This window comes from Hyla sarda, chromosome 2 (assembly GCF_029499605.1).
Source record: "Hyla sarda isolate aHylSar1 chromosome 2, aHylSar1.hap1, whole genome shotgun sequence".
NCBI classification, from domain to species: domain Eukaryota; kingdom Metazoa; phylum Chordata; class Amphibia; order Anura; family Hylidae; genus Hyla; species Hyla sarda.
In genome coordinates this window covers 214,347,076-214,419,164 of record NC_079190.1, presented here as the reverse complement: position 1 = coordinate 214,419,164, position 72,089 = coordinate 214,347,076, and the positions used below count along the sequence as shown (strand labels likewise).

The 72,089-nt window shown below is 44.3% G+C and overlaps 2 protein-coding genes across 10 annotated transcripts; one reads left to right on the top strand and one right to left on the bottom strand.

The window, feature by feature from the left end:
- Positions 1-24,406: 24,406 nt before the first annotated feature.
- Positions 24,407-41,309, bottom strand: MRPS23 (mitochondrial ribosomal protein S23). Of its 5 annotated transcripts, none has more exons than XM_056556329.1 (5): positions 41,249-41,309; positions 35,929-36,105; positions 32,777-32,851; positions 30,715-30,838; positions 24,407-24,592 (listed from the first exon to the last, which is right to left on the bottom strand). In XM_056556329.1, exons 2-5 carry the CDS (start codon positions 36,090-36,092, stop codon positions 24,524-24,526), a joined length of 432 nt encoding a protein of 143 aa, XP_056412304.1. In that variant the 5' UTR covers positions 36,093-36,105; positions 41,249-41,309; the 3' UTR covers positions 24,407-24,523. The 5 variants fall into 5 exon arrangements, with proteins under 5 accessions (XP_056412304.1, XP_056412302.1, XP_056412303.1 ...); XM_056556327.1 differs by lacking the exon at positions 41,249-41,309 and adding an exon at positions 40,796-41,048; XM_056556328.1 differs by lacking the exon at positions 41,249-41,309 and adding an exon at positions 40,660-40,771.
- LOC130355743 (uncharacterized) lies at positions 39,389-50,710 on the top strand. Of its 5 annotated transcripts, none has more exons than XM_056556319.1 (3): positions 39,389-39,525; positions 45,755-45,944; positions 48,238-50,710. In XM_056556319.1, the coding sequence occupies exons 2-3, from the start codon at positions 45,942-45,944 to the stop codon at positions 49,090-49,092; spliced, it is 858 nt and encodes a 285-aa protein (XP_056412294.1). In that variant the 5' UTR covers positions 39,389-39,525; positions 45,755-45,941; the 3' UTR covers positions 49,093-50,710. The 5 variants fall into 5 exon arrangements, with proteins under 5 accessions (XP_056412294.1, XP_056412295.1, XP_056412296.1 ...); XM_056556320.1 differs by lacking the exon at positions 39,389-39,525 and adding an exon at positions 40,250-40,335; XM_056556321.1 differs by lacking the exon at positions 39,389-39,525 and adding an exon at positions 40,451-40,671.
- Positions 50,711-72,089: the final 21,379 nt, after the last annotated feature.

Sequence of the window (72,089 nt, the reverse complement as noted above, 5' to 3'; positions counted from 1 at the left end):
GGCTGCTATCCCTGTTGTCACTGCATCAACTGTCCAAAAATGATAAAAGGTCCCACTTTTTTACACCCCAACTCTGGTAAAAGCTATACGTTGAGACATTACCTCACATGTACCTCCAGTTTTGTCATTTATGTTTTACTCTGTCCCTGCAATCTTTTGTATGTGGGGGAAACAACCGGTGAGTTCCGCACTAGATTTAATCAACACCGGTACACAATCCGCAAGGGGAGATTGGATCTCCCAGTTCCAAAACATTTCATTGAGTCCGGTCACTCTGAACGTGATTTACGTTTTGCACTTCTTGACCACATCCCTCCCCTCAAAAGAGGAGGTAACCGTATGGCCCTATTACATAAACGAGAACTATGGTGGATCTTTGAATTGAAGTGTCTGAAACCCAATGGCTTGAATATCGATTTTCCTATCTGTAATCTTTAAGTTACCCCAGACACTCGGTTGTCTTGTAGATTGCCCCCTCGAGTATGTATGTATACATATTGCCATTTGAGATGATTAATCTCCTCCTTTTATTCTTTTTCTTGCAGAGGCGGCGGAACGGATCCTGCGTGACCCATATACATCTGCTCTTTCTTTAAATTAATCTTGAACAGCAACCAGAAATGTTTATAAAAAATCTTTATTATTACTTTTTTATTTTTTATTGTTTTATTTTTTTATTTTTTTTATTTATTTTTTATTTTTTTAATTATTTTTTTTTTATATTTATATATTTTTTTCATGTCTGCTATTTTTTTCATGTCTGCTGTTTTTTCTTGCTGTATTCTCTTGATCGCATTAGTGGGGCATATTTTCTATATTCTATCAGGTGCACCCTGTTACGCCGAGCGCTCCGGGTCCCTGCTCCTCCCCGGAGCGCTCACGGCGTCTCTCTCCCTGCAGCGCCCCGGTCAGACCCGCTGACCGGGAGCGCTGCACTGACATTGCCGGCGGGGATGTGATTCGCATAGCGGGACGCGCCCGCCCAAGTCACTTACCCGTCCCGGTCCCCGGCTGTCATGTGCTGGCGCGCGCGGCTCCGCTCTCTAGGGCGCGCGCGCACCAGCTCTCTGAGACTTAAAGGGCCAGTGCACCAATGATTGGTGCCTGGCCCAATTAGCCTAATTAGCTTCCACCTGCTCCCTGGCTATAATACCTCACTTCCCCTGCACTCCCTTGCCAGATCTTGTTGCCTTGTGCCAGTGAAAGCGTTTAGTGTTGTCCTAGCCTGTGTTACCAGATCTCCTGCTATCCATATTGACTACGAACCTTGCCGCCTGCCCCGACCTTCTGCTACGTCTGACCTTGCCTCTGCCTAGTCCTTCTGTCCCACGCCTTCTCAGCAGTCAGCGAGGTTGAGCCGTTGCTAGTGGATACGACCTGGTTGCTACCGCCGCAGCAAGACCATCCCGCTTTGCGGCGGGCTCTGGTGAACACCAGTAGGCTCTTAGAACCAGTCCACCGACACGGTCCACGCCAATCCCTCGCTGACACAGTGGATCCACAACCTGTAAGCCGAATCGTGACAGTAGATCCGGTCATGGATCCCGCTGAGGTGCCGCTGCCAAGTCTCGCTGACCTTACCACGGTGGTCGCTCAGCAATCGCAGCAAATTGCCCAACAAGGACAGCAGCTGTCGCAGTTGACCGCCACGTTACAGCAACTTCTGCCACTGCTACAGCAGCAACCATCTCCTCCGCCAGCTCCTGCACCTCCTCCGCAGCGAGTGGTCGCTCCTAGCCTCCGCTTGTCCCTGCCGGACAAATTTGATGGGGACTCTAGACTCTGCCGTGGATTTTTGTCTCAATGTTCCCTGCATATGGAGATGTTGTCAGACCTATTTCTTACAGAACGGTCTAAGGTGGCGTTCGTAGTGAGCCTTCTTTCTGGAAAGGCCTTGTCTTGGGCCACACCGCTCTGGGACCGCAATGATCCTGCCACAGTCCAGTCCTTCTTCGCTGAAGTCCGTAGTGTCTTCGAGGAACCAGCCCGAGCTTCTTCTGCCGAGACTGCCCTGCTGAACCTGGTCCAGGGTAATTCTTCAGTAGGCGAGTACGCCATCCAATTTCGTACTCTCGCTTCCGAATTATCTTGGAATAACGAGGCTCTCTGCGCGACCTTTAAAAAAGGCCTATCCAGTAACATCAAGGATGTGCTGGCCGCACGAGAGATTCCTGCCAACCTGCAAGAACGTATCCATTTGGCCAGCCGCATTGACATGCGTTTTTCTGAGAGACACCAGGAGCTCCGCCAGGAAAAAGACGTAGATCTCTGGGCACCTCTCCCACAGTATCCTTTGCAATCTACGCCTGTGCCTCCCGCCGAGGAGGCCATGCAAGTGGATCGGTCTCGCCTGACCCAGGAAGAGAGGAATCGCCGTAGGGAAGAAAATCTTTGTCTCTACTGTGCCAGTACCAAACATTTCTTGGTGGATTGCCCGATTCGTCCTCCACGTCTAGGAAACGCACGCACGCACCCAGCTCACGTGGGTGTGGCGTCTCTTGGTACGAAGTCTGCTTCTCCACGTCTCACGGTGCCCGTGCGGATTTCTCCTTCTGCCAACTCCTCCCTCTCAGCCGTGGCCTGCTTGGACTCTGGTGCCTCTGGGAATTTTATTCTGGATTCTTTGGTGAATCAGTTCTGCATCCCGGTGACCCGTCTCGTCAAGCCGCTCTACATTTCCGCGGTCAACGGAGTTAGATTGGATTGCACCGTGCGTTACCGCACAAAACCCCTCTTAATGTGCATTGGACCCCATCACGAAAAGATTGAATTTTTCGTCCTTCCCAACTGCACCTCTGAAGTCCTCCTTGGTCTGCCATGGCTCCAGCTTCATTCTCCCACCCTTGACTGGACCACCGGGGAGATCAAGAACTGGGGCTCTGCTTGCCACAAGAAATGCCTCTCCTCCCCTCCCAGTCCCGTCAGGCAAGCCTCAGTGCCTCCTCCTACACCTGGTCCCCCCAAGGCTTATCAGGACTGTGCCTTGCCTCTTCATGGCCCCCGTCCTGGTGACACCCTGCCCCGTGCCAAGCTTCACCCTCTGCCCTCCCTCCCCATTCCTACTCCTGCTGTACTGCCTGCCTTTGAGGAAACCCTACAATCACTCCCGGTGTCCTCGTCCCATGTGAAGCAGTTGCCGGACAAAAAAAGGGGGAGACCTAAGGGGGGGGGGTACTGTTACGCCGAGCGCTCCGGGTCCCTGCTCCTCCCCGGAGCGCTCACGGCGTCTCTCTCCCTGCAGTGCCCCGGTCAGACCCACTGACCGGGAGCGCTGCACTGACATTGCCAGCGGGGATGCGATTCGCATACCGGGACGCGCCCGCTCGCGAATCGCATCCCAAGTCACTTACCCGTCCCGGTCCCACGGTCCACGCCAATCCCTCGCTGACACAGTGGATCCACAACCTGTAAGCCGAATCGTGACACACCCCGTACTCATTCCAGTTACAGGTGGGCCAGAGACGTGTGCGAGTACTTGATGGACACTTCTGGCATGGGCATCAATTAAAGGCCACCCTCAGTGACTAGGTTTTGGTGGGCAGGACTCCCCTATCCACTTAGGAGTTGTCCTTTTCCTCCATTTGTACGTTGGGGATCCTTTCGTTAGGTCTCCCAACCCCCTAGAGAGGGTCCAGAGTGCAGTGTCCAGTATGCATGGTTCTGTTTGTGTGGCCCCGTTAACTAATTGCGCAAGGCGATATATAAAAGTTTTTTCGCCCTTACATAGTATAATTATTTCAATGTGCACCTGCATATGTGACCCCATTGTTCTGCCATTTCTCTAATTTTGCCCTTTGAGTTGCCCTTAATAACAATGGCCAGACATGTTTCCTTTGTCCTTCTCATTTCTCTGATAGACAGCGGGCTCTCTGCGCACGCGCGTGCGATATCTATCTACCGCGCGTGCGCGGCGTCCCCCCATGTCCGAACTGGAGTTTTTTCTATCCTGCGCCCTACGCAGGCGCACTACTGTATGTCCTCCTCCGCTCATGTGACTTGGTGCAATCGCACCACTTCCGGTTGTGTTCCAACCTCACCTTCCGGTTGCGGTCCAAGTACAGCCACGCTGTATTTAACATCATGCGCCACACCGCCATGTGACGGTGTGCCCGATGTATTCCTGTTACATCACGCAGGACCCGCCCAGTGATTCCGCTTCTGTAGGTTGATTTTGTGAGTTTTTTTACTTTTTTTCACTTATATTACCACTGTACACCTGAATATGCACTTGTGGTCTACAACTGTTTGATATATAACGTTTACGTTGTAATATGTCTCATACTGACTGTTTGTTTTGTTATGCTAATGATGTGATGTAACTGTGACGTCATGTCCTTCCACCATATTTATATCGCACCATGTGCACTATGTAACTGCTTGATAAAGGCTGCCTGCGTGCAGCTGAAACGTTGCCTTGATGTTTGAATTGGAATAAAGCCACATTCACTTTTCATCTTACTAGAGTGCTCCAGTCTTCTCCTTTCTACATATTTATATACAACTACACAGCCACTATTCAAATATTTCAATTAATTTCTATATTTTTGATTCCTACATATATTCAATTTTTCACATTTAATAATATTACCAATCCATTCCCCACTTATACATTTCTACATCACCTTTCAGTTACCCATCCACACTAAAATTATAGGTATTTTTTTACCTCCTATCATAATCCATCCCATGTCTTACACATTCCATGGCCATCCATGTCCAGAGAATCCAACCAGGTATTTTCACTTACCCGGTTTTGACCGCCAAAATTTGAGCTATTTATAGCCCCGAATTAAGTGGGGGAACCCATTGATCACTGAAGAAGGTCCCAGGCGGACCAAAACGCGTTTGATCCAGCCACAATAGCAATTGGACATCACCATCAGTCTCACTAAAGGTACCGGACACATTGCGGACAACAACAAGGACATCACCGCCACCACTGCTGCACGCACCACCGGCGCTCATTACTCCACGTCCACAGCTTTGAGCGCGGTCCCGCAAGCCACCTTCCCGATCCCTGACGGAGTGCTAACCTGAACTGGACGATCGGACTGCTGAAAGGCAGACCCAGCCGAGGCTTTTAGGAACTCTCCGCAGAGGAAGGAGAGGACTGCCATATCCTCCAGCACAGGGTAAGAGGTACTTTGTACCAGCGGGACTTTACTCATTTCACGGCCGCCGTGCTGTACCTCCAGACGGCCGCCGAGCCGTCCACCATCTACTGTATTATATCTAAGACATTGTATCAGCTTGTCCGGCACCTTTATATCCGTTTCACCATCAATGAGGAACTTTTACAGTGACTAAATAGGAGTGGGCAAAAAACTGTGGTACTCCAGCGCCTGCAAGTGCACTTCAGGCGCTCCCACCACCCAACTTACATTTTTCATCTGTTCCTCATACCTCCTGAGACTGTTCGAGCTATGTCCATCAATTTTTTATTTTTATTTTTAACTTTTATCACAAATTATTTGAAGAGTTTTTGTCTAACTTTTACTCTAAGCGCTGTAAGGTAGTGCTAGGATCCAGCACTTGTTTTATAGTGTTATGTGTATGAATTGTATCTAATAAATATTGTTATACTTTGGACATGGTCAGCACATGATTTATTGCAACACACTAGTATTAATATATCCCCTGGATTCATTTGTTACAACACACCAACACTAACCAACACCGTTTTCCTTCACATCTACACAATACTTTACTGACACACACCATACAATACACTCATCCCATCCATTACCTATTTATTTATTTTACTTTATCATTTATTTATTTATTTTTACCCAGTCCTTGAGAACCAGACAATACTTTCTGCTATACATATATATATATATATATATATATATATATATATATATATATATATCTGATAGATAGTGGCATTATAACCTTCAGTATTATTATGTATACAGCTATGTAGCTAAATGCTGTTGTTTAAATAATGTATGGGATGTCCAATCATGTAACTTGAGTTGCCTGATAAGTTATTCAGGAATAGTATATTATATAATGATAAATATAGTAGCCATGATACATGATATAGGTATATCTATCACTTATGGTGAATTTAATAGTAAATTAATGTTTAGCTGTGATGTCATAAGACTAGACATGTGACTAGCCCTGATCTCCATACACACACCCACCAGTCATCATTGGATATTATTATATTTGCTGGGTGGATCTTTTAGTCAGAAAACAAGCAAAAGCAAGTGTAAGGAGAACTAGAGGGGGACTGAAACAGGAGAACAGACACACAGAAAACTAACAACAGACAGAGGACTAGAGCCCATCCTTCCATGCTAACCGGTGATGACTACAGGCGTTCCCATGAACCCCAGGAAGCCATCTTTCTTTCATCCAGAAGTACTCTTGGTAAGATACACAGGTTTCTTATTTGATTAAAGTTGTAGTCCGGCACGCACTTTTCTTATTTTATCCGGTCCGGGCTGCAAAAAAAAAGAAAACAAACTTTTTCTTGCCTGCCTACGCGCCCCCAGAGCTCCGGTAAAGGTGTTCGGTCGCCGTGCTGTTTGCTTCTTACTTCCTGTTAGCCCGGCACGTCACACGGAGCTTCAGCCTATCAAGGGCCGAGGCGGGACATCGCTGTAGCCGGTGATAGGCTGAAGCTCCGTGTGACGTGCCGGGCTAACAGGAAGTAAGAAGCAAACAGCCCGGTGACCGAACACCTGTACCAGAGCTCCGGGGGCGCGTAGGCAGGCAAGGGAAAGTTTGTTTTCTTTTTTTTTGCAGCCCAGACCGGATAAAATAAGAAAAGTGTGCGCCGGACTACTCCTTTAAGTTATCTCATTTTAATGTGGACAAAATTATGTTATGTATATGGGCAGACCTGGCTAATATATAACCTCAATTATGAGATGTAATAGTAGTTTATGAGCCACACCCCCTTCTACTGCAGATGAATGGGGTGTGTCTTATGGGGATCATTGCAATGATCATATTGCATATTAGCATAGTCTGATGGGATCCAATCCTCTGCTCGTACACATGACATAATAATAATTCGTAAAGATAAATGGGGGTGACTGGTTCTCAAGGTCTTGAGTGTGATGGAAATGTGTTATATGGTTTTGTCTGTGGATATGTAATGATGATAGTGGTGTTTATGAATAATTCAAGAGGGTGATGATGGGTGTTTGTATAAACTTGAGGGTATGTATATATATAATGAAAGAGGGTGATAGGTGTTCCTGTATAGGTGTTCCAGTTTATACAGGAACACCTATCACCCTCTTTCATTATATATATACATACCCTCAAGTTTATACAAACACCCATCATCACCCTCTTGAATTATTCACAAACACCACTATCATCATTACATATCCACAGACAAAACCATATAACACATTTCCATCACACTCAAGACCTTGAGAACCAGTCAACCCCATTTATCTTTACGAATTTTCTGCTTAATCAGGGTATACAGGAGATTATACCCAGACTGAAGTTCTCGGTCACCACACCAGATTGAGTACATCTCACACTTCCTTAATCTTTTTCAATACATAATAATAATTGCCACGAGGAAACTTAATTTAAGTCTTCCTAATTAGTAGTGTACTATAAATGATATTTAGTACTGTATCTTGCCAGAGATAGTTGTGGTTAGAACTGGGCGGGATTTACTCCCATTTTATACAGGTAAAATGCCCATTAGATATCATGTGATGTAATGATCTCTACACAGTAAGTAATCTATTGATATCTGAACTAACCTACTGTTATTGGTAAATAACTTACTAATACATCTTTGTTTTATATCTGACATTAGGTCATTGATATTCTTTATATAATTTCATTGATATTATGGTCTGTTTTTATTACTCTTTAATGTTATTCAATTGTAACCAATAAATGTACATATTTTTATAATAACTGTGTTATTATTTTATTATATTGCAAAAGTTATGTCTACCACTACTTCAAAGAACTCATATCTGGGAAAATAGCCGGGCCCAGATATGGTGAATTGCATTGTTTGTATATTTTTGGCAATTCATAATGGTCATAATATTTTTCATATTTTTGTTGACCATAATTAATCATTCATAAATTAGTTATTTACCCCGAAAAAAGGTCTCATAGGAGAGCAAACAAAACTGCCAGCACTCACAAGAACCCAACAGGGACCACAGCATCCTTCCATCCTGTTTCTCTCAGACATCAGTCCCAAGCAAGTCCAGCCCAGAGGAACAGGTTCATGAAAAATGAATAGGTACCACTTATAATATAAAGCACAAACATATCATTAGGTGGTCAGCATAAAAGAAAGAACGTCACAACATGCAAAACAAAGCTATCATGCAAATATAGTAGATTGGCCATCCAGATGAATTCATACAGTCATGGCCATAAATGTTGGCACCCCTGAAAGTATTTCTCACAGAAAAGGATTGCAGTAACACGTTTTGCTATACACATGTTTATTCCCTTTGCATGTATTGGAACTAAACCAAAAAAGAGAGGGGAAAAAGCAAGTTGGACATAATGTCACACCAAACTCCAAAAATGGGCTGGATAAAATTATTGGCACTCTTAACTTAATATTTGGTTGCACACCCTTTGGAAAAAATAACTGACATCAGTCGCTTTCAACAACCATCAATAAGCTTCTTACACCTCTCAGCCGGAATGTTGGACCACTCTTCCTTTGCAAACTGATCCAGGTCTCTCTTATAGGAAGGGCGCCTTTTCCCAACAGCAATTTTAAGATCTCTCCACAGGTGTTCAATGGGATTTAGATCTGTACTCATTGCTGGCCACTTCAGAACTGTCCAACGCTTTCTTGCCATCCATTTCTGGATGCTTTTTGACATAGGTTTGGGGTCATTGTCCTGCTGGAAGACCCAAGATCTCGGACACAAACCCAGCTTTCTGACTCTGGGCTGTACAATGTGACTCAAAATCTGTTGGTTATCCTCAGATTTCATGATGCCTTGCACACATTCAAGGCACCCAGTGCAAGAGGCAGCAAAACAAATCCAAAACATCATTGAACCTCCACCATATTTCACTGTAGGTACTGTGTTCTTTCCTTTATAGGCCTCAGTAGAATGATGTGCTTTACCAAAAAGCTCTATCTTGGTCTCATCTGTCCACAAGACATTCTCCCAGAAGGATTTTGACTTATTCAAGTTCATTTTGGCAAAATGCAGTCTTGCTTTTTTATGTCTCTGTGTCAGCAGTGAGGTCCTCCTGGGTCTCCTGCCATAGCGTTTCATTTCATTTAAATGTCCATGGATAGTTTGCGCTGACACTGATGCTCCCTGAGCCTGCAGGACAGCTTGAATATCTTTGGAACTTGTTTGGGGCTGCTTATCCACCATCCGGACTATACTGCGTTGACACCTTTCATCAATTGTTCTCTTTCGTCCACGCCCAGGGAGATTAGCTACAGTGCCATGGGTTGCAAACTTCTTGATAATGTTGTGCACAGTGGACAAAGGCAAATCTAGATCTCTGGAGATGGACTTGTAATCTTGAGATTGTTGATATTTTTCCACAATTTTGGTTCTCAAGTCCTCAGACAGTTCTCTTCTGCTCTTTCTGTTGTCCATGCTTAGTGTGGCACACACAGACACACAATGCAAAGGCTAACTACACTTCTCTCCTTTTTATCTGCTTTCAAGTGTGATTTTTCTATTGCCTACACCTGTTACTTGCCCCAGGTGAGTTTAAAGGAGCATCACATGCTTGAAGCAACCTTATTTTTCCTCAATTTTGAAAGGGTGGCAATAATTTTGTCCAGCCAATTTTGGGAGTTTGGTGTGACATTATACCCAATTTTCTTTTTTTTCTCTCTTTTTTTTGGTTTAGTTCCAATACACACAAAGGGAATAAATATGTGAATAGCAAAATGTGTTACTGCAATCCTTTTCTGTGTGAAATACACAATTTTCTGGAAGAAATTCAGGGGTGCCAACATTTACGGCCATGACTGTACATTAGATATCTTAATTTATATTAGGAAAAATAATTGCAAGTGTGGACAGCCATGGGGGTGCGATGTGAGGTGTAGGGGGCAGATGTTGTAGCCCAGGGGCAGATGGTATTAACCCCTAAATGTTTGTGAAGCCAGGGCGTGGTTTGTCTATGTAACCACCCGAAGGTAACTCCGCTAGTCCTAGTTAGGCAGGGCAAATAAGAGTCCAAGGCCAGGTCAGGGTTAACAGTAGTTTTACTGAGGCAGACAGATGGCACAGTCTTTACAGCTAGGCCAGGGTCCCAGAGAGGTGACCAGTAACACAGGGGACCTTGCAGCTTGCTGGGACTTGCAGTGACTTTGAAAGACTTTAGGGCAGCCACGCTGACTATAACAGACTTGACTTGACTGAAGATAATTACAGCAGACAGGGATGACTTGATTTACTGACATGTGGCTGTAGGTTAGGCTTCAGGCCTCCAGGTGTGCTAGACAACTGGCTCTGAGACATCTGGACTGAACTTGATCTCAGCAGAGACTGAATCACAAGAGCAAAAGAGGCAGATTGCAGATTTATAAAGGAGGGCTGTGCAAGAAGACCATAGGTCAAGCTGCAGGTCATCTGGTTAGCTGGTGCTCTCTGGGTAAATAAACATATGACCTGAACATGTGACAACATTATCATGTGATTAACTCAAAGGTCCTTTATACATAATACATATAACACTATGGGGTAGGAGCTGCAGGAGAGACCCTAGGACACAAAGGGACTCAACCTGACAGGGCCTAAGTACTGTACGGGACTATATTCCGTACTGCGACATCCCACAAGGGACATAAAGTGATAAAGACAACCAAATTTGACCAAGAGTCAGACACCCACCCATTGGGTAGACCTTGCGATACCAAGTACCAAATAAATCCAAATGGAGTACAAATAGCAAAAATTATACTATAAAATTAATGATAGTAATAATTGGATGTATAAAAAGGTATATGGTGAATACAAATATTGCTTAGGGTATGTTGACACGGCCGAATTTCCACAAATCTGTAGAAATTCCATTCAGCAAAGCTTTTTGAATGCAATTTCAGAATTCTGCCAGAATTCCGCTGAAATTGCAGCAAAATTTCTTTGTTCTCAGAACACAGAATTTCAAGCCCCATTGATTTCAATAGGATTCCACTGGGGAATTCCACAAAATATAACACTGGTCTTATTTTTTTGCGGAAAGCAGAATTTCCACGGTGGGCAATTCTGCTGTCTGAAGGGCACCGAGGAATCCAATAGACATTAAATGACAGCAGAAATTTTGTCGGAGTTCCTCTGCGGAATTCCGCACAGAAATTCCGCCGTGTGAACATACCCTTAGGCTAAGTTTCCACTTGTTTTTTTTTCTAGCAGTTTTTGGATATCTGCCACTGCAGTTTTTGAGCCAAAGTCAGAAGTGTATTCAAAAGGAATAGGACATATAAAGGAAGGACTTACACTTCTCCTCCCTTATGGATCCACTTCTGACTTTGGTTCAAAAACTGCAGTGGCGGTATTACAAAAACTGCCAGAAAAAAAAACCAAGTGGAAACTTAGCCTTACAGGTACAAAAGCAAGAGTTCAAACAGTCAAACGAAAGCGACAGATACTGTGAAATGTCTGATTGTCTTGATACTGTGAATTGTCCATATATTATAGAGACAATTCACAGTATATATATATATATATATATATATATATATATATATATATATATATATACAATGGTCCCTCAACATTCAATGGTAATCTGTTCCAAATGAACCATTGTTTGTTGAAACCATCGTATGTTGAGGGATCCGTGCAATGTAAAGTATAGAACAGTGGTCTACAACCTGCGGACCTCCAGATGTTGCAAAACTACAACACCCAGCATGCCCGGCTGTCCGAGCATGCTGGGAGTTGTAGTTTTGCAACATCTGGAGGTCCGCAGGTTGAAGACCAATGGTATTTGAGGTTATACTCGCGTGTCCCCGCCACTCCGTACCGTCACCGCTCGTCACCGCTGCCCTGGATGTCGCCCTCCATCGCTGTCGCTGCGTCCCCGGGGTGTCCCTGACGCTCCGGCAAGGCCTCTGCTTCCCCGGCATCCTCGCTCTCCGTCGCCGCCATCACGTCACTATGCACGCCGCTCCTATTGAATGACGGGACGGCGTGCGCAGCGACGTGATGATGACGATGGAAAGCGCCGACGATGCAGGGGATCCTGAAGAGGACGCGCAGGAGCCCCGAGGACAGGTAAGTGATCGTCAGCGGACCACATGGGGCACCGTAAACGGCTATCCGGCGACAGCTGAAGCAGTCTGCGCTGCCGGATAGCAGTTTATGCGATGGCCCCGACATACAAAAGCATTGTATGTTGATGCTGCCTTCAACATGCAATGGCCTCTGAGAGTGATCGTATGTTCAAATGATCGTATGTCAGGGCCATCGTAGGTCGGGGGGTCACTGTGTGTGTATATATATATATATATATATATATATATACACACACATATCCTCTGTATTGGAAAGTGCTGTGAAATATGTTGGTGCTAAAAATGTTTATTATTGTATTTAATATAAAATATGTAATGAAAAGTCTTACAGAGGCATAGTATTTAATACATAGGGCATGTTTCACTTATTTTTAGACTACATATAAAAAAAACTGACATTTAAATAGACTTGTATTAGTCTCTGAAAAGTTAATAGACAGCTCAGGAAATTTCCTTTGAATTCTGTTTAGTTCCCCCCATTTGGATGCTAGGAAAATGGTAGAGTACAACCAAATGAAAGGAATGTCACCAAGCATTACAGCAATTTTGGGGTTTGAGGCAAATAGTCAATGCTTAAGAAGTGACAAAATGAACCTTCTGATAAAAGTCTTGGTTTGGCCTGGAAATAAATAAAAATACATGTAAATGCTTCTCAGCACTGTGCAAATGTATTTTCTTATATCGGTATACTGCAAATTCAAAGAAAAAAAAAGCTTAAATTGCATGCTTTCACGGAACAGAAAAAAGTGCAGACTCGTAAGTTAGATACAGAAAATTGAGACAAAATTACAGTTGTCAACACTAGAAGCTACGGGGCACCGACATAGGTCAATTTGTAAGCAAAAACAAAATGTACTGTACATTTTACCACTTGGATTTCCACTGTGCTGTAATAGGTTTCCAGTGTGCATTAAAAAAACAAAGCCAAATACTAGACCCAAATTTAGGAATATAAAAGAGAACAGCAAAAGGGTTTTAAACAGATTTCTAAAGTCAAATATGTACCTTGTTGTCATAATTCGTTCAGCTAACACCACAAAAATAAAAAACCCTCGAAATTTCCCTTTGATGTCACATTTTACATTATTTGACTTTTTTTTTTGTTTGCCTGCATTCCAAAAGACAAAGCCAGATACTAACATATCCTCATGAGAAGATGGTGGAACGGGAAATGTTTGATTTAAAGGGGTTGTTCAGGGTGAGAAAAACACAGTTGCTTTCTTCAAGAAACAGCGCCTCTCTTGTCTTCAGTTTGTGGGTGGTAATGCAGATCAGTTCTAATACCACCCACAACCTGATGACAAAGGTGGTGCTGTTTTTCTATCCCTGGAAGAGCCTTATAATACACCAACAAACTGAATACTACCTTACCAGATGTTTCTATGGTGGCATTTGATTTTTTTTTAAAGAGAATTTCCACTTAAAATTAAAGACATTTAAACACAGCGGGTTAGGGTACGTTTCCACGTAAATAATTTGCTGCAGGTTACCCACAGGTGAAATTAAAGGGGTACTCCAGTGGTAAACATTTTTATTTATTTATTTTTAAATCAACTGGTGCCAAAAAGTTAAACAGATTTGTAAATTACTTCTATTTAAAAATCTTAATCCTTCCAGTACTTATCAGCTGCTGTATGCTCCACAGGAATTTATTTTCTCTCTGACCACAGTGCTCTCTGTTGACACCCCTGTCCATGTCAGGATCTCTCAAGAGCAGGAGAGGTTTGCTATAGGGATTTGCTCTTGCTCCGGACAGTTCCTGACATGGACAGAGGTGTCAGCAGAGAGCACTGTGGTCAGACTGAAAAGAAATTCAAAAAGAAAAAAGAACTTCCTGTGGAGCATACAGCAGCTGATAAGTACTGGAAGGATTACGATTTTTAAATAGAAGTAATTTACAACTTTCTGGCACTAGTTGATTTAAAAAAAAAAATATATGTTTTCCCCTGGAGTACCCCTTTAAGCTTGCAGATTTTCCACTGTGGTATACCGCAAGTGGATTTTCCGCATCTGAAAATCCACAAGTGGATTATGCTACTAACTGTTGACCTTAATGCAAAGCAACATAATCCGCATGCAGAATTCTGCAACGGAAAATCGGCAGATGGAATTTTGGGTGCTGATTATTTACATGTAAATGAACCCTAAAATAGTGTTCATGACTCAGTTAGGCATATCCTCATTTTGTAAAACAAATTTACTGTCTTTACCTATCAGTCACTTTTCTGGAGCTTTTTTTGTCTTAGTTATGACTAAAGCTGAAGCTGCTTGTCTCTGCTCCTAGGCTGTCAGTCTGTTTTTAAACTTACAATACACTATACCAGTGGTCTCCAACCTGCGGACCTCCGGATGTTGCTGTCCAGGCATGCTGGGAGTTGTAGTTTTGCAACATCTGGAAGTCCGCAGGTTGGAGACCACTGCACTATACAATGTAAATATGAACAGGATCTCTCTACTGTGTAATTATAATGTGTCTAATGCAGTGTTTCCCAACCAGTGAGCCTCCAGCTGTTGCGAAACTACATCTCCCAGCATGCCCGGATAGCTGGGAGTTCTAGTTTTGCAAATTCTGCACATTTTATGTCCGTGCGAACATAATCTTACAGTCGAGTTTGGACTCCATCTGTTACTTTAAAAAGGTTTTCAATGGAAAACATATTCATGGCCTATCCCCCGGTTAGTCAAATGTGAATGTCTGCACGTTTTTTTGTGCGGACATTGCGCACATTTTTTACCCATATGAACCTGGCCTTAGGGTATGTATACACGCTACAAGTTTCACTACCATTTACTTTGGTGGGTCCGCAGTCAATCTTCAAATCTGCTATTATGACAGATTCTCCGCAGACCCATTGAAGGAAACCTACTGTGTGTTATCACCATGTGGACGTACCCTTACACAGTTTGCATGACTTCCAATAATGTTAATGGCCGTAACATAAACCGCATTTCAGATCCGGGTATGCAGAGGATTGCGGCGGATTCAGTGGATAATGGCGATTAACTAGATTTTTTTTCTTTTAATAAAATGGCTAACAAGGGCTGTGGGTGAGTGTTTTTTAAAGTAAAATAATTTTTCCAATGTGTTGTGTTTTTTTTTTTTATTGAATTTTCAGGCTTAGTAGTGGGAGCTGGTCTTATTGATGGAATCCATTACTAAGCCGGGGCTTAGCATTAGCCCCAAAAACAGCTAGCGCTAACCCCCAATTATTACCACAGTATCCACCGTCACAGGGGTGCCGGGAAGAGCCAGTACCAACAGGCCTGGAGCGTCAAATATGGCGCTCCAGGACCTAGGCGGTAACAGGCTGCCGTTATTTAGGCTGGGGAAGGCCAGTAACAATGGTGCTCGCCCACCCTGGTAACGTCAGACTGTTGCTGCTTGGTTGGTATCTTGCTGAGAATAAAAATATGGCGAACCCTATGGGTTGCTTTAAATTTTTTTATTTATGGAAAAAAAAACGCATAGGATTTCACGTATTTTTATTCTCAGCCAGGTACCAACTAAGCAGCAACAACCTGATGTTACCAGGTTGAAAACCTGCCTCTGAGCCCAGAAGAGCTGAAAAACGCCCAAAGGATTAACTCCTTAACGACCCAAGTCATACCAGTATGTCCTGAGTCATCTCCCTTTCTATAACACAGGGCCCGGCCTCTAACAATGGCCGGGACCCGTGGCTAATAGCGCGTGGCACTGATCACGCTCTATTAACCCTTCAGACATTCAAAGTTGATCGCCGCATGTAAAGTGAAAGTAAACTACCCACAGCTAGCTCGGTGGGTTGTTCGGGACCGCCGCCGCGAAATCGCGGCATCCCAAACAGCTCGAGGACACGAGGAGGGTGCCCATGCTCCATGCCTGCTCCGTGCCTGAGGTCCAGGCATGAGCACTTAAGCGGCAGAATCATTGATCAATGTTATCCTTTGGTATAACAATTATGAATGTAAAAGATCAGTGTATGCAGTGTTACAGTGCCCTATGGGAGCTAGAACATTGCAAAAAAAAAAAAAAAGTTAATGAAGATCATTTAACCCCTTCCCTAATAAAAGTAAGAATCACCCCCCTTTTCCCATAAAAAAAAACTGTGTTAATAAAAATAAACATATGTGGCATCACCGCATGCGGAAATGTCCAAATTATAAAAATATATAGTTAATTAAACCGCACGGTCAATGGCGTTATAGGGGTCAGAAGATGACAATTTTAAACGTATACATTTTCCTGCATGTAGTTATGATTTTTTCCAGAAGTACGACAAAATCAAACCTATATAAGTAGGGTATCATTTTAACCGTATAGGCCTAAAGAATAAAGAGAAGGTGTTTTACAGAAAAGTGTACAATATAGAAATGGAACCCCCAAAAGTTTAAAAAAAAATATTTTTTTCTTACATTTTGTCACACAATTATTATTTTTTCCGTTTCGCGTTAGATTTTTGGGTAAAATTACTGATTTCATTACAAAGTAGAATTGGTGGCACAAAAAATAAGACATCATATGGATTTTTAGGTGCAAAATTGAAAGAGTTATGATTTTTTAAAGGTAAGGAGGAAAAAACATAAGTGAAAAAACGGAAAACCCCTGTATCGTTAAGGGGTTAAAAAAAACGGCAAAATGAAAAAAGTCAAGTGGATCTGGCATTTTGCATTTCACTATTGACTTGCAGCTAACATCTGGTCGCTGCGTTTTTTTCACATTTTGCGGTAAAATGGGAATTTTTATTGGCGTTTTTGCATGAAAAACCTTAGTGGAATTCAAGCCTGAGGCTAAGTTTTTTGTGTGCATTTACCATTTACCCCCCGAGAAATCGCTAAAGTCTTTCAGTTTGGCATTTTTTAAAATCCTTTTGGCGTTTTTTCACTCTTTTTTATCTCCTTGGCGGTTTTGCAAAGTTGCAGCATGTTGAGCCTATGGCGTTTTTTCCCCCTGAAATCGTGGCGTTTTTCTCCCATTGAAGTCTATGGGAGTAAAAAAATTTGGGTATTAACTTTGGAGTTTTTGCAGGCATTTTTTATTCTTTTTTCGGACTCTAGCGATCCGTAAAAGGGTTGAAGATACCCTTTTTAATAAAATTTCGTAGGTTACCATTAAAAAATATATCTATTAAAAAAGATACAGTAGTGATGGAAAAAATTGTATTTAACGAAATGTATCTTTTTTATAACGAAATTTAAATTTTTAAACAGAGATCAATTTATGTGGGTCGGCTGGGCACAAAAAATTTAGCTGATAATAAAAATGTAGTTTAGGTGAGTTTTTCATTTTTTTTGTTTACATTTTTTAGGTAGTATTACAACTCCCAGCATGGAACACACTGTTCCATGATAGGAGTAGTAGTACCAGTACTAATTGACAGATCACCCTGGGTGTCACTTCTGACACCCGTTGAGATTATCCTTTATAATGTATAGATGCGGCCTGTCGCTCTTCTATGGCGCTCCAGAGCGGCCTGCCGCTCTGCACTGACGTATATATACACCTATTCATATTTCCTGCAGAGAGCTGCAAATCACAACTCTCTGTGGGAAATATGAATATATATATATATATATATATATATATATATATATATATATATATATATATGTTAGTGCAGGGGACCATAGAAGAGCGGCCGCCCGCATCTATACATTATACAGGAGAATCACAGTGGGTGTCAGGAGTGACATCTGCTGTGATCTGTCCTCAACTGCAGGTACTACTGCTCCCAACATGGAGCACACTCTGCTCCATGCTGGGAGCTGTAGTACCTGCAGTCAAGGACAGAAAGCAGCGGGTGTCACTCCTGACACCCGCTGCGATCGTCCTTCATCCCTGAGATGTGGAGCAGCTTTCTCCTGCGCTCACATTTCTGCTCTGTACTCCGGCCGGCCACTCACCATTCATATTTCCCGCTGAGAGCAGAGATTGGCTGCCACCATCTGGCCAATCACCACTCTGGGCGGAAAATATGAATGAGTGATGTGAATTTCTATTCACATCAATGGGCGGCAGGAGTATAGTGCAGAGATGCGAGTGCTGTATAGAGCCGCTCCGCATCTCTGCTATATTATGGATGATCGCATCGGGTTTCAGGAGTGACACCCGGGGCGATCTGTCTCTTAGTACGGGAACTACTACTCCCATCATGGAACAAGTGTGTTCCATGCTGGGAGTAGTAGTAGTACTACCTAAAAAATAAAGAAGAAATGAGTGAAAAACACATACACACACTACATTTTTATTATTGACGGCTACATTTTTAGTGCCCTGCCCACCCACATAATTTAATCCCTGTTTAAAAATTAATTAAAATTTCGTCATAAAAAAAAATATAAGTTTTGTTAAATATTTTTTTTTTCTATCACTACTGCATCCTTTTTTTTTGGTACCCAACAAAATTTTGAAAAAAACATCAAAGGGGCCAAAAATGCAATTTCCACTCAAAGCCATAAAACACCTGAAAAAAACACCAAACACAGGAAAATGATGTGGTGCTTTTTCTGGCTTTTTTTTCTTCTGTTTTTTTGGGCCACAAAAAAGACAAGTCAAAACTTCGTCGTATGCTGTTTATGCAACTTCCATTGAAGTCAACTGAAGCTACAAAAACCTGTGTAAAACATACCATAAAGATAAATGTGCGCCCAACCTTCATTGATATACATGAGAGGAGGCTAGCCTGCCTAGTCTGGTCCCACTATGGAGCTACTGTACACATATTGCTAAAAAAGTAAAAGGGGTAATCCTGTGAACAGAACTTTTAAGACATTTATCCCCTATCAATTATGGATCTCCCCCTATCCTCTATTTCCCTGGACTACCCCTTTAAAGGAAAACGGTCATCCTGTTCACCCACACTAAACCTAATACATTGAGTTATAGTGTGGGTGTACAGGAGACCACTGAGGGGTCACTGACTTAAATACGTACCTTTGTTCCAAAGATATATCCTACCAAATTTCCGCTTCTCTGAATTGCGCGCTGGAGGCGGGCCTGCTGAGTCAATTTAAATATTTATTGTCACTGGTCACTTTTGTTCTCCGTTGACATATTTGCTCCCGTGACCAGTGACTCCACGTCACTAAGACATGGACGATGAACATTCAAATTAACCCGGTGGGCCTGCCTCCAGCGTACAATTCTGAGAAGATAGAAAAGGATCTTTGGTGGGACATATGTCCGGAATGAAGGTACTTAATTTAAGTCAGTGACCCCCTCATCGGTTCACCCACACTTTAATCCAGTGTATTGGGTTTAGTGTAGGTGAACAGGAGGACCGATGTCCTTTAATGCTAAATATACTGTAATAAAAGTGCATAACAAATGTGTGGTTGCACATAGGTCAGAGAAACCATGCTGATCCCTGTCCATAACCAAGAGTACCTATACTTAGTACATGAACATCAGAATTGGACCATGGAACAGTGGAATAAGGTGGCCTGGTCTAATGAAGGTAATTTTTATTAAAATTTTATTTAGCATCATGTGGATTAGAGATGAGCGAACTTACAGTAAATTCGATTCGTCACGAACTTCTCAGCTCGGCGGTTGCTGACTTTTCCTGCATAAATTAGTTTAGTTTTCCGTTGCTCCGGTGGGCTGGAAAAGGTGGATACAGTCCTAGCAAAGAGTCTCCAGCCCACCGGAGCACATGAAAGCTGAACTAATTTTTGCAGGATAAGTCATCAACTGCCGAGCCGAGAAGTTTGTGACAAATCGAATTTACTGTAAGTTCGCTCATCTCTAATGTGGATGGTTGTATGCTTGCTTAACCTATCTGTACAAGAAATGGCACATGGGAACAAGGCAAGCTGGAGGAGGTAGTGTGATGCTCCGTGCAATGTCCGGTATACTGGCTGGAAGAAGCACTGTGAGAGCGTGAAACAGTCTGTCCCGTTTACAGCCCTAAAGGAAGGTTTCTATTCTACAACAGCAAGCAGGGCTCTTGGAAACAGCAAACAATATACAAAATGATAAAATGAACAATTGAGCAATAATTACACGCTTATTTCGGCGGATGGATGTTGTCTTTCATTTATGAAACCATACAAAGTAAGACTCAAAAATATAATACAGAAAAATGGTGAACTGTATTTAATAACACATTGGGGCAGATTTATCAAAACCTGTGGAGAGGCAAAGTTACCCAGTTGCCCATAGCAACCAAACAGATCACTTCTTTCATTCTAAACAAGGCCTGTGAAAAATGAAAGAAGTGATCTGATTGGTTGCTATGGGTAACTGGTCAACTTTGCTTCTCCACAGGTTTTGATAAATCTCCCCCTATATAATATTTTCTACAACTACTGCATTACAAGGCTCCATCAGGTGTAATTATAGATCCCTATTGAATGGCTATAGTGACTGATTTTAATGTAACACTGCCACCTTGTGGATAATTAAATAAATAGCAAAGCTCAATAGTTTGAGTTATTTGTGTTTCTTTTCTTATAAACATGCAGGGGTATTATGTTTTATGCTTGTGGTAATACTGTTATTGGCTCCTTTATTAGGCAAGCTGATCATTATTACATCAAATGCAAAACCTCTTCTCTGTAATGTACTGACAATAAATAGCCATGTACTTAGCTTACTGAGTCCGTGACCATACTCTCTATACTCGTACCAGCAATGGCAGCATATTCTATGAAAAATTCAATGTAGTGTTTGAGAATTTAGCTGCAGGCAAGTCTAAATTTGGGACAAGTAGAGTTCCATAAGCCTTGCATAAAGAGGAATTCATTTAGCTTCTGCCATCGAGTGAAGATCTGACTAAGGCTGCATTCACACCACGTTTTTGCAATACAGTTCCCGTATATGTTTCTATGTGATAACCGTACGGAACTGTATTGAAAACCGTATACATTGACTCTCCATTGAAAACCATATGGAATTGTATTTGAAAACTGTATGCATTGACCCTCCATTGAAAACGGTATGCCAAAAGATGCATCAGGTTGTGTCCGTTTTGCATCCTGTATGGTTTTTTTCAGTTTTTTCCCGTACCCAAAACCATAGCCTACCATGGTTTTTGGTCCGGGTGAAAAACTGTATTAAACGTATACGTTTTGTTTGTTTTTTTAACATGGGAGTCAATGAGAACCGTACAGAACCGTATGTGCATACGGTTCCATTCGGTTTGCACCATACGGTTTTTGACTTTGCACAGTTTTTTTTCTTGGAATTTCAATCAAACAAGTGAAATTTTATTCATAATGGAGTAAAAAATTTAAATCTTATAAATTTTTTCTTTAAAAAAAACCGATGCAACTGGACATCATTTTTTAAACCGTATATGGTTTTTAACTGTATATGGGTTAAAATTTGTACACACATTTTGATACAGTTTAGTCAGGTTTTGAGGAATCAGTTTTTTATCAAAACCTGATACAGGAACTGTATTACAAAAACGTGGTGTGAATGCACCCCTAATGCCCCTGTAGACAGTGAAACAGAGGGAAATGCCACAAAAGTGGGTGCCTATCAAGGTCAACTGTCTAATGCAGTGTTTCCTAACCGGGGTGCCCCCAGCTGTTGCACAACTACAACTTCCAGCATGCTGGGAGTTGTAGTTTTGCAACAGCAGGAGGCACCACGGTTGGGAAACACTGGTCTAATGTGTATGGGGGCCTCCAACTCTTCCCTGACAGAGGGAGAGAAGGTTCAGGCATATTACATTTCCACAGCCCAGTACTTGGGGAGATAAGATGATGCCCGCTTACTATTTTCTCTCTGTTTAAAACAAATTAAAGCAACGCCGAACCAAACATTCACGTCTAAGGGGTGAATGGGAGAGAGCTGTTTCGCCGACAACTATTGCAAGTGTATGCTATCCTGAGAGCCTGTATTTGTTGACGAGTGAAGCTGGCCATATACATTAAAACTGGATGAATCAGCAGGACCAGCAATCTAATGTGTATAGAAGCAGCTAGAATTGAGCAAACTTACAGTAAATTGGCTCGTAGCGAACCTCGCAGCTCGGCTGTTGATTACTTTAGCCTGCATAAATGATTTCAGCTTTCCAAGGGCTCTGGTTGCCTCGAAAAGTCCAGGATGACAGTCTTAGGTCTCCTAGGTCTGTAGCCACCTTTTCCAGGCAACTGGAGCCCTTCAAAGCTGAACTCATTTATGCAGGCTAAAGTAATCAACAGCCGAGCTGCGAGGTTCGCCACGAGCCAATTTAATGTAAGTTCGCGCGACTCTAGAAGCAGCCTATCAGTCCCTCGACTGCAGATATTGCGGAAAAAGAGGTTCAGCTACATTGGTTTTCTAAATGGCTGATTCTTTATTCCTCAAGAAATTGGTCACTGGCAGAGGCGTCTGCAGAATGTTATTTCTCTGTCCCTATTAAAATCGGAGAGATAGCTGACCAAAGGGCCAAGGTGCAAGCTATATAGAGCTTAGCTACAGGGGCCGTCCAGCTCTTAATAATAGGAGTCCAGGAATACGGCGAGTGACCTTGGAAGCAGATAACACGTGTTATCTGCTTTTTAGGAGAGACTGGAGGTGTTGAGCAGAACTAGTGACCCTACTGTTGTTTTAGGGTAGGGTCACATGTGACATATTTTGCTGCAGAACTTATGGTCCTACCCTTAGGTTACATTTATTTGTACAGGATCTGCTGCATATTTTGCTACTTGTTCAATGCAGTAAAATATATAGCAGATCCTGTATGTGTGAACGTACCCTTAGGGTAGGGTCACACATAGCGTATATGCAGTGTATTTACCACTGCGCAAAATCTGCCGCACACTGGGGAAATGTGCTGTGTATTCTTCTACAAGCAAATACACAGCGCTACCCGCGGGCGGCCCTGTGAGTCTACCCATAGGAGAATATGCAGCAAATTTTCGGCTGTGAAGCTGATTTCGCACAGCAGGAAATACACTGTTTATACGCAACGTGTAACCCAACTCTTACAGCGTTTTTGGGCCCTTTTTAAAAAATAAATAAACATGTAAAACCCTAGACAACCCCTTTAAAATAACAAAGCCTATGCTCATCTGTTAAAACCCCACCTGTTAAATGTTCTATTATGGCCCCCCACAATGTCTCTGTTCATACTGCTCCAGTGACGACCTGCCATGTGACAGCTGTAGCCAATCACTCCCCTATGTAGCAAGTAAATTTAACAGCTGGACAAACCTTTAAAGGGGTACTCTGCTGCTCAGCGTTGGGAACAAACTGTTCCGAACGCTGGAGCCGGGAGCTCGTGACATCACAGCTCCACCCCCTCATGACATCACGCCCCACCCCCTCAATTCAAGTCTATGGGAGTGGGCATGACCGCTGTCACGCCCCCTCCCATAGACTTGAATTGAGGGGGTGGGGCGTGATGTCATGATGGGGGGGGGGGGGGCTATGATGTCACAAGCTCCCGGCTCCAGCATTCGGAACAGTTTGTTCCCAACGCTGAGCAGCGGAGTACCCATTTAAGGGTAGTGTCATATGTACCATATTTTGCAGTGTATATCCTGCTGCATATTTTTCTACCCATTGAAGTCAATAGGTAGTAAAATCAGCAGCAGAAAATATGCAGCAAAATATGTGTGATCCTACACTAAAAGTAAGGCCAGGCATAGCATATACGCTACTGATTTTCAGCACCAATTGCATAAAATCTGTTTCAGTAGTAGCATTGTGATTGAGAATTTCAAATAAGTTTACTCATAAGCAGTGAAGCAAAATCCCCAAGGAATCGACCTGTTATGTGGATTAAATTCACAACAAGACAATTTATGTTGTGGATGCATTGTAGATTTGTTGTAATTTTTTCCTTTGACTTCCACAATAAAATTTTATTGTTGTGATCTGGCTGCAGTTTCACCACATTTCTGCCGGAAAATTTTAAATTTTAAATGCATTGTTTTTTTTCTTAGTTTTTTTTCTTTTTAAACGCTTTACATATTCCACACTAAAATCTGCAATGGCAAATCTGCTCCATGGATTGCCTTACCCTAAAGCAGTGTTTCCCAATCAGGGTGCCTCCAGCTGTTGCAAAACTACAACTCCCAGCATGCCCAGACAGCCAAAGTCTTTCCGGCCATTCTGGGAGTTGTAGTTTTGCAACAGCTGGAGGCACCTAGGTTAGGAAGGACCGCCCTGAAAGGTTTGCAGAAGGGTAGGATAGTTACTTTGATACAGGCTAATGAAAACCATAGTAAGTCAGAAAGCACATCTAGAAACCTGAAATATTCTGTTTAATAAGCAATATTTCCACAATGTCCATAGGCTGTACTGAACATCCATATTGTACATGTAGTCACATGGTAGGAGATTGTCCATTACTCTTATGAAGAGATTTATTCAGTGGCAGGTTTAACTGTTGACTCTTCTTGGCCTTCGGGCACAGAAGATTGCTGCTTTGAAACCTATAGAGAGAATGTCAACAGCTGTAATGAGAATTGGAAAATAGGATAAAACAAATGAACTGAATGGATGGACCCCTTTGGGCAACCATTTTTGACTATATTTTGCACAGAAGCACTGTAAATGAAATGACACAGAGGGGGATGAAATGGTACATACTAACAGAGTACTCAGCGTTGCCTGGTCTTTCTACCTAAACTTTGTGGAAAAGGAAAAGCAACAATGAAGCTTTCCTTCTCATCGCCTCATCTCATCCTCACCGACTCATTCACCTGGAGATGCGGAGCTTATGGAGTAAGGTGGGGCTGAGCTGTGATGAAGAGATTGTGGTTGAAGGACCTGTGATATGGGTGTTTCAGGGAGGAAATTATGTTTTTGGCATGGCTTGTAAACTAGACCGACACACTCACCAAGATAGGCAGAGTGAAGCTTGTGGATTAAGGTATCTGAAATCCCATAGATTTGCATGGGACTTTAGACAAAAGCCCTGACCCTTGCATATGCGGGTGGGTTAGGGTTAATTTAACTATCCCATATTTTTTAGTTGACATAAGTAGCTTGAGTTCCAGAGCATTGTATATTTGGATAAATACAGATTTCTCAGAAAAAGGCGCAACAGATTTTACCCAGTTATAATGCGTTTTTAAAGGTCACACACAGCACATTTGCAGTGCAATTGACGCTGCAGATGGGCTGCCGCCCATCACAGAGCAGTGGCAGAGCAGGCTTTCTGCTTGTTGTAGCTCTGCGTGTCCACTCGTAATAACGGATTTCCCGCTGGCAGTCACGAACAGACACAGAGCTACCTGGAACAGCAGGGAGCTCGCTCTGCGACTGCCAGCAGTGCATCTGCAGCATCAAATACGCTGTGGACGTGCTGTGTGTAACTCTACCCTAAACAGCATCACCCACACTATTGGCATGTATATTCATGTTAGTACGAGTGATGTCAGTTTCCTTTTAAACTCCCTGAAAAAAGAGAAAGGAACAATTAGTAGTTGCAGTGTGTAAGTGCGATTACAGTAATGCCGAATGTATACTGGTTATATTTCATTTTTCAAATTTTGTATTTTTATTGAAATAAATCTGCAATTTTTTTTTATTGTCTAAAAGAAACTGTCTTTGTTGCCCTTAGCAACAATCACAACACAGCTTTGATTTCATGTTCTGTAGTTCTGGGGGAAATGGACTGGCACCCACGTGCCACGTTGCATCTAAGTAGCTAAATGACCAGGATGGGAGCTAGCTGTGATGTTAGCAGCAGCCAGCCATCGGCTATAGAACAGGCTTAGCTGCTAAACTTTATTCATTTGGCTGCAAAAGGGCTAATAAGTACACTGCTCCAAAAAATAAAAGGAACACTTAAACAACACAATGTAACTCCAAGTCAATCCCACTTCTGTGAGATCACACTGTCCACTCAGGAAGCAACACTGATTGACAATCAATTTCACATTCTGTTGTGCAAATGGAACAAACAACAGGTGGAAATTATAGGCAATTAGCAAGACACCAATAAAGGAGCGGTTCTGCAGTTGGTGACCACAGACCACTTCTCAGTTCCTATGCTTCCTGGCTGATGTTTTGGTCACTTTTGAATGCTGGCGGTGCTTTCACTCTAGTGGTATCATGAGACGGAGTCTACAACCCACACAAGTGACTCAGGTAGTGCAGCTCATCCAGGATGGCACATCAATGCGAGCTGTGGCAAGAAGGTTTGCTGTGTCTGTCAGCGTAGTGTCCAGAGCATGGAGGCACTACCAGGAGACAGGCCAGTACATCAGGAGACGTGGAGGAGGCCGTAGGAGGGGAACAACCCAGCAGCAGGACCGCTACCTCTGCCTTTTTGCAAGGAGTAGCACTGCCAGAGCCCTGCAAAATGACCTCCAGCAGGCCACAAATGTGCATGTGTCCACTCAAACAGTCGGAAACAGACTCCATGAGGGTGGTATGAGGGCCCGACATACACAGGTGGGGGTTGTGCTTACAGCCCAACACCATGCAGGACATTTGGCATTTGCAAGAGAACACCAAGATTGAAAGCAGGTTCACACTGAGCACATGTGACAGACATGACAGAGTCTGGAGACGCCGTGGAGAACATTCTGCAGCCTGCAACATCCTCCAGCATGACCAGTTAGGCGGTGGGTCAGTAATTGTGTGGGGTGGCATTTCTTTGGGGGAGGGGGGATGCACAGCCCTCCATGTGCTTGCCCGAGGTAGCCTGACTGCCATTAGGTACCGAGATGAGATCCTCAGACCCCTTGTGAGACCATATGCTGGTGCGGTTGGCCCTGGGTTCCTCCTAATGCAAGACAATGCTAGACCTCATGTGGCTGGAGTGTGTCAGCAGTTCCTGCAAGAGGAAGGCATTGATGCTATGGACTGGCCAACCGTTTCCCCAGACCTGAATCTGATGATCACATCTGGGGCATCATGTCTCGCTCCATCCACCAACGCCACATTGCACCACAGACTGTCCAGGAGTTGGCGGCTGCTTTAGTCCAGGTTTGGGAGGACATCCATCAGGAGAATCCCCAGGCATTGTAGGGAGGTCATACGGGCACGTGGAGGCCATACACACTACTGAGCCTCATTTTGAATTGTTTTAAAGGACATTACATAAAGTTGTATCAGCCTGTAGTGTGGTTTTCCACTTTGATTTTGAGTGTGACTCCATATCCAGACCTCCATGGGTTGATAAATTTGATTTCCATTGATAATTTTTGTATGATTCTGTTGTCAGCACATTCAACTATGTAAAGACGAAAGTATTTCATACAATTAGTTCATTCATTCAGATCTAGGATGTGCTATCTTAGTGTTCCCTTTATTTTCTTGTGCAGTGTACTTTGTTTAGGGGAATCAGGCACTTGTAGGGTATGTTCACATGTACATAATCTGCTGCAGGTTTTCCACAAGGAGATTTGCTGCAGACCCAATGGATAGCAACATAATCTGCTTGCAGATTTTACACTATGGGGTTTATACATTTGTGCATGTACCCTAAAGCAGAAATCATATGCCTTCCTATTGTATTACCTATAGTTCCATATAAGGGTGCATCCACATCTAGAATTTGTGGATCCATGCCGTAGCCCATTGATTTCAATGAGCTGCCCAAAGTCAGGAGTCTCCAACCGTATCCATTTTTTTCTAAGGCTGAATACTGTAGACTGCTCTGCTTTAAAGTGTACCCGTCAGATCCAACAAAAAATTTTTTTTAAATATATTATTCAGTACCTAATCCTGACCCTATACATCAAATTTTTATGTGTCTAGCACCTTTATTTATTTTTTATATTACACTTTAAATTTAGCTCATTAGTCTGAATTCCTCTCAAATGGAGGGGGCGTGGCCTCACTGTACAGGTCTCTGCCCCCTCCCTCAGTATGCTGTCTGCTCACATCTCCCCTAGCATTAGCAAAACTACAACTCTCAGCTTGTCCTCACTGACAGTAGCGGAACACAAGCTGACAGTGAGAGGATTTTTCCACCAGCTGTGAGCCCTGCACTCACAGCTGTCAATCAAGGAAGTGTGTCCATGGCATAGGTGATGATGCATGGACACAGCAGGACTAGTATGTGTCCTAGCAGGCAGGGGAGGGGGCAGTATGACTGGCTTTTTCAGTATGAAATACTGGAAATTTTCTAATGAAAGCAATTGTAAAACCTATTGGTTTTGCATGCTTTACAACATAACAAAAGTTGTTGTATCTGACAGTGCCCATTTAAGTCTGGTTAAAAACCCGGATGGATGCTGTTGAAAAACGAGCCAACTACAGACACCTCCTGACTCTGGGCAGTTCATTGAAATCACTGGGGTAAGGTTTGGATCCGGCAGCGATCAAGCAGTAGGAGTTTTGAAATTCTCAAGCTACACCAATAAATCCTAGATGTAAATGCACCCTTAAATGAAAAAGTCGTAAGTATCAGGTGATTAGCGCTGCAGCTAACGATTATTTTCCTAATTGATTAGTTGTAGATTATTTCATTGATTAATCGGAAAAAACTTCAAAATGGCAAAAAAAAAAAAGGCGCTCAGCTGATTCTTCTTGAAAAATGATGTACAATGGCCATATTAAAAGTTTCTAGCATGTGATGTGACCAAACAGCAGCAATTTTGGAGTTGTTTTTTTTTACGTTTATGCCGGTTGCTATACAGGGTCATTATTAATGATCCTGTACAGAAACCAGTGTAAATTTGATATTGCTGCATGGGTAACTATCTGAACTATTAAAATAAAATGTTAATGATTTACTAACATTTAAATTTTAATAGTTCAGACAGTTAGCCATTATCAGATATGTATATTATTTTTTATTTATTTACTTTTTTTGTATAGCAATAGAAAAAAAGGGGGGGGGGTAATTTTTATTGGTAGAGCGGTTTACTTACATTTTTTTAATATAGCACTATACACATGGGGGTATGTGCAGACAGCAGAGCATTGCACCCTATCCATGTCTGTAGTACAGACTCTGTAGCACTACAAACATTAGGATGCAATGCTCTGCACATACTACCATTTGTATAGCAGTGTATATGTACTACATACACACTGCTTTACCCATGAGGGTATGTGTAGAGCATTGCACCCTTGTGTCTGTACTACAGGCACAAGGGTGCAATGCTCTGCACATACCCCCATGAGTAAAGCGATGTGCACTGCACACACTTTATAAAGTAGGGCCATTATATTCCCCCCCTCTGATGCCCCCTGTGCCATTATGTCCCCATCCCCTCTGATGCTCCCTGTGCCATTATACCCCCTCCCCCCCTCTGATGCCTCTTTCATTATATCCCCCCCCTGATGCTCCCTGTGCCATTATACCCCCTCCCCCCTCTGATGCCCCCTTTTTCTTTATATACCCCCCTGATGACCCCTCTTTCATTATACCCCCTCTAATGCCCCCTCTTTCATTATATTCCCACCCTCTGATGCCCCCTCTTTCATTATATCCCCCGCCCTCAGATGCCTCCTATTTCATTATATCCCCCCCTGATGCCCACTCTTTCATTATATTCCCCCCCTCTGATGCACCGTGTCATTATATTCCCCCCCCCTCTGATGCCCCGTGTCCTTATACCCCTCCTCTGAAGCCCCCCGTGTCATACTATTTCAGCCCAACCCCCTCCCTTCTCCTGTACCACATTATTACCAAACCTCCCCTCCTCTCTGATCCCCTGCTACCTATCCTCCAGCCCCACGTGTGCTCCGGCAGGCTCAGGGGCTTGGCAGTCACTGTTGTTACTGGACTGCATGCTCGGTAAGGACGGAGGTGCGCGCGATGAGTGACGTCGTCGCACGCGCCTACGCCGGGATGCTTTCATCCTGCGCGGCTTGTTATAGGCTGCAGCGCACAGCTGCAGCCTATAGGAGTTTAGTTACAGGGCAAAACCGATTGCCCCATTATATGTGAATTCCTCAGGCATTTGGTCCTGCTTGCCCGAAGCAGGGCTAAATGCCTGAAGAATTCACCTGCCCGGCACCCGGAACTGCATGTCCTGGGCGTCGGACGATACAATTTCCACAGTGACTCACTGTCATCGAGGCTGCTGTGGGATTTTTGGGACTCGCCCCTGACCGCAGCAGCCTCCGGTCTGCGGAAAACGAATCGGGCAATTATTCAATAACGGGATTCGTCGACAATGAATCCTGTTATCGAATTTAATCGATTTTATCGATTAATCGTTGCAGCTCTACAGATGATCATTCTTAAAGGAACATCCCTCAAATCATTTTTTTTTTTTTTTAACAAACAGAAGCCAAGCCTGGAAGTGGCACTCTTAGCTCCTCTTAGAAGTGAAGAAGAATCTGATGATGACTGGATAGTCAGCAGGGATCCCTTTATTGGCACTGCCAGTTTAAAATAAAATAGCACTTGTGCATCTGCTGGGAAAGCACAAAGTAGATGGATGTGCTGAAAATCGATGAGAAGCAACTGTAGGGGGCGTAATAAGTAGATATAAACTAAATTTCTTTGCGCAGAAAGTGTTTCTTTAATAACTTGTCAGTTTAAAGAAAATACTGCCAGGAATTCTTACATTTAAATTACTAACTGATTGGTGGGATGCCCACTTCAAGATTCTAAAATAATAAATGTGGCAAATGCACTTACCCCTATGGCTCCTGTCCTCCTTAAAATAATGCCTTCTGCAAGCAGTGCTTTTGATGTCTCCTCGAACAGCTTGTCTTCACTCACTCCTCCTGCTTTCTGTAGTTCTGTATAGGTTTCCACAAATCTATAATGAGCAATAGACAAACTAAAACACAAGAGCTGAAGACCATCAACCTGTCAAATATGTTTGCATTCCTATCCTCAAAAAACTTTGGCTGGGAGTTGTAAATGAGCTCACTCCATTAATGGATAGAAGGGCCATAGTTGGGCACATGGCTCATAAAATGAAGTTCAGAGAGAATTCTGCCAGACCTCCTCACATGGCTTCTGCATGGCTTTCTGGTATTTCTGACTACACTAAGGGTGCATTTTCTAGTGCTAGTCTAACAAGCCAGAAGCTGGACAGACCCCCCAAAAGGTCAATGAAGTCTTTAAAGGGGTCCTCCAGTGGAAGACATTTTTTTTAAAATCAACTGGTGCCAGAACAGATTTGTAAATTACTTCTATTTAAAAATCTTAATCCTTCCAGTACTTAGCTGCTGTATGCTCCACAGGAAGTTCTTTTCTTTTACATTTATTTTCTGTCTGACCGCAGTGCGCTGGACAGTTCCTGACATGGACAGAGGTGTCAGCAGAGAGCACTGTTGTCATACTGAAAAGAACTATACAACTTCCCTGGAGCATACAGCATCTGATAAGTACTAGAAGGATTAAGATTTTTTAATAAAAGTAATTTACAAATCTACGAAGAAAGCAGGTAAATGCCAGCGATTATGAAACTTCACCTTTATTGGAACCACGTAAAATCATCAACATGGAGAGACAAACATTTAAAATTTCAGGAATCAGCGCCAAGCATGACGCGTTTCAGGTCATGTGACCTTTCATCAGATGCATGGTGGGAAGCAGAGGGGTGGGGGAATATATCCCAGCCTTCTAATGGAACAGGTGAGTAAGACATCTATCCTATGACAGGGATTAACCCTGTCCGTTCCAAAAGTTGAGGTGCCCCTCTGCTAAACATAACAGGTATAAAATCATAAATTATTAAGCACCTATAACATAGTTATAAACTGAGTGCAAATTATATATATGAAACCTGTATATTATTAAAGAGACACAAAATATACATTGGGAGGAAAAAAAAGTTGCAAAAAAACACTAATAAATAGTGAAACAATAATGTGTGTGAAATATCTAATAGCAACCTAAAACTGATAATGAAGGATGACGTCATCCTTCATTATTAGTTTTAGGTTGCTATCAGATATTTCACACACATTATTTTTTTTTTTTACTGGAGTACCCCTTTAAATTGCGTAATTGACAGCCCCGACATGGCCTTTGTCATTGTTCTGCTCTGTATTCTTAGGGAGCAGAGCTGTGACGACAGCTGTCAATCATGCTGAGGGGACGTGATTAATGCCCAAGCAGACAAGACTAGAAGAGGATGACTCCCTGCCCAGGGGACTACTTATGGGCCAGCTGAGAACATCTTTCAAACTTCATATCGTCACCATCACTGCTGGCAGAAATGTCTTCCGGGCATGTTAAAGGGGTACTCCGTTAGAAACATTTTAACCCTTATCCAAAGGACCCCCACAATCTCTGTGCCGGCAGCAGCGGCGTCCAAAACACGGAAGCTTGCAGCTTTCACATTCGTTACATCAGGCCACACCCCCTCCATTTATATCTATGGTAAGGGATGTGACAGCTAGTACATAGCCATCACGCCTCCTCCCGTAGACGTGAATGGAGGGGGCGTGGCGGCATGCATCGCCAGTCACCAAATAACAGGGGTGCCGCAGCGGATATCACCGAGGTCCCCAGCGGTCGGACCCCCCGCGATCTAACATCTTATCACCTATCCTTTGGTGTGCTTCTACCTTCATAATGAGGATCTTTATAGAATTTGACAGAAAAAAAAGTTCTAAAGTGCATTTTGTCTTAGGTATAGGACATAACCTCCCATAATAGATCCAGTATATAAGCTACCTATGTTTCCACAAATCACAATAACATTTCTCAATAACTATTTTTAATCAGTTGCATCTTCTCTTACCTTTGACAAATAGATTTAAAGTTTTTTCTGTACAGATGGAATATTCCACCACTACCATACGTCTCATAAAATTTGCTAATGAGAGAGACAAAAAACAACTGTTAAAGCAGGAATACCAATTCTATAATAAAAATACAGCACACAAAAAATGACAAGAAACTAAAGCAATGGTCATTACCTGACAGGTCTTTTATCATATAAGCGTTAAAGGGGTACTCCACTTTTTTAAAATCAACTGGTGCCAGAAAGTTAAACAGATTTGTAAATTAGATTAAAAGGAGGATTTGGAGTGGCTCTTTGTTCAAATTTGTAAATTACTTCTATTAGAAAATCTTAATCCTTCCTGTACTTATTAGCTGCTGAATACTACAGAGGAAATTATTTTCTTTTTGGAACACAGAGCTTTCTGCTGTCATCATGATCACAGTGCTCTCTGCGCACATCTCTGTCCATTTTAGGAACTGTCCAGAGAAGGAGAAAATCCCCATAGCAATCATATGCTGCTCTGGACAGTTCCTGAAATGGACAAAGATGTCAGCAGAGAGCACTGTGGTCATGATGTCAGCAGAGAGCTCTGTGTTCCAAAAAGAAAACATTTCCTCTGTAGTATTCAGCAGCTAATAAGTACTGGAAGGATTATGATTTTTTAATAGAAGTAATTTACAAATCTGTTTAACTTTCTGGCACCAGTTGATTTAAAAAAAAAAAAAAAAAAAAAAGTTTTCCACAGGAGTACCCCTTTAACCCCTTAAGGACTCAGGGTTTTTTCCGTTTTAGCACTTTCGTTTTTTCCTCCTTACCTTTTAAAAATCATAACCCTTTCAATTTTCCACCTAAAAATCCATATTATGGCTTATTTTTTGCGTTGCCAATTCTATTTTGCAGTGACATTAGTCATTTTACCCAAAAATGCACGGCGAAACGGAAAAAAAAATCATTGTGCGACAAAATAAAAAAAAATACGCCATTTTGTAACTTTTGGGGGCTTCCGTTTCTACGCGGTGCATATTTCGGTAAAAATTACACCTTATCATTATTTTGTAGGTCCATACGGTTAAAATTAAACCCTACTTATATAGGTTTGATTTTGTCGCACTTCTGGAAAAAATCATAACTACATGCAGGAAAATTTATACATTTAAAAATGTCATCTTCTGACCCCTATAACTTTTTTATTTTTCCACGTACAGGGCGGTATGCGGACTCATTTTTTGCGCCATGATCTGAAGTTTTTATCGGTATGATTTTTGTTTTGATCGGACTTTTTGAGCACTTTTTATTCATTTTTTTATGGTATAAAAAGTGACCAAAGTGACTTTGGAATTTTTTTGCACGTACGCCATTGACCGTGCGGTTTAATTAATGATATATTTTTATAGTTCGGACATTTACGCACGCAGCGATACCACATATGTTTATTTATTTATTTTTTTACACTGTTTTATTTTTTTTATGGGAAAAGGGGGGTGATTCAAACTTTTATTAGGGAAGGGGTTAAATGACCTTTATTAACACTTTTTAAAAAAATTTTTTTTGCAGTGTTATAGGTCCCATAGGGACCTATAACACTGCACACACTGATCTCTCATCCTGATCACAGGCGTGTATTAACATGCCTGTGATCAGTGTTATCGGCGCATGACTGCTCCTGCCTGGATCTCAGGCACGGAGCAGTCATTCGTCGATCGGACACCGAGGAGGCAGGTAAGGGCCCTCCCGGTGTCCGGTCAGCTGTTCAGGACGCCGCGATTTCACCGCGGCGGTCCCGAACAGCCCGACTGAGCAGCCGGGTCACTTTCACTTTCGAAGCGGCGGTCAGCTTTGACCGCCACTTCTAAAGGGTTAATACCACACATCGCCACGATCGGCGATGTGTGGTATTAGCCGCGGGTCCCGGCCGTTGATGAGCGCCGGGACCGACGCGATATGATGCGGGATCGCGGCGCGATCCCGCTTCATATCGCGGGAGTCGGCGCAGGATGTAAATATACATCCTGCGTCGTTAAGGGGTTAACCTCTTCAGGCCGCCAGGCGTATGCATATGCCCTGCATCCCGAATCCTTAAGGACGTGGGGCGTATGCATACGCCCGTGAGAATTCCAGTCCCCGCCGCTAGCCGGTTGGGGACCGGACCATCACATCGCCCAGGGGGGGGGGGGGGGTCCTGAGACCATGTCGGCGATCGCAGACAATCGCATGTCAATTCAGAAATGCAATTTTCTGCTATTCCGGGCTGATCGGGTCCCGGAAAATAGGGATGATCGGAGCTGTCAGTGACAGCCCCGATCATCCTGAGGGCTAGGAGTGAGGTCGCAGTGCTGGGATCTCCTCCTATCCCCTGCCATTGGTCAGAACTGATTCTGACCAATGGCAGAACAGGACAGTGGGTTGTCAGTTCTGCCCACCCCTGGATGTTGAGGGGAACATGGGGAGAAGATGGAGGCCGGTACCTGGAGGAGAAGATGCCTGGGGACCCCAGATCGTCGCTGGAGACTGCTGGACCCTGGCTCAGGTAGGGAAGCGACGGTGGGGGGGGGATGAAAGTGAAAGTAAAGTGAACTTTACTGTGGCAACCACTAGGAGGGCCAAACTGCAACTCCCAGCATTCCCAGACAGCCAAAGGCTGGTGACCTCTCAGTAGAGATTGATAGGCTGCTGTATGCCCAAGGTATTCACCACAGGAACTATGAAATTCATGCATTCATTATTCTCTTTGTGCTGTCAGTCCTGGACAGGGGTCAGTACTGGATCAATTTCTTTTTAAAATGTGTATTAGTGACCTTGTGGAAGGATTACAGAGTAGAATATAATATTCTATATTTGCAGATGACCCTAAACTGGGTAAAGTGATCACCACAGAGGAGGATAATATAATATTACAGAGGGATCTGGGAAAACTGGAGGCTTGGGTACAGACATGGGAAAGCAGTTTACTATGGATAAATTGAATGCTAAGCACTTGGGCGATATAAACTAACATTTTTGCTAAATAATAAGACATAAGGTAAAACTTCTACCGAAAAGGAAAAATATGAAGAACAATAGCCAGAAAAAAAGCATTCACAAATGTGGGGTGTCACACAAGTAGCAGCTATAACTGAGCTTATAAGGTATGAATTGACTAGTTTAGCAAAACCAGCAGATAGACTCACGCGCGTATGACATCTTCACTATACAGAATTGAGGGGACATTGTCCGGTAGCTTGTTCCTACGGTTTAGTGGCTTCTCGTAGGTAGGTTCTCTTTTTGGTGGGAAGGCAGCATATACATCATACCAGATGGGCTTCTCATTCTGCTTTATGACTCCTGCTCGCATCAGATCCCGTGTTCTATAAAACAGTCATAAGCCACAGTTAGAGTGCGTTCACATCACGCTATTGCTGTCCGTTTAACGTATTATAAGACAAAATCGATAGGTCAACGGATGCTAATAATGGATGCCATACAGCATAATGAATTTTCCATTGAAAACAGTAAAACAGATGTGAAGTGCCTTGTAAAATCCAAAATTGCAGACTTTCCAACAGCGGATCCTGTGTGTGTGAATTGACTGAACATACACCAACACAGTACAGTGGTCCCTCAAGTTACAATATTAATTGGCTCCAGGACGACCATTGTATGTTGAAACCATTGTATGTTGAGACCATAACTCTATGGAAACCTGGTAATTGGTCCTGAAGCCACCAAAATGTCATCCAAAAATAGGAAAAAGTGAGGATTAAAGAAAAATAAGAAGATAACTAATACAGATAAAGCAAGTCCTTACATATAAAAGTAAGAATGATCTGCAGGGAGCTGTAAATCACTGTCTATTTCAGTGTTTCACAACCAGTGTGCCTCCAGCTGGTGCAAAACTACAACTCCCAGCATGCCCGGACAGCCTTCGGCTGTCCGGGCATGCTGGGAGTTGTAGTTTTGAAACAGCTGGAGGCAACCTCTTTGGGAAACACTGGTCTATGTAGAGGACAGAAGCTTCTTCAGGGTCCTGTAAAGAACATGTAATGTTCTAAAAAAAAGGCAAATGGAGCCGCCCTCACCTGATGCCCAAGGGAGAAGCTAACCCTTGCACAGGTAAAGAGTACAGAACATGTAATACCTCCCTGTACTGTAGGGGGCGTTACCAGACACTAGCCGGTGCATGCACTTTAGGAATACACAGGTTTTACCAGTGAAATATCCATTCTGAATGGTCGGTTCTTCCAGCCATTGACACGTTTTGCAGATTCCATTGCATTGTATGTTGAGTCTGGTTTCAAGTTACAATGGTCCAGAAAAGACCATTGTATGTTGAAACTATTGTATGTTGAGGCCATTGTAAATTGAGGGATCACTGTACTAGATATGTCTCTTGAACAATTCTGGGGATAAAGGGGTTCTCTGAACTGAAACCCCATTTTATCTAAGGTTCCCTGACAATGACCTGATTTTATGACTGTGCTGTGGTGCCCTTTGTGACCAGTGACAGATGTCACCATGACATTTTTTCTTCTCTGGTGCCTGGACATACATACCAAGTGACTGGTCACTGACCAGTATTAGCCTACCCATTTAATTCTAAAGTAACTCTACAAGACATAAGCTGAGGCCCGGGGACCCCACCTAAATGTTTAGATCAGTGTTCCCCAATGTATGGTTATTACTAATGATGGCGCATAACTACAACTGGCAGGCCATGGAGAGAGCAGGGGTCAAGTCCTGGGAAAAAAAAATTGTGGGAACTCAACCTAGATTTCCACTTAAAGGGGTACTAGACATCTTATACCCCATCCAAAAGGATAGGGGATGTTTCATCCCGGGGGTCCGTCGCTGGGGACCCCCACGTTCTCCCTGCTGCTCTCTGCATTCGTTTAGAGCATCGGGTGCAGCGCCAGAGGCTCATGACGTCAGTCACGGCCCCTCAGTGACAGTCTATGGACTCCTGCTAATGGGAACTGCGTTCCTGCTGTGGAAAAAGTGCAGGAACTCCGTTCCCATGAGTTCCTGCAGGACTTGAGCCCTGGGAGAGAGTCATAGCGGTGCAACAGCTCGAGAGACATAGATTGGGGAACACTGGTTTAAGGGTTGTAACACTTTTCTGTAGAGATCATGGGGGGCTGATGACACCTCAGAAGTGGTGTATAGGGGCATACCCCAAATATGATCATAATGCAAAGTGAGTGTGCCAGATAAAGCAGCACAAAGAGTACATCAGCATTTCCCAAACAGAGAGCCTGCAGCTGTTGCAAAACTACAACTCCCAGCATGCCTGGACAGCTTTTGACTGCATGCTGGGTTGTAGTTTTGCAACAGCTGGATGTTCCCCGTTTGGAAAACACTGGCATACACTTATGTTACCTCCATAAAGATAGTGGGGGGCATTGATCATTGTAGGTGTAATTGAAGCATTGATCATTGTAGGTGTAAGTGAAGCATTGATCATTGTAGGTGTAAGTGAAGCATTGATCATTGTAGGTGTAAGTGAAGCATTGATCATTGTAGGTGTAAGTGAAGCATTGATCATTGTAGGTGTAAGTGAAGCATTTTTCTACACTGTTTTTGTGTGCTGGTAATATAATAGGAGCACCAAATTTATTATATGGTTGCAGGGAATCTGATACATTTTGTGCAGGTCACATTTTCTTAATTTTCACATACACCAAAAAGCTAAGCTAAGTCTGGGCTGGTGTAGTTTAGAGACTTTTCGGTGGCTTTGCGCCTTTTTGGCACCATTTGACATAAGGTGCAGTTCATAAAAGCCGTCAATATCATGCGTAGACTTGAAATCAGTGGATTGTTACTCAAAATCAGCAGAACTGTGTAAACAAAAAGGAACATAAAAAAATTATAGTGCCAAATGTAGACGGATAAAAAGGTGTATACACAATGATAACTGCCAGCCAGTGTAAGGGAGAATTAGAGGCAGATTAAGCTCCTATGGTTGTTTGGTAATAAACCCTATGCACTACAGTAGTGGTCTTCAAATTCTTGATGCTGCAACACTACAACTCCCAGCATGCCCACTGAGTTAAGTGCACTACACTATAATGCAGCCTAGAAAGTAGAATTTCCCACTACTAAGTGTACATTGTATACCTGGTAAACACAGTCCCCAGCTTCTCCAGCCTGCTGCCAGCCATGCTGTCTATGATGATCTTCCTGATCCGTCAAAACCTTGCATCGGCTATCTACCACCTGGACTGGCAACAAAGCTCACAGCGGCCATGTTTGATACTGGATAAAACTGCCCTAAACCTACACTGAAGTACACTGAAGAACAGACATCATTTTTATTATGAGATAACAGCACTAGTGCTCGTCTTTACATCACTCTGCAGTAAGCCCATCACCAAGCATTTACAATAAGAGCGCAGGCGCAATGAGAACAGCAGGCGTATTAATCGAACGCCGAGAATGTTTCAGGACACTTTGAAACGCCCTTCATGGACATTCATGACACCCCCTGAATCCCCTCTGACATCGCCGCTACACACGTTACTGTAGTGAAGTGCATAGTAATGACTTGGTTTGAATAAACAGTGTACATTTCCATGCACATTAGATAAGTTCTGTCAGTCAGTCAATCAGACGCTGGTCTCCGAAAATATGGCGGCCGATGAGGAGACAGGTCCTGTTCAGGGACGTCATGTACGCATGCGTCGACTGGTCAGCTAAGGAAAGATGGTTGCTCGGAGTTTGAATAATAACATAGGAGGTCAGCGCGGTTTTCTTGCGGACTAATAGATGCATCTGATAAAAGAACGTCCAAGGTAACGGATGTGAGGGACCCGGGGACCCGTCACGGACTGCAGCCTGCTCGCTGTGTATAATATAATGCTGAGGGTGTCTCAGAGCCGTGAGGGGAGAGACTGGCTCTCTCTCTCCAAAATGTGGGCCTCCAGCTGTTGCAAAACTACAACTTCCAGCATGCTCGGACAGCCGTTGGCTGTCCGGGCATGCTGGAAGTTGTAGTTTTGCAACAGCTGGAGGTCCGTAGTTTGGAGACCACTGTTCTTCACCATGTTCACCAACCTGTGACAAAACTTCAACTCCCAGTTGTTGCTTCAGAACCATGTGGTTTACTGGGCAAAGAAGACATATCCTTGAACCATATTTTAATCTTTTAGTTGACTTAGCTTTATGATAAAAAAAAAAAAAAAAAAAAAGGGTGGGCAGGCGATCTACCCCACTGGACCACCAGGGACTGGTTAAAGGAAAACCGTCAGCTTTCTTCCCCCCGCACTAACCAGCGGTACTGGCTGGTAGTGCGGGGGACGCTGATCAGTTTGATCCTTACCGTGCCTGGATCCGCCGTAATCTATATATGCTAATGAGGTGCTAACTGGCACTGGCCGTGCTAAGTGGCACTCTGATGTCAGTGCCGCTGGCTGCAGCACCGCCCAGCTCATCAATATTCCTCCCCTCTCTCTTCATTACAGAGCGGGGAGAAGAGGGAGAGGCAGAGAGAGGGGAGGAATATTGATGAACTGGGCAGTGTGCCAGTTAGCCCGGCCGGTGCCAGTTAGCACCTCATAAGCATATATAGATTACGGCAGAATGGTGCGGCGGATCCGGGCACGGTAAGGATCAAACTGATCAGCGTCCCCCGCACTACCAGCCAGTACCGCTGGTTAGTGCGGGGGAGAAAGCTGACAGTTTTCCTTTAAAGATCCCTTTAGACGCTGCTGTCAGCTTTGACAGCGGCGATCTAAAGGGTTAATAGCCGGCCGCAGCAATTGCCGTGTGTCGGCTCGGCTATTAACGGCAGCCCCCAGCTACAGGAATCAGCTGGGGGCCGGCCCGTATGGCGCAGACTTGAGTCAGGAGCCCACTCTATACACTGGTTGCTGTCTCAGGACAACGGCAACCGATTAAACACATTGAAAACATAAGGCTAGGCTCACCATACATCGAAGGTATCTGTAAGCATCTAGCAACCAGGAACAGGATGCAGACTTATACTGTGGCGTCCAGCAGCCTGCCCCATTCATTACAATTGCCCAAATGTCTGAGTACAGGCTGCTCTCTCCCGGTACATACCAATTTAAAGGAAAACTCCAGCCAAAACTAACTTAGTAGCTGATTACAGGGTCCGAACACTGGCACCCGGCTCTCGGTGAGAAGCATGTGCTGCAGACGGCACTAGCTCAATTTATGTGGGAGCACTGTGAGCATCTCCGGCACTCCCATAGAAATGAATGGAGCGTGTGCCGTCTACCAGAAGATGATACGCGCTCCTCACTGACAGCCCGGGTCCCGTTTTGGGATATTTGTGTAGTGCCCTTTCCAAGCAACATTGGCCGCCACGCCTCCTCTATATAGCTCTATGGGAGAGCCAAAGATTGCCAAACAGCTCTCCCATAGAGCTATATGGAGGGGGTGTTGCGGTCCCCGCTTTGGCCGGGAGTAGTGATGGAGAGCCGGGGCTCCAAACAGCAGATCGATAAGCTTTTTTTTTTTGATACTTATCCTTTAAATCTTATCAGCGTATACCAGTGAAAAGCGTCCCAAACTGCGACTAGGGGGGAGATTTATCAAAACCAGTGCAGAGCAAAAGTCCAGTTGCCCATAGCAACCAATCAGATTGCTTCTTTCATTTTTCGAAAGCCCTGTTAAAAATTAAAGAAGCGATCTGATTGGTTGCTATTGGCAACTTTTCCTTTGGACAGGTTTTGATAAGTCTCCCTCTAGGTGACTATATTTGGGCCATTTTAATGAATGGTCCCTGCTGCAGTACTCCACAGTATATGACAGTCCAGAGTAACAGTGTAGTTTGGCATTTCACTACCATGCAAGTCTTTTCCTTCGATCCTGTACACCCAACATCAGATGAAGCTGTGAATACTTTCTATGTACTGTGGTGCCAAACCCATAGTGCACATAATGCTGTATATCAGGGGTCTCAAACTCAAATTATCCGGGGGCCACTGGAGGTAGCAGCTGGGTGAGGCTGCATGCGTCCCTTACATATAATGCCCCTCACATATAATGACCCCATCATGCGCCCCTCACATATAATGCCCCCATCATGCGCCCCTCACATATAATGCCCCCATCATGCGCCCCTCACATATAATGCCCCCATCATGCGCTCCTCACATATAATGACCCCATCATGCGCCCCTCACATATAATGACCCCATCATGCGCCCCTCACATATAATGACCCCATCATGCGCCCCTCACATATAATGACCCCATCATGCGCCCCTCACATATAATGACCCCATCATGCACCCCTCATCATCCACCAGCAACCCCCCCATCATCCACCAGCAACATTAGGTAGGCAGCAGGTTCCCCGCATTAGGTAGGCAGCAGGTTCCCCGCATTAGGTAGGCAGCAGGTTCCCCGCATTAGGTAGGCAGCAGGTTCCCCGCATTAGGTAGGCAGCAGGTTCCCCGCATTAGGTAGGCAGCAGGTTCCCCGCATTAGGTAGGCAGCAGGTTCCCCGCATTAGGTAGGCAGCAGGTTCCCCGCATTAGGTAGGCAGCAGGTTCCCCGCATTAGGTAGGCAGCAGGTTCCCCGCATTAGGTAGGCAGCAGGTTCCCCGCATTAGGTAGGCAGCAGGTTCCCCGCATTAGGTAGGCAGCAGGTTCCCCGCATTAGGTAGGCAGCAGGTTCCCCGCATTAGGTAGGCAGCAGGTTCCCCGCATTAGGTAGGCAGCAGGATCCCCGCATTAGGTAGGCAGCAGGATCCCCGCATTAGGTAGGCAGCAGGAACCCCGCATTAGGTAGGCAGCAGGAACCCCGCATTAGGTAGGCAGCAGGTTCCCCGCATTAGGTAGGCAGCAGGTTCCCCGCATTAGGTAGGCAGCAGGTTCCCCGCATTAGGTAGGCAGCAGGTTCCCCGCATTAGGTAACATTGCAGTTCTCTCCCCCCGACTCTCACACACAGACAGGCACCCACACATGCACAGACACATAGACACACTTACCTGCGCTGCCTGACGAGTGACGTCACTGACGTCCTCCTGTGCGGGTCTGCGGAGGGACGTCACATACGTCATGTAACCGCCGCCCGGCTAATGAATATTCATCTCCTCGCTCATCATCTACCTCTCCTCCCAGCCAATTTCCGGACTCAACTGCACATGCCTACCTTAATTTATTAATGTAATGTTATATTGGCCATAAACAAAAAGACTGTATGGTATTGTATACAGTAACCCCACAACATGCGATGGCCCCGACATATCATCAAATTGACATATGATGCTTTTATATGTCGGGGCCATCGCATTAACTGCTATCCGACAGCGCAAAATGCTTAAGCTGCTGTCGGATAGCAGTTTAAGCATCCCGGACAGGTTCACTTACCTATCCCCGCTGCTCTGGGTCCAATTCGGGATCCTCCGGCGTCTTCTGCTTCTTCTCCAGGGTCCGGGCCTCGCTTTCCGGCGTCGTTATTACGTCGCTACGCACGCCGTGCCGGCACAGCAGCGTAATAACGTTACCAGAAAGCGAGGCCCAGACACCGAAGAAGATGCGGAAGAAGCAGGAGGATCGCGAAGAAGACGCCGGAGCCCCTGGGACAGCATCGGGAGCAGCGGGGACAGGTGAGTATAACTTCCTATACTTTACATTGCAGGAATCCCTTAACATACGATGAATTCGACAAACGATGGGTCGTTTGGAACGAATTACCATCGTATGTTGAGGGACCACTGTATTGTGATTTAACTTGCCCCAATAAATAAAACTTTTTTGCCACATACTGCTATCTTGGTTTTTGTGAAAATATAAATCACAGCTCACATGTCCACACAAATCACTTTGCTGTGTGGGCATGCTGTGAGTTGTAGTTTTGCAAAACTAGCTATACTATGTTTGGTAGTTATATAGATATGTATCTCTACCAAACAGAGTATAGCTAGCTTTTGCAAAGCTACAACTCTCATTATGCTTAGACAGGTTTTTGCTATCGAGGCATGCTGGGAGTTATAGTTTTGCATGAGTTAGCTATACCCTTGTTTGGTAGAGATTCACATTTATAAATGTGTGTGTGTGTGTGTATATATGTGTGTATATATATTACTAGCTAGATAGATACAATATATATAAATATATTCTAACGAACAGTGTACAGCCAGCTTCTGCTGAACTAAAACTCTCAGCATGCCTAGACAGGTTTTTGCCCTGTCTGGGCATGCTGGGAGTTGTAGTTTTGCAACAGCTGGCTATATGCCAGTTGTAAAACTCTCTCTCACACACACACACACACCTATATATATATATATATATATATGTGTGTATATTTTACTATGTTAGTCTATCTGATTTTTTTTATTTTGTGTGTGTATATCATATATATATGTATGTGTGTGTTTTCCAAATGGTATATCGCCAGCTGTTGCAAAACTACAACTCCCAGCATGCACAGACAGACAAATGCTGTTGTAGTTTTGCAATAGAATGCTACATATAAGTGCACATATATAAAGGTATTTATAGTGATGTATAATATCCTGTATAATTATGAATAAAATTACTATAATTATTTGATTATAAACATTTATCTCAAAATAAATTACTTAGACGTACAGAGAGTAGATGATGTTGATTGAGGACAGCGTTAGCATTTGCGGCATATGTGAAATCTGTGGATGATGGAATTGGGGACATGAAGGAAGTGAGAAAGGCAAGTGGGCGGAGGATGGGAGACAGGACAGGGGGAGGATGATGGGAGACAGGACAGGGGGAGGATGATGGGAGACAGGACAGGGGGAGGATGATGGGAGACAGGACAGGGGGAGGATGATGGGAGACAGGACAGGGGGAGGATGATGGGAGACAGGACAGGGGGAGGATGATGGGAGACAGGACAGGGGGAGGATGATGGGAGACAGGACAGGGGGAGGATGATGGGAGACAGGACAGGGGGAGGATGATGGGAGACAGGACAGGGGGAGGATGATGGGAGACAGGACAGGGGGAGGATGATGGGAGACAGGACAGGGGGAGGATGATGGGAGACAGGACAGGGGGAGGATGATGGGAGACAGGACAGGGGGAGGATGATGGGAGACAGGACAGGGGGAGGATGATGGGAGACAGGACAGGGGGAGGATGATGGGAGACAGGACAGGGGGAGGATGATGGGAGACAGGACAGGGGGAGGATGATGGGAGACAGGACAGGGGGAGGATGATGGGAGACAGGACAGGGGGAGGATGATGGGAGACAGGACAGGGGGAGGATGATGGGAGACAGGACAGGGGGAGGATGATGGGAGACAGGACAGGGGGAGGATGATGGGAGACAGGACAGGGGGAGGAGGATGGGAGACAGGACAGGGGGAGGAGGATGGGAGACAGGACAGGGGGAGGAGGATGGGAGACAGGACAGGGGGAGGAGGATGGGAGACAGGACAGGGGGAGGAGGATGGGAGACAGGACAGGGGGAGGAGGATGGGAGACAGGACAGGGGGAGGAGGATGGGAGACAGGACAGGGGGAGGAGGATGGGAGACAGGACAGGGGGAGGAGGATGGGAGACAGGACAGGGGGAGGAGGATGGGAGACAGGACAGGGGGAGGAGGATGATAGTGTGAGCAGTGAGAGGATGATGGGCGTCAGGTTATGGGGAGGATGATGGGCGTCAGGATATGGAGAGGATGATGGGCGTCAGGATATGGAGAGGATGATGGGCGTCAGGTTATGGGGAGGATGATGGGCGTCAGGATATGGGGAGGATGATGGGAGTCAGGACAGGGGGAGCATGATGGGAGTCAGGACTTTTAAGAAACTGCCTTCTCTTGATTTTATATCAAATTATAATAACTTCAAGAAATATAGATTCCAGTTGATTGTTAAAGAACAAACTTGAAGCAAGGTAGGTGTAAATACATTGTAAAAACCTATAAGTGGATCGGTCATTAGTGTGTCTGGCAATAACCTGACAGATGCAAATCATACTTACCTTAACTTAGTCCAATCTGTGGCCCTGTTTACCTCTAATTCTCCTTATTTATTTTCGGATAATTTGCTGTCTTGGTAGGTATTCCAGCAGCATTGTAACTTCAGGACTGCTGTTTCGTAACTACACCTGCAGACAAGCTGAAGGAAACAGCAGCCATAAAGGGTAAAGTTAGCGAACTCTGGTAACACCGCCTGTGCACAAAGCCTACTGATTATCAACAACTAAATAGGGAGGCTAACGTGTTAACGGGGCCGCAAATCAACATATGGTAAGTTTAATTTTCATATTTTTCTCTAAGGACAGAGTGTACTTACAGGTAAGTTGAGGTCACCTTGAAGATAGATTCCCTTCATTGTTTCTGTGTTGTTGTTTGTGTTTTTTTTTTATTTTTATTTATTTATTTTTTTTATTATGTAAAAGTGTATATCTTGCACGGACAATATATTTTTTATCATAAGTCTCATTATTGATATCAGACTCCTATGTTCTAAAAAAAAAATTTGTTCAGATATACCAAGGTTGGTTGGTTTGCCTTTAAAAATTGTACTGGTTAACAATACTAATCAGAGAAAGTTTCTGGACTTGGACCTGATTTACTATAAATATTTCAAAAGTGTATGTAAAAAAAAAAATTATAAAGTATTTTTTAGTATGATAACTTATTAGTCTATAGAGAGGCATCATTTCAAAATTATTATATGAACATACCGTATATACTCGAGTATAAGCCGACCCGAGTATAAGCCGAGACCCCTAATTTCAACCCAAAATCCCAGGAAAAGTTATTGACTCGAGTATAAGCCTAGGGTGGGAAATACCTCATCCCCCCCTGTCATCATCCAGACCCGTCATTAACATCCTCATCATCCCCTTGTCATCATCCCACACATCCCCCCTTCATCATCCCCTTGTCATCATCCCACACATCCCCTTATCATCCCACACATCCCCCCTTCATCATCCCCTTGTCATCATCCCACACATCCCCTTATCCCACACATCCCCCCTTCATCATCCCCTTGTCATCATCCCACACATCCCCTTATCCCACACATCCCCCCTTCATCATCCCCTTGTCATCATCCCACACATCCCCCCTTCATCATCCCCTTATCATCCCACACATCCCCTTATCATCCCACACATCCCCTTATCATCCCACACATCCCCCCTTCATCATCCCCTTGTCATCATCCCACACATCCCCTTATCATCCCACACATCCCCCCTTCATCATCCCCTTGTCATCATCCCACACATCCCCTTATCCCACACATCCCCCCTTCATCATCCCCTTGTCATCATCCCACACATCCCCTTATCCCACACATCCCCCCTTCATCATCCCCTTGTCATCATCCCACACATCCCCCCTTCATCATCCCCTTATCATCCCACACATCCCCTTATCATCCCACACATCCCCTTATCATCCCACACATCCCCCCTTCATCATCCCCTTGTCATCATCCCACACATCCCCTTATCATCCCACACATCCCCCCTTCATCATCCCCTTGTCATCATCCCACACCCCCCCCCCTTCATCATCCCCACCCCCCTTCATCATCCTCTTCTCATCATTCGCCCTCAGTGGTCTTCAACCTGCGGACCTCCAGAGGTTTCAAAACTACAACTCCCAGCAAGCCCGGGCAGCCATCGGCTGTCCGGGCTTGCTGGGAGTTGTAGTTTTGAAACCTCCGGAGGTCCGCAGGTTGAAGACCACTGCGGCCTTCAACATGCGGACCTCCAGAGGTTTCAAAACTACAACTCCCAGCAAGCCCGGGCAGCCATCGGCTGTCCGGGCTTGCTGGGAGTTGTAGTTTTGAAACCTCCGGAGGTCCGCAGGTTGAAGACCACTGCGGCCTTCAACATCATCCAGCCCCCTCTCACCCCCTTTAGTTCTGAGTACTCACCTCCGCTCGGCGCTGGTCCGGTCCTGCAGGGCTGTCCGGTAAGGAGGTGGTCCGGTGAGGAGGTGGTCCGGGCTGCTATCTTCACCGGGGGCGCCTCTTCTCCGCGCTTCCGGCCCGGAATAGAGCCGTTGCCTTTACAGCGACGTATCTGCGTCGTTGTCAAGGCAACGTGACTATTCTGAGGCCGGGCCCGAAGCGCTTAGAAGAGGCCTCCCCGGTGAAGATAGCAGCCCGGACCACCTCCTCACCGGACCACCTCCTTACCGGACAGCCCTGCAGGACCGGACCAGCGCCGAGTGGAGGTGAGTACTCAGAACTAAAGGGGGTGAGAGGGGGCTGGATGATGTTGAAGGCCGCAGTGGTCTTCAACCTGCGGACCTCCGGAGGTTTCAAAACTACAACTCCCAGCAAGCCCGGACAGCCGATGGCTGCCCGGGCTTGCTGGGAGTTGTAGTTTTGAAACCTCTGGAGGTCCGCAGGTTGAAGACCACTGCGGGTGGGGGAGTTCACTCGAGTATAAGCCGAGGGGGGTGTTTTCAGCACGAAAAATCGTGCTGAAAAACTCGGCCTATACTCGAGTATATACGGTACATGATGAAAAAAAAATTATATTACAAACCTAAGTATTTTTTATATTTATTCTAGATGCCTTCGTGTTTGGTCAATAAGTGTGCAAGTCATACTGGCAAAAAGGACCAAAGTCGAGCCATCAAGTTGCACACATTTCCTAAAGATGCAATAAGGATCCAAACTTGGCTACTGCATACCGGGCAGACGTTTAAAGACTTGGAAAAACTAGTTGGATTGGTTATGGAGGGACAGAAGGATAATAAATACTGGATATGTTCCTTGCACTTCACCTCAGAATCATACATTAATACCCCAAGTGGACGGGTTCTGAGGCCAGATGCTGTTCCCTCAATTTTTGAAGGATTTCAACAAGGTGAGAATGTCATCGAAGAGACTCTTAAAAAAAAACAAAGTCGTGCAAAAAAAAGACCCATGGGGTATTTGTCAAGTGCTTATTCTGATGCTACAACATCCAGTCAATCAACGGAAACTTTTCTACAAGACATTGATAGCACAGAAATTATAGTTTGTAAAATAGGTTTTTGTACCATTGGTACACAGACAGAATACACTATGTGTAACACAGAAATAGAATTTTGTAAAGAAGATTTTTGTACCATTGGTACACAGACAGAATACACTCTGTGTAATTCAAATATTAAATATTTATCGCATGCAGAGGAAAGGTGTAAAATTCCCATACTACCTCTAACTGGTCCAGCAGTATCGACACCTATAGCACAAGCTGGAAAAATATCATTAATGGATAACGCTTCTGATGCTTCACCACTGCATAAGAAAGCACATATTAAAACAGAACTTTACTCAAATGAGCCAGAAGATGAAAGTATGGATTTCCAAGGGAATCATTTTCTGTGGAAGAACCTAAAGAAGGAAATAACGGCTACATTCCAGGTGAATCCAGTATAGAACAAACTGATATGACAAGGCATAGAAAATGTAGTGTTGGAGGATAACTGTAATCAATCTGATGAACAGGTTGTTACAGATTGTAAAATAATTATTTACGAAAGTAGTTTGGACCAACTTCTTTACAAAATAAATTGTCTGGGTGTGCAAAATTGTACCAGCAAAGTCCGCTTTATAAAAAAAAAAAAAACATTTGACGGATCATCCTGTAAAATAACAGGGACTTGTTACCATGGTCCCAAATTTCTTTTATTAGAAACACAGCCAAGAATCAGAAGATATTCCTTTGGAAATACAGGAATCTGGGAATTGTATCTCCCGAAGCCCGAGACCTGCAGTTCTGGCCGCCGGGCAGGTGAATTTGTCAGGCATTTACCCTGCAGCGCTAAATGCCAGAAGAATTCACATATGATGGGGAAAGACTGCCCTGTCACTAAACTGCTATATACTGCAGCTGTATGCTGTAGCCTATAGCGAGCCTTCCTGGCGGAGGTGCGCGCGATGAGTGAGGTCATCACATGTGCCGCGCAGGACGACGGGACTCTGACGTCCTGTGTGGCGTGTTCAATGATGTCACTCACTGCATGCACCTCCGCCAGGAAGTCCCTGCAGGGAACAGGGAGATGTAAGTAGCAGTGAGTTACTTACTCAAACTTGGCTACTTACTATATAATGGAGGACCTGCCTACCACTAGGGGCTAACCTATCTACTACCTACTTAGGGCAGTGCTTCCCAACCATGTTGCCTCCAGCTTTTGCAAAACTACAACTCTCAGCATGCCCGGACAGCTGAAGGCTGTCAGGGCATGCTGGGAGTTGTAGTTTTGCAACAGCTGGAGGCACCCTGGTTGAAACTTAGGGGGTATAAATGGGAGCCCTACCTGCCGGGTTCATATTTATCTGGAGGCCTTTCTACCTACTGGGAAGCCCCAACTAATCATCAGGTAGGGCTCTCCAGTAGGTAGACAGGCCCCCAGATAGATATGACCCCCATCAGTGATGGGAATCTTATTTATCTGGGGCCTGTCGATCTACTGGGAAGCCCTACCTGATGGGGGTCATATCTATCTGGGGGCCTTTCTACCTACTGGTGAGCCCTACCTGATGGGGGTCATATCTGTCTGGGGGGCCTTTCTACGTACTGAAGAGCCCTACCTAATGGGGGTCATATCTATCTGGGGGTCTGATTACCTATTGTGGAGCCCTACCAAATGGTGGTCATATATATCTGGGGGTCTGACTACCTATTGGGGAGCCCTACCTGATGGGGGTCATATCTGTCTGGGGGCCTTTCCACCTAATGAAGAGCCCTACCTGATGGGGGTCATATCTATCTGTGGACCTGTCTACATATGGGGGAGCTCTACCTAATGGGGGACATATCTTTCTGAGATTCTGTCTGCCTGCCTACTGGGGAGCCCACCCTTCCTATCAACTGGGGGGGGGCATATCTATCTGGGGCATTATTTAGGGACGTACCTACCTGATAAAGGGACATACCTTCCTGAAGGGGGGGACTACCTATTTAGTGGGGCAGACTTACTTATCAGGGGCCCTATCCACCTAATGGGGTGACATACTGGTCTGCCTATTGAGTTTATATTAATAAAGATCTTATTTACACACTATTTTTGGTGAAATTATTTTATGTACCAGGACAAGTGGATTGTCATGAGGGACAAGTAGATTGTGCTCCGTTTTAGTCCCTTGGACAAGTAGTTTTTTTTTTTAAATTTCCCACACCCCTGAAATATTATGCTTGCTGCCTCTATTCTGTTTAGTGGACTTCTGTAAGGTAAAATAACTATTTGATATTTTTGGTCTTGTATTCATTTGCAAAAAAGTTATCATTACGAATCACAATTTCTGTTCACTTCTATTGACTTAATATGGTTGAAGGAGCTGAGCTTGCATCATACCCGCACGGTCCCCGCTGCTATCAGCAGCCAGGACCCGTGGCTAATGCCAGACATCGCCGTTCCGGCAGATGTCTGGCATTAACTCTTTAGAGGCGGCGATCAATGTTGATCGCCACGTCTAAAAGTGAAAGTAAAAGCATCCTGGCGTCTCAGTCGGGCTGATCGGAACATCGTGATAAAATTGCAATGTCACGATCAGCTAGGACGCAGCAGGAGGGTGCCTTAACTGCCTCCTGCGAGTCCGAATGGCGAGTGATTGCTGCAAGTCTGAAATCCAGGCTTGAGCAATCAACCGCCGATAACACTGATCAATGCAAAGCTATGGCTTTGCAGTGATCTGTGTAAAAGATCAGTGTGTGCAGTGTTTTAGCCCTTATGGGAGCTATGACACTGCAAATGAAAAGTGAAAAAGAAGTTAATAAAGATCATTTAACCCCTTCCCTAATAAAAGTTTGAATCACCCCCCTTTTCCCATAAAAAAAAAACTGTTTAAATAAAATACAGTTATGCAGCGTATACAGTATTGCAGCATGCGTAAATGTCCGAACTATAAAAATATATCATTAATTTAACTGCACGGTCAATGGCGTATGCGCAAAAAAATTCCAAAGTCCAAAATAAACAATTACATTGACATGATCTAAGGTGATACAAGGTGCTCAACCCCAAGATCAGTTCTGCACCTACGTTGGAGTGGAGGACCTGCACCTATGGATAACAAAGTCCAAAATAGCGTATTTTTGGTCACTTTTTATAACATAAAAAAAAAATTCTAAAAACCGATTAAAAAGTCTGATCAAAACAAAAATGGTAAAAAATAAAAACTTCAGATCATGGGGAAAAAAAATTAGCCCTCATACTGCCCCGTACATGGAACAATAAAAAAGTTGTAGGGGGCAGAAGATGACAATTTTAAACGTATACATTTTCCTGCATGTAGTTATGATTTTTTTCCGAAGTAATAAAAAATCAAACCTATATAAGTAGGGTATCATTTTAATCGTATGGACCTACAGAATAAAGATAAGGTGTCATTTTTACCGAAAAATGTACTGCGTAGAAACAGAAGCCCCCAAAATTTGCAAAATGGCATTTTTTCTTCCATTTTGTCGCACAATGATTTTTTTTTTCTGTTTCAATGTAGATTTTTGGGTAAAATGACTAATGACAAAGTAGAATTGGTGGCGCAAAAAATAAGCCATCATATGGATTTTTAGGTGCAAAATTGAAAGGGTTATGATTTTTAAAAGGTAAGGAGGAAAAAACGAAAGTGCCAAAATGGAAAAACGCTATGTCCTTAAGGGGTTAAGGAAAAAAAACTATGCATTGCCGGGGATGGTCAGCGTGACAGTCTAGACCATAGTGCCAAATATTGCGCTTACACTGTACTAGACACTAGACAAAAAAAAATGGTACTTTGAGGTGGTTCAGCGTTCTCAGTGTTCGTCCTCCACAGCAATGGAGAAACATGGATTTGGGATAGTAATGGACAGGTTACTTGCTAATGGTTATCAAATGAAGATTTTTGCCTCAGAGAGACATGTGGTAATCCGTAAAAAAATGCAAACAGATTATTCAGACATTAACCCCTTGGGGAACGAGCCCATTTTGACCCTAAGGACTAGAGCATTTTTTGCAAGAGTGTACAAAACAAAAGCATAGCCCGGGTCGCAGCCCAGAATAATCAAGTCGGGAGCTAATAACAAGCCAATAAAGAGACCACAGTATGCAGAAAATATCATAAAATTACGGTAGGCTACCCCAACCTCAGAGTAAACATCAAACTGGAGCAACTTCGGATTAAGTAGTTACACATCTCATTCCCCCCCAATAAGAAGGACTAGGGGAGGAGACAGACAAAGCTACACGAAAGACAAGAAACAACATAACACAAACACAACGGGGCAGGGAGGGAGGGTAAGGAAAGAAGGAGAAAGGAGGGGAGAGAAAGAGGGGGGAAGAAAATCAAGGTGGTTGCCTATCAGAGAAACGGTCCCACGGCTCCCACACAGAGAGAATGGCCGGGATAGAATTGTTCAAAGAGGCTGTGAGGTACTCCAAGGAGCGTATTTCCCATATACGAGACAATAAATCGGGTTCAGAAGGTGGGAGAGTCCTCTTCCAACATTTAGCAATGAGGGTCTTAGCCACCAAAGTAATATGCATAGCCAGTTTCAGCAGCTTCTTAGTTAATGCAGGGTGTAAGAGGTAGACAAGGAGGTCGAGAGGGACAGACACTCCCAAAACATCAAAGTGCAAGCGACGCACAACCTCCTAATACCCCAAGATAAGAGGGCAGGACCAAAAAAACATGGAAAAGCGTTCCCAAACCAACCCCGCAATGCCAGCATTTGGGGGGGGGGGGGATATTAGGGTTAAACCTATTCAACAGCTCTTGATTATGATACCAACCCATAATCAGTGTATATTGAGTTTCCCTGTAAGCAGTACATATGGATGCCTTGGAAGCCCATTCCCATACTATTTTCCACTGGGGGGAGAGTGATAGCGGTGTTAAGTGCTTCCAACGACTCATATACCAGTGAGATACCTGGACACCTTCCGGAGGTTGGAGGAGCAAGGAGTAAATATTGGAGAGTCGATCCCTCATCTGTGGTCCACCACGGCACAAACTCTCAAAGCCTGTAGGCAGAGACACCACCCGAGAGCTCAGTGTGGAGGACATAAAGTGCTGCTATTGTAAATAAGGAACGCGCTCAGACGAGGGAAGGTCCCAACGAGATTGCAGTTGGTCAAAAGGCAGGAGAGAACGTGAAGTAGGGTTGACCACATCCGCCCAGCAAAAAAGGCCTCTAGTCCCCCACTCCCGCACCATAATAGAGGTCAGGCCCAGGGGAAAGACCGAAGAGGGGAGGAGGAAGAAAACAATTAAAATTTCATGGAGCAGTAACCCCACACATACTTAGAGAATGCCATGGGGCCCAGGAGAGAAGAGAGAGAAGGGGAGGAAGCTGGAAGGGTCCAGAGAAGAGTATTAGAATGGATAGGTGAAAGCCACAACTTCTCCAATTCATCCAGCGGCTGTATGTGTGGTAAGCGGACCACGCTGCAAGATGGCGCAAGTGAGTAGCCCAATAGTATTTCACCATGTCCGGGACCGCCAGTCCCCCATAAGCTCGCCCAGCCATCATTACAGACATCGAAGCCGGTGCCCCTTCCCATCCCAAATAAACTGAAAAATAGCCGCTTGGAGAGAACGCAGAGCAGACACTGGGACCCGGACCGGCAACGTCTCAAAAAAGTAGAGGAGCTTCAGAAGAATAGTCATTTTCACCGCTGCAATGCGACCAAAAAAGCGCCATTTGTCCAGGAGGGCACGGAGGGGTAAATAATTAATAGAGTACAGTGTAGAATAGTGAGAGGAGATCCAGACCCCAAGGTATTTAATAGCAGAAGGAGACCACCTGAAAGAGTAATCTAGCGTAGGAGAGTAGAGAGGTGGGAGGGAAGGTTAAGAGGAAGGGCCTCAGAATTGGAGAGATTTACCTTATAGCCAGAAACTACCCCATAATCATGCAGAACTATGTAGAGAGAAGGAAGGGACAGCAAATGGTGAAAGAGTATGAGGAGGACATCCTCCGCAAATAAGCAAACCTTACATTCCCTATCATGCAAGGAAATACCAGTAATGTCCAGATCCCCTCTGATCATAGCAGCCAAAGGTTCGATACAGAGAGCAAAGACCAGGGGGGGGATGCCAGGCAGCCCTGACGAGTCCCATTGAACAAGGGAAAGGTAGGAGATGGAGCATGAGGAAGCCTAAAAGAGACTGTAGGGGAGGAGTAGAGACCCCACAGTGCACTCAAAAATTTCCCTGAAATCCTAAATTTCTGCAGAGTGGCAAAAAGGAACGGCCACCCCAATCTGTCAAAATGCTTTTCGGCATCCAGACTAAGAAGCAATGCCTGCTCGGACCTTCGATTAATCAGGTCAACCAGGCCCACCATCCTCCTGGTGTTGTCACCGCCTTGATGAAGGGATAAATCCAACCTGGTCTTTGTGGACAAGAACTGGGGAAAGGAGCAGAGTCTAACAGCCAACACCTTAGAAAATTGCTTAAGGTCAGAATTAAGGAGGGCGATGGGCTGATAGCTAGAGCAATCATGAGGGTTCTTACCAGGCTTAGATAGAAAAGTGCTAAGGGAGTGCAAAAAAGACTGCAGGATCGCTTCCCCATCCATGAACTAATTGAAAAGAGGGACCAGTACAGGAACCAGAAGAGAAGAAAAGGTCTTTATAATACAAGCAGGTGAAGCCGTCTGGGCCAGGGGAGTGACCAGTCGGGAGAGATTTAAGGACTTCCGAGAGCTCCTCAACAGTAATAGGGGCATTTAGAACTTCCCGGTCCGCTCCCGACAGAGATGGTAAACCACGACGGGAAAGATAGGCATCTAGGGCCGCAGCTCTCTCAGACGGCAACTGGGAGGGGAGGGAGTAGAGTTTAGTGTAGTAGTCAACAAAAAGGTGAGAGATATCAGCAGGATGGTAGTGGAGAACCCCAGAGGAGTCCTTCAGAGCAGAAGGAGATTGAGCAACGACTCTGTCCCGCAGGTGGCTAGCCAACATAGTGTGGGCCTTATTACCAAAATCTTCATATTTTTTACACTAACATGTTCTTAGACCCATATTTTTTATTTTTACAAGGGGTAAAAGGAGAAAAAGCCCCCCAAAATATGTAACCCAATTTTGCTTGAGTAAGGAAATACCTAATATGTGGATGTTAAGTGCTCTGTGGGTGCACTAGAGGGCTCAGAAGAGAAGGAGCAACAATTTTGGAGAGCGAAATTTGCTGAAATGGTTTTTGGGGGGCATGTCGCATTTAGGAAGCTCCTATGGTGCCAGAACAGTGAAAAACATCCCACATGGTATACTATTTGGGAAACTACACCCCTCAAGGAACGTAACAAGTGGTACAGTGAGCCTTCACACCCCACAGGTGTTTGACGACTTTGCGTTGAAGTTGTACGTGAAAATGAAAAATTAAATTTTTTTACTAAAATGCTGTTACCCCAAATTCTTAATTTTCACAAGGGGTAATAGGTGAAAATGTCCTGCAAAGTTTAAACCCCATTTCTCTCGAGTAAGGAAATACCTCATATGTGGATGTAAAGTGATCTGCGGGTGCACTAGAGGGCTCAAAAGGGAGGGAACGACATTGGGCTTTTGGAAAGTGAATTTTGCTGAAATGGTTTTTGTGGGGCATGTATCATTTAGGAAGCCCCTATGGTGCCAGAACATCCAAGAACACCCCACATGGCACACTGTTTGAGAAACTACACCCCTCAAGGAACGTAACAAGGGGTACAGTGAGTACTTACACCCCACTGGCATTTGACAGATCTTTGTAACAGTGGGCTGTGCAAATGAAAAATTTAATTTTTCCTTTTCACGGACCACTGTTTCCAAAATCTGTCAGTCACCTGTGGGGTGTTAAGGCTCACTATACCCCCTGTTATGTTCCGTGAGGGGTGTAATTTCCAAAATGGGGTCACGTGGGTATTTTTTTTATGCGTTTATGTCAGGACCGCTGTAACCAGCAGCCACCCCTGTGCAAATCACCAGTTTAGGCGTCAAATGTATATTGTGCTCTCTCACTCCTGAGCCTTGTTGTGCACCCCTGCCACCTCACTCCTATCCTTTAGGATGATCGGGGCTGTCTCTGACAGCTCCGATCATCCCTATTTTCCGGGCTATTGGGTCATCAGAGACCCGATCAGCCCGGAATCGCCAATCTGAATTGATGGGGGGGGTCTCAGGACCCCCCCCCAGGCATTTGCACGGGATGCCTGCTGAATGATTTCAGCAGGCATCCTGTTCTGATCCCCGTCTGGCTAGCGGTGGGGATTGAAATTCCCACGGGCATACAGGTACGCCCATGGTCCTTAAGTACCAGGACGCAAGGGCGTATCCATACACCTGTGGTCCCCAACAGGTTAACCACCAGTTTGATATATTTCACTATGCTAAATCTTTAAGGAAAAAACTCAATAATGCCAGCCTTTAAAACTTTGCCAAGAAATAAACCCTTGGGTAGATAAAATTATCCTTAATTTTTGGTGGAGCATTCAGACATGCCAAAGGGACCATCAACTGCTTGAAGAAAAACCTGTATTAGAGCACATTGTTGACCGCCATGAGTGGAAAGGAAATCTATATTGTGAATGCAGCCATGGCCCACTTGAGAATGAGGATAGAGTAGTTTTTTGGCTAAACAAAGAAACGCCACTGTTTGAAAATATAGAAAAAATTGTGACAAACAAACAATAAAAGACCTAAAAAAACCTCAAGCACAATTGCCACACTGGGATGATTGAAAACTTTCATAGCCTAGTCCTAAAGTACCGAACCAAACGTATACACTATGGCATAGATGCTATGGAGGCAAGAACTAAATTAGCTGCCCTCACTCACAATAACAATGTAGGACGTCAGCAGGCAGTTGTCAGGGTCCAGAAATCAACATCAGAAACAATTGGAACAAAAAGAACTGCTTTGGTTTTATCAAAGGAAAAGTCAAGATGGTTTGTGCGTAATCTCTATGAAAAAATTAACATGCACTACCTTGAGGAGGTCTCAACTGATGTTCTAAAAATTGTCAGGGGCGAAAAAACATCAAATTGGGTGTCAAGAGCTCCCAGCATGCCACCTAATCTGGCAAATATTGAGCGACCCAATAAAGATGACCTAAGAATATGCCGATACCGAGCGAATAGAGCAACTGACTTCTAATTTCTTTATCTGTATTATTTTGAGTAGTTATAATTTTGATTCAGATTTGTCTACAATTATTTGCTATTTAAATACCCATTTTTTTAATTTATTTATTAATAAATAAACGAAGGAAGTAGAATACTTTCGAAACGCGTTGGAATTGTGTTCTCCTCTGCTATCTGTAGTGACGTCACTGGCAGAGACTGCGGATTCACCGGAATCCATTGGAATCCAGTGGGAAAGATAAGGGTAGAGACGCCACCGGCCGGGGCTGTCTCCTGTTGTCTCCCGATATCCTCGCATCATATCCTGCAATTTGCTATTTCATCTCAAGAAAACCGAAGAAAATACAGAAGAAAATATGAGCATTTTTGGAGCATTACTAAGAAGTGAGGTACGATCATCAGAATATCATCACAATAACATTGGCTGTACCCGAGCCACTTTCACTTAGTGAATACTGAACTTTTTTTGTGACCCTTTTCTAGACATTTACACCCATTGTCTCTTTAGTGATATATTAACCATACCTGTCACTTTACCTTGTCCACAGCAAATTGCACTTTACCCAGTTTACAGCATGATTGCACCATTATCTGCAGCACGTCGCACTTTCCAAATATCCTCGGCGACCATCGGATGCATATACTGTGCTCAGAACAGGTATTATATATATATCGCCAGAGAGGCCTCTGAACTAGTTATCCCCACTACCTACAACTAATTACTATATACTTTACAGCACACTGCATTGATCCTGAACTACAGCTCGTTGCACCCACCACCAGCCCGTTATTTCTTGAAGTCAAACATGCAAACTTCCTACCAGACACTAGTTAAATTAGCTTAAATATAGACCTTCAAATAACCTCTATGCAATAGCGGCAGCAATACTATATACTTATACACCTCTTGTTTTTTTCAGCTATTGCATAAGTTTAACATCTATCAACATTGTTTTACTATCCTGTTTATTTCCTCCTATTTATACCCTATAAATAAAAAAACTGGTATTTTTCTCTACTAGAATTGTTTGTGTATATTTATTTTATTTATAAATATTCACCAACTAAGCCCCCTTTTTAGCGCTGATATTTATATATATTTTTACATTATTTTGTTTATATTGTTATCTTTTCATGTCTTATATTTACTACTAGGGATGTCCCGATAACAGAGTATGAATAACAAGCCTTTATTAATTACATTTTGGTTTAATAGCTAAATGCAGTTGGCTGGCGCAAGAATGATTGACAGGGTAACAAGCCAATGGCTCTTAATCATTGCAAACTTCACACACTGAGCACCACATTTAACTGTATGCACCTCCTTAGGAGGCATATACAGTTAAATGCAGGACATGTGGGTGCCGTTTCAGGACAGCTGGAGATGACCCCAAAATAGTTAATTTCCAGCCAGATCCTGGCACAGTTGGCAGCTATGCCTGCCAGCAGGGGTCATTCTATCATGTGTGTAGTACAAATACTCATGCAAGTGTGCATTGTAAGCATAGTTTTTTTTTTCAGCGTCACTCGCACTAACAGGCAGTATCACTGGTTAGAGCAGGTGACTATTCTGACAGTTTTACTTACATTTTTTATAACTGGGATACAAATGACATGTTGCCAATGTTTATCAAAATAAATTAAAAACAAAAAGGAAGCAATATGAAATACAACATATTTATTGACAATAATTTTTGCACAATTTTAATAAACCTAAATAAATAAGCAAAACATGAATAATTATTCCAATACATAAAATAAAATTATACTATACATTTACTGAAAAACATGTCTTTTTAATTATAACCCTCAAAATGCCTGAAACTTGGCAGGGTACTCACGCTGTTTTTAAAGGCCAAGATACTCATTGGGGGAGATTTATCAAAACCTGTGCAGAGGAAAAGTTGCTGAGTTGCCCATAGCAACCAATCAGATTGCTTCTTTCATTTTTCAGAGGCCTTTTCAAAAATGAAAGAAGCAAGCTGATTGGTTGCTATGGGCAACTCAAAAACTTTTCCTCTGGACAGGTTTTGATGAATCTCCCCCATTGTCTTTATCTGGAAAGCAACTTCGCACCTTATGCACCACACAAGCCAGTATTGGTCTCCTATTTCCTGCACCAAGAAAACCGTGAACCTACGATGTGAAGCAGCAATAAGCCTAAAATCTATTGATTATTAATAAATGTAATAAAATATTAAAACAGAAAATTTACTCGGAATGTCCTAGTTTATGCATAGGAATAGTAATGATCAGTAACCTTTGTGATCCACACTCATCAGTTATATAGGTGATCATCTTTTCAGATCAGTAAGACGTCTCATCAGAGCAATATCTCTATGGAGGTGTCGGGAGGATACTGAGGATCCAGCAGCCATATTTACTCATCAGGACCCACAATTACACTGTAGGTTGTGCACAGAGTCCCCTTAGCCCTCATAAAGCCACTTATTACATGATAAGTATTGAACATGGCATCTGAAGGTTAATTGATCGTATTCATTTTATCTCTGATGTCAGCCAGTACGGCGGCAGGGATCCACCGCGCATGAAGTGAGTGGCAGTACTTGTGTTTGCATCATATTATAGGATAGAAATGTACGCTCTGGTGCGTTCTGGTACCAGCGCATCAGGACATACATTTATGCCCATTGTCATTAAGAGGTTAAAGTGCATGGCCGTTCAAAGGACAAAAATATATTTAGCAAGCCACCAGAGAGATGCAAACGAAGACTAGCACAATTATTTTATTACAGATAATCCGATATAAATGTATCCATATCTAAAAAAGTTCTAACAAGTAGCACATCAGCCAAGGTTAAAAATGTATATGGTGCACACCGTCATCGGGTTCCTGGTCAGGGAATCCAGGATCAATCCATAGAAAGGACCGCAGCACACGTGAAGTTCAAATAAAGTGCAGTGTTTTTATTGTATCCTTACAACATGAAGTGCGACAATTCTGAGGCCTCTCACCTCCTTTCTTAAGCATAGTGAGTGAATCAACTATCCCCAAAGCAGTGTGCAATCATTATATCAATTAAAATACATAAAATCTAATATTTCAAACTTAATATGGAATCCAAGTACATCAAACCATTAAAGTGCATAATACATCATAAAGTGACATATTTAAGAGGAGTTTTACTTGATACAAGTGCCGGTGCATAGTGTATACATTAAAAACAGTTATAATTGATGCCAGAGTAATTAAAACGCGGGGCGGACACTCACCAATGTACCAGACTTCATAATAGCGTGGGGGAAAGAACTACTGCGCCGGCGCAAGGTCTAAAACCCACGCCAGTGTCCACAAGAAGCTGGATTGCCACAGCCAATAAGAGAAAAGCACCACGGCCACTATAGTAATCAAGTCTCCGTTGGTGCGCCCATGCACGTAGGCCATTCTGCGCTCACATCCTCCATCTTACAAATGGGCATTAGCGTAGTTTAAGGGCACCACATTAGACACAGGCTTTTGGGCCTGAGCGTGTCAAGGGTGTAAATCCACTTTAATTCTAGTTTTTTAAGGCATATATTCCTATCACCACCCCGTGGTAGTGGGGGTACCTGGTCTATAATCATCACCTTAAGGTCCTTTTCTTTGTGGTCACATTTGGAAAAATGTTTTGAAATGGGTAAGTCCTGTCTGCCCTTGCGAATACTGTACCAATGCTGGTTAAGCCGTCTTCTTAAATCGTATGTGTTTTCTCCAACGTACAGTAATTCGCAAGAGCAGCTCAGGACATACACAACATGGTCGGAACTACACATCAAATAATGTCTGATTGGGTAAACGGTCTTTGTGGTAAGATGGACAAATTCTGTACCCTTCTATATATATTTACAAGTCACACAGGTACAACACGGAAAACATCCCTTGGTCTTGACCATCAGATATTTTTCGGTTGTCATAGATTTATCTGTAATGTCTGTCTTAACAATACGATCCTTTAAATTTGCTCTTCTGCATGACATCAAGGGAGGGAGTTTAAACGCTTCAATATGGGGAAACCCATCTCTCATCAAATGCCAATACTTTCGTACTACTTGTGCTATTTTATTAGAGTTGTAATTGTATGTCGTCACTAGTGGCAATCTTTCGGTCTTACCAATTTCTCTCAAATTACTTGAATTGGTCTTGTCCTTGATTTTATCAACATGTCTGGCGATTACCTTCATAGGATATCCCCTTTGTTTAAATTGTTTAGTCATTTTAACCAAAGCTCAATCAAGTTTTTCATCAGTGTCAGTAATTCTCCGAGCCCGTAACATGTGGCTATAGGGGAGCGATTCAATCATGGCCAGCGGATGACAACTTTCAAACCGAAGTAAAGTATTACAGTCTGTGGACTTAGAGTATAGGTCCATTGTCAATCTGTTGTCCATGATTGAAACAGACACATCAAGGAACTGCACTGTGGTTTCTGAAAAAGTCAATGTATATTGTATGTCCATATCCACGGAATTTTTAAATAGGTGAAATGTTTAATAAGGGACTTAGTTTCTGTCCGAGCCAGCGGATGGAATGGTTCGGACTGGAGCTAGATTTACATAAATTATTGCAGAGAATTAAACTGAAAATATGGTTTGACAATAGACCTAAACGTGAAGAAAATCTGGTTGTGAAGGCTACACACTGCTTGACACTTTCAGGTTTGGGGTTATATAATCCGAGTGAATTTCAACCTATGATTGACGCACACGAGGTCAAAACGTTTTTTGACTGTGTTAGACGGGACATTGAAAAATTGAAAGTACATGATAACCGTTTATTGCATCCTAATCTTACAAGGGCGGAAATACTTGCAATGGAGGAGCTTGTCCATAGCCAGGACTTAGTCATTAAACCCACAGACAAAGGCGGAGCAGTCATGGTTATGAACAAGCTCACATACGTCAAGGAGGCTGAGAGGCAGCTGAGTGACCAGGAGGTGTATTGTAGATTGACTAGGGATCCTAAGAATTATAATGTAAATTAGATTAAATTGATAGTAGGTGAGGGCCTCATTGATGAAGACAGCAAGAAATGTCTGATGGTTGAGCATCAGATTACTCCGATGCTATATTTGCTCCCTAAAATACATAAGATGATGCAGGACCCCCCGGAAGACCAATTATCTCCGGGAGGGGTTCTGTTGCGTCTAATATTTCTATATTTCTAGACAAAGTTCTGAGGACTTATGCTGTAAATACTCAATCATATGTACGTGATACGACTGACTTCTTATAAAAAATCAGAACAATTCATATACCTCCTGGGACCCTAGTTGCCTCTTTTGACGTTGTCTCATTATATACATCAATACCGCATGCCCAAGGTATGCAAGCAGTGAGAGCAGCTGTAGAGAAGGACAATTGTCAGCCAGAAAACGTGTCATTTATATTATCCTTACTTAAAATTGTACTGGAAAATAATTATTTTGTTTTCAATGGTTCTTTCTATTTACAGGGCAAGGGTGTGGCCATGGGGAGCAATGTGGCCCCAACCTATGCAAACATCTTCATGTCCACGGAATTTTTAAATAGGTGAAATGTTTAATAAGGGACTTAGTTTCTGTCCGAGCCAGCGGATGGAATGGTTCGGACTGGAGCTAGATTTACATAAATTATTGCAGAGAATTAAACTGAAAATATGGTTTGACAATAGACCTAAACGTGAAGAAAATCTGGTTGTGAAGGCTACACACTGCTTGACACTTTCAGGTTTGGGGTTATATAATCCGAGTGAATTTCAACCTATGATTGACGCACGCGAGGTCAAAACGTTTTTTGACTGTGTTAGACGGGACATTGAAAAATTGAAAGTACATAATAACCGTTTATTGCATCCTAATCTTACGAGGGCGGAAATACTTGCGATGGAGGAGCTTGTCCATAGCCAGGACTTAGTCATTAAACCCACAGACAAAGGCGGAGCAGTCATGGTTATGAACAAGCTCACATACGTCAAGGAGGCTGAGAGGCAGCTGAGTGACCAGGAGGTGTATTGTAGATTGACTAGGGATCCTAAGAATTATAATGTAAATTAGATTAAATTGATAGTAGGTGAGGGCCTCATTGATGAAGACAGCAAGAAATTTCTGATGGTTGAGCATCAGATTACTCCGATGCTATATTTGCTCCCTAAAATACATAAGATGATGCAGGACCCCCCGGAAGACCAATTATCTCCGGGAGGGGTTCTGTTGCGTCTAATATTTCTATATTTCTAGACAAAGTTCTGAGGACTTATGCTGTAAATACTCAATCATACGTACGTGATACGACTGACTTCTTATAAAAAATCAGAACAATTCATATACCTCCTGGGACCCTAGTTGCCTCTTTTGACGTTGTCTCATTATATACATCAATACCGCATGCCCAAGGTATGCAAGCAGTGAGAGCAGCTGTAGAGAAGGACAATTGTCAGCCAGAAAACATGTCATTTATATTATCCTTACTTAAAATTGTACTGGAAAATAATTATTTTGTTTTCAATGGTTCTTTCTATTTACAGGGCAAGGGTGTGGCCATGGGGAGCAATGTGGCCCCAACCTATGCAAACATCTTCATGGTCCACCTTGAGGAGGATGTCGTCTCTGTATCCCACCACTTCAGGCATGTCCTGGGGTGGTGGAGATACATTGATGAAGTAATACTTTACTTTGGTTCGAAAGTTGTCATCCGCTGGCCATGATTGAATCGCTCCCCTATAGCCAGATGTTATGGGCTCAGAGAATTACTGACACTGATGAAAAACTTGATCGAGCTTTGGTTAAAATGACTAAACAATTTAAACAAAGGGGATATCCTATGAGGGTAATCACCAGACATGTTGATAAAATCAAGGACAAGACCAATACAAGTAATTTGCGAGAAATTGGTAAGACCGAAAGATTGCCACTAGTGACGACATACAATTAAAACTCTAATAAAATAGCACAAGTAGTACGAAAGTATTGGCATTTGATGAGAGATGGGTTTCCCCATATTGAAGCGTTTAAACTCCCTCCCTTGGTGTCATACAGAAGAGCACCGAATTTAAAGGATCGTATTGTTATGACAGACATTACAGGTAAATCTATGACAACCCAAAAATATGTAACGGTCAAGACCAAGGGATGTTTTCCGTGTTGTACCTGTGTGACTTGTAAATATATGCAGAAGAGTACAGAATTTGTCCATCCTACCACAAAGACCGTTTACCCAATCAGACATTATTTGATGTGTAGTTCCGACCATATTGTGTATGTCCTGAGCTGCCCTTGCGAATTACTGTACGTGGGAGAAACCACATATGATTTTAGAACACGGCTTAACCAGCATCGGTACAGTATGCGCAAGGGCAGACAGGACATACCCGTTTCAAAACATTTTCCGAATGTGACCACAAAACAAAGGACCTTAAGGTGATGATTATAGACCAGGTACCTCCACTACCACGGGGTGGTCATGGGAATATGTGCCTTAAAAACACTAGAATTAAAGTGGATTTACACCCTTGACACGCTCAGGCCCAAAGGCTTGAATGTGGAATTTAAGACTTTTCCTAAAATGTTTACCGTATTTTTCACCCTATAGGATGCACCGGCATATAAGACGCACCCAATTTATAGGTGCAAAATCTAAAAAAAAATAAAGATTTTGAACCCAATAGTGGTCTTCAACCTGCGGACCTCCAGATGTTGCAAACATCTGGAGGTCCTCAGATTGAAAACCACTGCATAGGAGGTAATACTCACATGTCCCCGCCGCTCCGGACCCGTCACCGCTGCCCTGGATGTCGCTCCATCGCTGTCGCCGTGTCCCCGTCGCTCCGGAACGTCTCTGCTGCTGGCCAGGTATTCTCGCTCTCCGTTGCCGCCATGACGTCGTTACGCATGCTGACGCACGTACGCGACGACGTGCTGACGAGGAAGGAGAGCGCCGGCCATACAGGGGATCCCTGAACGGAGAAGACACCGAGGAGGCAGGTAAGGTCCCTTCCGGTGTCCTATAAGCACTAACCCGGCTATTCAGTCGGGCTGTTCGGGACCACCGCGGTGAAATCGCGCCGGTCCCGAACAGCCTGACTGAACAGCCGGGTTAGTGTCACTTTCCCTTCAGACAAGGGGGTCAGCTTTGATCGCTGTGTCTGAAGGGTTAATACAGGGCATCACCTTGATCGGTAATGTCCTGTATTAGCCGCGGGTCCCGGCCGTTGATCGCCGCAGGGACCGCCGCGATAGGGGTGTATTCGCCGTATAAGACGCACCGACTTTTCCCCCACAGTTTTGGGGAAGAAAAAGTACATCTTATACGGCAAAAAATACGGTAAATAGGTACCATTCCGATGTGTTGTCTGTCGCCCTGATGTCTTTTGGTTGTCTATATATGAAGCAATGTATTGAGTGAATTGGAATTTGTTATATTATTATAACTCATATTCTTTATGTTTATTTATAGACACCTGATACCAAACTGGGGACCACCTCTACATTGACTCGCATATATTTTTTACTGATGGAACTTATGAATTCTAGGATGAAGTCGGATTGCCAGCCTATAACATTTCACTACACAATTTTGGGCAGATGGGGCGCTTGAGAATGACCGGGACATCAGCTGCAGAGCCTCCCCCACACTGGGGACCAATTAGGGTAGGATCCCGACAGCTTAGTGGACGACGGCTCTGGAAATGGAGTGGTCGCCCGATCTGGACTGACTTCAGCAGACTGGTGACCCGTCCGGGCATCTTAGGATGTTAATGAGAGGATACCCACCCATTATGGGCAATAGGAGGTGCTGCAAATATGAAATAAGCCTGTGTCTAATGTGATGCACTTAAACTACTATTAAAAACTGAAATAATAATGATTATAATTACAAGCAGTTTATTTATTGGCTTTTTTAATTAAATATATATATATATATGTAGAGACTCTCATCATCCTCCCACTGCGCACACTCCCATCATACTCCAACTGCGCACACTCCCATCATGCTCCCCCTGTCATGACTCCCATCGTCCTCCCACTGCGCACACTCCCATCATGCTCCCCCTTTCCTGACTACCATCATTCTCCCCCTTTCCTGACTCCCATCATCCTCCCCTGTCCAGATGCCCATCATCCTCCCACTGCGCACACTATCATTATCCTCCCCCTGTCTTGACTCCCATCCTCCCCCTGTCATGACTCCCATCATCCTCCACATATCCTGACGCCCATCATCCTGCCACTGTCCTGAATCCCATCATTCTCCACCTGTCCAGACATCCATCATCCTCCCACTGCGCACACTCCCCATATCCTGACTCTCATCATCCTCCCCATATACTGACTTCCATCATGCTCCACATATCCTGACTCCCATCATCCTCCCCCTTTCTTGACTCCCATCATCCTCCCCCTGTCCAGATGCCCATCATTCTCCCACTGCGCACACTATAATCATCCTCCCCTGTCCTGATTCCCATCATCCTCCCACTGCACACACTCCCATCATACTCTGCATATCCTGACACCCATCATCCTCCCACTGTCCAGACTCCCATCATCCTCCCCCTGTCCAGACACCCATCATCATCCTACCCCTGTCCTGACTCCCATCATCCTCCCCCTGTCCTGACTTCCATCATCCTTCACATTTCCTGATGCCCATCATCCTCCCACTGTCCTGACTCCCATCATCCTCCCACTGTCCAGATGCCCATCATCCTCCCACTGCGCACACTATCATCATCGTCCAGATGCCCATCATCCTCCATATATCCTGATGCCCATCATCTTCCCACTGTCCTGACTCCCATCATCCTCCCCGTCCTGACTCCCATCATCCTCCACATTTCCTGATGCCCATCATCTGCCCCCACATACGCCTCACATGCTAACGCTGTCCTCAATCAACATCATTTACTCTCTGTACGTCTAAGTAATTTACAGTGACCTCCCCCCCTCCCGACCTATGATGGCATCGACATACGATAATTTCAAAATACGATGGACTCTCATCGCATGTTGAAGGCAGCATCAACATACAATGCTTTTGTATGTCGGGGCCATCGCATAAATGGCTATCCGGCAGCACAGACTGCTTCAGCTGCCGCCGGATAGCCGTTTAAGGTGCCCCATGTGGTCCGGTGATGATCACTTACCTGTCCCTGATGTTCCGGTCCATCCTCTTCGGGATCCCCTGCTTCGCCGTCACTCTCTGTCGTCAACACGTTGTCGTGCACGCCATCCCGTCATCCAGTAGGAGCGGCGTGCGCAGCGTCGTGATGAAGGCGATGAAGAGCGCCGATTCCGGGCAGCAGAGACGGTCCGGAGTGGCGGGAACACCCCAGGGATGCGGCGACAGCAATGGAGGGCGACATCCAGGGCAGCGGTGATAGTTCATTGCACGGATCCCTCAACATACGATGGTTTCAACAAACAATGGTTCATTTGGAACGAATTACCATCGTATGTTGAGAGACCACTGTATTTTGAGATAAATGTTTATAATCAAATAATTATAGTAATTTTATTAATATTTATACAAGATATTATACACCACTATAAATACCTTTATATATATGCACTTATATGTAGCATTCTATTGCAAAACTACAACAGCATTTGTCTGTCTGTGCATGCTGAGAGTTGTAGTTCTGCAACAGCTGGCGATATACCATTTGGAAAACACACACACACATATATATATATATATATATATATATATATATATATATATATATATACAAAATAAAAATAAAGTGGATAGACTAACAGCCTCCATTTTGTTGACCAAGTGTGCTGCTGCCATTTTCCTTTTTTTACATGTTTTGTACTTGCCACAGCAGCATGCACCCGTGTATTGGGTATAGGTGCTGGCTAAATTTTTTTTTTTTTGCATGCTAGCAGACTATTTGTGAGCTGGACTTTCCAGATCACTCACTGCTCAAAGGAAAATGCAAATAAATAAATTGGCACATCCTAACAAAGGGAAAAGTGCAGGTTTGCTGTGACATGAGGTAAGAGCAAACAAAAGACGCAGCTGCAATCTGCAAGCACTAAGATATGTATGAAAAATGTAGCATATGGATTATTAGGAAATGTATTACTGCTTTATTTACTATACTCATGCAAGGCCCTTAAAGGGGTACTCCGCCCCTAGACATCTTATCCCCTATCCAAAGGATAGGGGATAAGATGTCAGATCGCTGCGGTCCCGCTGCTGGGGAGCCCTGGGATCCCCACTGCGGCACCCCGCTCTCATTACAGCACAGAGCGACTTCGCTCTGTGCGTCATGACGGGCGATACAGGGGCCGGAGCAGCGTGACGTCATGGCTCCGCCCCTCGTGACATCACGGCCCGTCCCCTTAATGCAAGTATATGGGAGGGGGCGTGCGACCGCCACGCCCCCTCCCATAGACTTGTATTGAAAGGGGCGGGCTGTGATGTCACTAGTAACGATGCTCCGTCCCCTGTATCGCCCGTCATTACGTGCAGAGCGAACTCGCTCTGTGCAGTAATGATGGCGGGGTGCCGCAGCGGGGATCCCAGGGCTCCCCAGCAGCGGGACCGCGGCCATCTGACATCTTATCCCCTATCCTTTGGATAGGGGATAAGATGTCTAGGGGCGGAGTACCCCTTTAAGAGTAGTGCTTGTCATGGGGAGGATAGACTCACACAGTTTGATCAAAACAAGGTAACCTTATACAGATGGGACTCTACATTACAAGCTCACATTTTTCTTAGGCTAAAGCCTACAAAATAACTAGGGGTAGGTGTGATTCAAGTATATTCTGCCCTGTTTAAAAGCAGTTCATTTCGGAAGCCCAAAAAATCTTGTTTCAGCAGGTTGGCTCCTATAATTTGATCAAAGGACCTCAGATTTGTCAGTGTAGTAAATACCGCAGCAATGCAATTCATAATAATCCATACATTCAAAGTTTGCACCTTTCTTAGTAAGTTTTGTGTATGCTTTTGAGATGCTCAAAGGAGTCACCCAGAAGTCATCACCCACCTTAGAAATCTCCTTTTCAGTTAATGTGTATACAGTGGTCCCTCAACATACGATGGTAATCCGTTCCAAATGGAGTATTGTTTGTTGAAACCATCGTATGTTGAGGGATCCGTGCAATGTAAAGTATAGGACAGTGGTCTACAACCTGCGGACCTCCAGATGTTGCAAAACTACAACACCCAGCATGCCCGGACAGCCAACGGCTGTCCGGGCATGCTGGGAGTTGTAGTTTTGTAACATCTGGAGGTCCGCAGGTTGAAGACCACTGGTATTGGAGGTTATACTCACCTGTCCCCGCCACTCCGGACCGTCACTGCTGCCCGGGATGTCGCCATCCATCGCTGTCGCCGCGTCCCCGGGGTGTCTCTGACGCTCCGGCAAGGCCTCTGCTTCCCCGATTGGATGACGGGACGGCGTGCGCAGCGACGTGATGACGACGATGGAGAGCGCCGACGATGCAGAGGATCCCGAAGAGGACGCACCGTAAACGGCTATCCGGTGGCAGCTGAAGCAGTATGCGCTGCCGGATAGCCGTTTATGCGATGGCCCCGACATACAAAAGCATCGTATATTGATGCTGCCTTCAACATGCGATGGCCTCTGAGAGGCCATCGTATGTTGAAATGATCGTAGGTCGGGGGGGTCACTGTATACAGTTGATTGATGTGTATGGCCATAATGTGTGCCTTTACCTCAAAATGTTAGTGTCAAATAAGAAATTAAATGTCATTTATTGCACTGATTTGTAACCATTTTTTTCAGACCGTAACAGCTTTGCTTCAGGAAAAATAGTGACTTGAGTGGTCTTAGAAAGACTCTTCATGTTGCATTGCCCCTCAAAGTGGACACATTTATTTACATGGACAACAAAGAATGATGTGTAAATATCCTGGAAGATATAATGTAGTGGTCTGTAAAGCAGATGATAGTGGACCTTTGGACAATGAGGAGGCAAGTTACTTTGGAAGCCTCAGCAGGCTATGGGATTTCAATATAAAAAAAACAGGCAGCTGATAATATTGTTTGATATTACAAACGCCACTTTTGGTCTAAGAAGAAGGTATTGGGAATAAAAATGAACAGACACATGTCCCAGTCTGTTAATAGGACATACACAATAAGCTCTGCACCCGTTTATGAGGAAATTGTGTCACCATCTAAGTCTTACAGTTCCAGAATACTGCAGGAAAAAAATTTGAGTAAACTAGACGTTCGAGAGCCTATGAAAGGTGATAGTCCTGGATTTTCACAGGGACAGAAATTCAGCAGCCCTGTCAGAACAGTCTCAGTCACAATGCACCTTAAAGGGGTACTCTGCCCCTAGACATCTTATCCCCTATCCAAAGGATAGGGGATAAGATGTCAGATCGCCGGGATCCTGCTGCTGTGGACCCTGGGGATCGATGCTGCAGCACCCCTCTATCACTACTGCGCAGAGCGAGATCGCTCTGCACGTAATGACGGGCAATACAGGGGCCGGAGCATCGTTACGCCACGGCTCCGCCCCTCGTGACGTCATGGCCCGCCCCTTTCAATACAAGTCTATGGGAAGGGGGCGTGGCGGTCGTCACGCCCCCTGCCATAGACTTGCATTAAGGGGACGGGCCGTGATGTCATGAGGGGTGGAGCCATGACGTCACGCTGCTCCGGCCCCTGTATCGCACGTCATTAAGGAGGGATCCGTGAGGGATCCGTTGAGGGATCCGTGCAATATAAACTAAAGGACAGTGGTCTACAACCTGCGGACCTCCAGATGTTGCAAAACTACAACACCCAGCATGGCTGTCCGGGCATGCTGGGAGTTGTAGCTTTGCAACATCTGGAGGTCTGCACGTTGAAGACCACTGTTAGAGGAAGTTGTACTCACTTGTCCCCGCCGCTCCGGACCATCACCACTCGTCACCGCTGCCCGGGATGTCACCGTCCATCGCTGTTGCCGCGTCCCTGAGGTGTCCCCGACGCTGCGGCAAGGCCTCTGCTTCCCCGGCATCCTCGCTCTCTGTCGCCGCCATCACGTCGCAACGCACGCCGCTCCTATTGGATGACGGGACGGCGTGCGCAGCGACGTGATGACGATGATGGAGAGCACCAACGATGCAGGGGATCCCGAAGAGGACGTGCCGGAGCCCCGAGGACAGGTAAGTGATCGTCAGCGGACTACATGGGGCCCCATAAACGGCTATCCGGTGGCAGCTGAAGCAGTCAGCACTGCCGGATAGCCGTTTATGCGATGGCCCCGACATACAAAAGCATCGTATGTTGATGCTGCCTTCAACATGCGATGGCCTCTGAGAGGCCATCGCATGTTGAAATTATTGTATGTCGGGGCCATCGTAGGTCGAGGGGTCACTGTACTGTAGATTCAGA

What these genes read in the sequence shown, in the direction of transcription:
- MRPS23 (XM_056556325.1), bottom strand. Translation starts at nt 38,895, where the DNA reads ATGGCTGGCAGCAGGCTGGAGAAGCTGGGGACTGTGTTTACCAG. An exon ending in CTGGGGACTGTGTTTACCAG is followed by an intron (nt 36,106 to 38,851) that starts GTATACAATGTA and finishes ACTGTTTTATAG; the next exon opens with AACACGGGATCTGATGCGAG. An exon ending in TTTAAATCTATTTGTCAAAG is followed by an intron (nt 30,839 to 32,776) that starts GTAAGAGAAGAT and finishes TGCTCATTATAG; the next exon opens with ATTTGTGGAAACCTATACAG.